Consider the following 72089-nt stretch of genomic DNA (forward strand, 5'->3'; position numbering starts at 1 on the left):
ACAAAATATGAACCGTTAGTTACTTGCATGCTCGCCAAGCAAAAATAATCAAACGAACAAAAAATGAGCCTTCAAACGATATAATTTGATCTGCAAAAGGAAATATATGTTCAAACCATTCAAATGGATCGGTCCAAAATCCTTCTCACTGGAATGAGTGAGATCTGATAGCAATTAAGCCAACCTCATCAGATTACTTCGGACTGAGCAGACCACGAACAAGGTTGAGCTTAGCAATGAAAGAGCCGACACCCCCTGATACCCCATGGAGAATGCAAATAAAAATAGACGAATCACCACCTAGTGAATAAGACAGATGCTCGATTCAAAGCCGATAAACATCAGTGATCAACAATAATGAAGAAGTATGAAACCAACTAAGGCCGCCTAATCAATAATAAAATTGACTATAAAAGCAGCAAAATACCGATGCAAACGAAAGCAAATAGTATGCCTGTGTGTTGACTTTTCTATTTGTCCTTGATGACAAGGCATATTCGATGATAGCATATGGGTTTTAATTTGCCACGCCATGTTAATCACTACAGTCTTTAACTCACGTTTGTATTATGGTTGAGTTTGTTTTGAGTCAGTTTACTCACGTGGCTGGCATTATGAGTTCCTTCCGGATGTCAAAAAGGAATCTATTATGTTTTGGGATATTTCGAAAGCACCAGTTCATTGAAGCCCGTGTTGTTTTACCACTCTCAGCTGCACTTGCTCGGTGATTTGGAACTGGGAGAATGTTTTGGATGATAATGGGTTTCTTCTATCTCTTGCTCCCGGTTTTTCTCTGGGCATTGATGGGCTTCCTAACAACAATGCATACTGTTTCGGTTAGTTCTCTGATCATGCTCGCTGCTGGTAATCTTACCGTTCATTTTAATCACAGGTATGCACAGTAAACTTATTTTTGAAGAGAAATGATGAATGTCGAAAGGAAATATGAGGCAAGTGTTTTCTTCTTTGGTTTAGTTGCAGATAACTATTTGTTCTCCCCTTATCTTCCGGCGTTGTAAAGCTTAGTAACTTTTTTTATTGTTTTTAAACAATTTATCAAAAGGTTAAGGGTTTGTTCAGTTTCAAAGGTAGTTAGTGAAATCATGTTGAAGATTCTTGTTAACCCTTTATGGGTTTGTTACTATGATTATATCAAGTGTTTTTACAGGATTTTTCGGAAATTATTTTCGAGACTTATTAAACCAGTTTTAATGACTGTTCAGTTGGTTACCCTATACGAGGGTTTCTTTAGAAGATCTTATCATTCTCCCTCCAGTTGGATAAGAGTTATTGAGAAGTTGATATTTAATTAAAAAAAAAAAAAAACCCTACATGGGTTGTGGTCTGTTAAATGAAATCAAAATCAGTTTTTTTTGGCAGTGGTTAACTGTCTGATTCTGTTAATCCTTCGGGTACATTTACATGTATGTGTCTCTTTCAAAATATAGGGATATATATATGTAAATGTAGGAGAAGCAAGTGGACATTTGTTTTTGATGGAAAGAAAAGAAAAGTTGTATTATATATTTTGAGATCTCTGTTGTTGGCGGAGTCACTGGATATCATATTTTTGTGTTGTAATAAAGGTTCATGATACAACAGTTTCAGAATAGATTGAAAATATGTCATCATGAATCCACTCAGAAACTATTGAAAAGGGTAGGGGTTGAAGCTCCTTGCAGCAGGGCTGCTAAATTGGATGTATTGGTTGGTGGTTAAGATTAATAAAAGGATTAGAGTGTTTTTTCCCTATGATGAAATCTAGTTGGATTTCGAGGGTTTTCACTCAGCACAAAAACTGTGTCATTGTGTTGGTTTCTCAATTATGTTTAGTTCTCTGATACACTAATTTCATGTTCTCTTAAGCTCTTTTCACAGTCACATGTTGATGCAAGCTTTTCAAATGGACTCTTAGTTTTTAGTTTTTTTTTGTGGCCATCTTAGTATTTGTTCTTTTGAGTTTAATGATTTAGTGTACTCTGATTCACCCCCTCCCCCTCTCAGAGTACTCGTTACTTCCAACAATTGGTATCAAAGCATAGGGTCCTCATAGGTTTGTCCTAGGATTGATCCTGGTTATTTTGGAAGTTATCATGTCACAAGCTGAAGGTGCCTCGCTCACTAGAGCTCCTTTATTTGATGGCACAGATTACATTTTTTGGCAAGTTAGAATGGAAGCATTTATTCATTCTCTGGATGTCAGAATGTGGGAAGTTGTTTCTAACAAGTATGATGTACCATCTATTGTACCTACTAATGCAGATGAAAGGACGAAATATGAACTGGATAAGAGAGCTCGCTTTGCAATTCTTTGTGGGTTATCAAAAGAAGTATTTGTTAAAGTAATGTACTTCAAATCAGCCAATGAGGTATGGAAAAATCTTGAATCCATTTATCAAGGTAATGAAAAGGTTAAAGAATCAAAATTGATTACGTTAAAAACTCAGTTTGATGATTTGAAAATGAATAATGATGAGACAATGGCAAGTTATTTTCTTCGTATTGATGAAGTTGTAAATGCTCGAAAAGGTCTTGGTGAAGAAATTGATGAACATGATGTGGTTGCAAAAGTAATTAGAACATTATTACCAAAATTTGAAACTAAAATATCTGCTCTTGAAGAGAAGAAAAATTTCTCTAAAATGACTGTGCATCAGCTTCAAAGTACTCTTACTGCTTATGAGATGAGAATTGGTAATACCCCTTCTACCTCTAAGGAAACAGCTTTTAAAATTGAGAAACAGGAAGAGAGTGAGTCTGAATTATCTGATGTTTTTGAAACTTTATTGGTTAGGAAACTTGGGAAGAAGTTTCAAGGAAAGTTTAAATGTTTTGGCTGTGGTAAAACCGGTCACTTTGCAGCAAAATGTCCGTATTTAGATCTAAGTAAAGATGAAGATAAATCTGAAAAATCGTTTAAAAAACCTTGGAATCCTAATAAAAGGTTGAACAATTTTAAAAAGAAGAGTCTTATTTCAAAAGAAGAGACTAAAGATGAATCTGATGAGTTAAATGTTGATGGTTGTGAAACACTATTCATGACCAAAGTTGAATTTGAAAACCCAGTTGCAGTAAAATCTGAATCAGATTCTGAAGTTGAAATAGAAGATGTAAATCTCGAAGAAGAACTTCTTTGTGCTCTTCAAGAAGTAAAAAGATTTAAGAAACTTGTAATTTCTTATGAAGATTCCAATCAGATCTTACAACTTGATATAGTAAATGCAAACAAGGTTATTGAAACTCAAAGAAGTCTTATTGAAAGAAAAGAACAAGAAATTAGTACTCTACAAAAACAAGTATACACTCTTGAAAAACAACAACATTCTACTGAAAAAGGAGAAACGTCACATCAGAATTCTGTAATAGCAAACAAAAATCAGTTTCCAAATAACAGATTTTTCCATGGCTATTGTCGTTTTTGTAATCTGTTTGGGCATAAAGTAAATACTTGCAGTTTTGCTAGAGCTTCTATTTTTGGTCATAAACAGTCTTTTGGTTTTGTCAGAGACATAAGATGTTTTACATGTTATCAATATGGTCACACTTCTAAGTATTGTAAAAAGTTACAAAAACCTGCAAAAATGTGGAGACCAAAACTTGAACAATCTATGCTTGTTCAAACAGCTCTAATATCTACCAATTCTTCTATTTGGGTTTTGGATAGTGGATGTTCTCATCATATGACAGGAGACAAAAACAAGTTTTCAGCTTAGAAAATCATCCAGGAGGTTTTGTTATATTTGGTGATAATACAGGTCTATACATTACTGGAATGGGAACAGTCATGATAAACAAAGACACTCCTATAAATGATGTCTATTATGTTGAAGGATTAAAGTATAACTTGCTAAGCATTAGTCAGATTTGTGATAGTGGACGTCAAGTTGTGTTTAATTCTTACGGATGTGTGATTAAAGAAAAGTCAGGGAAAATAATTGCAAATGGTTTCAGAACACATGGTAATTTGTATCATTTGTCAGACTCCAAATATCAAGAACAAAGTGCAGGCATGTGTCTTATGAGTTATATAGATGAAAATTGGTTATGGCATAGGAGATTTGGTCATGTTAATTTCGATAATATGGTCAGAATCAGCAAAAATAAAAATGTTCGAGGTCTACCTTTGATCAGTAGGCCTACAAACTCTGTTTGCAGTGAATGTGTAAAAGGCAAACAAACTAAGTCATCTTTCAAATCTAAGGAGTTTCTATCCTCAAGGCCACTAGAATTAGTTCACACAGATTTGTGTGGTCCTACGAAAACACAGTCACTGAATGGTGAAAAATATTTTATGTTGTTCGTAGATGACTACACCAGAATGGTATGGGTAACTTTTCTCAAGCATAAGTCAGAGGCTTTTGTTAGGTTTAAAATATTTAGAAAAATGATTGAAAAAGAGTCTGATTTGAAACTAAAATGCCTAAGATCAAATAAGGGAGGTGAGTTCACTTCTCAAGATTTTGTTGAGTATTGCGAAAATCATGGGATTAAAAGACAGTACTCTGCTGCTCGGACTCCCCAACAAAATGGGGTAGTTGAAAGAAAAAACAGAACTGTAAAAGAAATGACAAGAACTATGCTTAATGAATCTAATCTGTCTGATAAATATTGGAAAGAAGTTGTTCATACAGCTGTATATATTTTAAATAGAGTACAAATCAGAATAAGAACAACTTGCACTCCTTATGAGCTATGGTATGGAAAAATAGCATCTGTCAAGCATTTTAGAATCTTTGGTTGTCAGTGTTTTATCAAGAATGATTTTGAAAATCTTGATAGCTTTCATGCGAAATCTGATGAAGGAATTTTTTTAGGTTATTCTTCAAACAGCAAAGCATACAAGTGTTTTAATAAACGCTTGAATAAAATTGTTGAATCTGTTAATGTATTTTTCAATGAAAATCAGAATGTGATGAAAAATCAGATTCAAGATGATGATGAGGAATCTAATTTAGAAGTTGGCAATGCCTCAACATCAAAGGAACCAGTCATGACCAAAGAAGATGAAACTAGCTCAAGTAACCAAGAGGAAGTTCCTAACTTTAAGGAAGATATACCTCAGAAAACACCTTCCAAGATAATTGCTAAACGACATCCTGAAACACTTGTGATTGGTGATAAAGATGCTGGTATAATAACTCGTAGAAAGGCAAAACAAATAGAACAAGCTCAGATGGCTGAGCACTTTTGTCTTTTAACAGATTTTGAACCACAAAATGTTTCTGAAGCCCTAAATGATCAATCCTGGTTAAATGCAATGAAAGATGAAATTAATCAAATTGAGAAAAATAAAACATGGGAACTTGTTCCTCGTCCAGATGACAAAAATGTAATTGGAGGAAAATGGATTTTCAGAAATAAGTTAGATGAATCGGGAAAAGTTATTAGAAACAAAGCTAGATTTGTGTGCAAAGGGTATGCTCAACAAGAAGGGATAGATTTTGGGGAAACATTTGCTCCTGTAGCTTGTTTAGAATCCATTAGAATGTTTCTTGCTTATGCCTCATTTAAGGAATTTATAGTGTACCAAATGGATGTTAAAACTAGATTTCTGAATGGATATCTAGAAGAAGAGGTTTATATGGAGCAACCAGAAGGTTTTGAATCTTCTGATTATACAGATCATGTTTATAGATTAAAGAAAGCACTTTATGGTCTGAAACAAGCACCACGTGCTTGGTACTCTAGACTTGATTCACATTTGATTTCTAAAGGTTTTACTAAAGGCAATGTTGACAGTACATTATATACTAAAGTCGTTAGCAATGATCTTCTAGCTATTGAAATCTACGTAGATGATATCATATTTGGATCTACAAATGATGAATTATCACAGAGTTTTTCAACTATTATGGAATCTGAATTTGAAATGTCAATGTTGGGACCTTTATCTTTTTTCTTGGGTATCCAAGTATCACAACTAGAACATGGACTTTTTATTTCACAAACTAAATATGCAAAAGAGATGTTAAAAAGATTTTAGATGGACCAGTGTACTCATGTTGGTACACCTATGGAAACTGGGTGTAAGTTGGTTAAGGTTGATGATTCTCGACTTGTTGATCAAAGTAAATATCGGTCTATGGTAGGAAGCTTTCTCTATCTCACTGCTTCTAGACCTGACTTAATGCAAGCGGTTTGTTTGGTCTCACACTATCAGTCTGCTCCTAGACAATCTCATTTAAATGCATTAACAAGAATTTTTAAATACATCCAAGGTACTCTAGATTTTGGTTTATGGTATCCAAAACATGGTGATTTTACATTGATAGGGTATACTGATGCTAACTGGGGAGGCTGTATTGATGATCGACGTAGTACTAGTGGTGCAGCTTTCTTCCTTGGTGACTGGTTGGTTTCTTGGCACACCAAGAAGCAAGACTGTGTCACTTTGTCCACAGCTGAATCTGAGTATATTGCTGCCACAGCTTGCTGTACTCAAATGCTTTGGATGTCTTATCAGTTGGCAGATCTGGGTGTTGTGATATCAAAACCTATGACTATATTCTGTGACAATACTAGTGCTATTCAAATTTCAAAAAATCCTATGATGCATTCCCGTACCAAACATGTTGCACTCAAATTACAGTTTTTATGTGATCAAGTGACTGCAAATGAAATCATTCTTGTTCATGTGTCCTCCCAGGCACAAGTTGCAGACATTTTTACCAAAGCTTTACCAAAGGATACATTCATGCGGTTGCGTGATCGATTGGGAGTTTACTCTCAATCCTTTATTTCAACTTGATTTCTTCATTATGGGGGAGCTTCTCACCATGCTCCCACCCAGGCCCTCTTTGTCCTTGCTGACAAAAAGGGGGAGAATGCCTTGGTTCTATTGTGTTTTGGTTCATGATTTGGTTCATGATGGTTCTATCATTGCTACATGAGATGGTTTTCATGATTTGGTTCATGATGGTTCTATTGCTACATGATGGTTCTATTGCTTATTTCATGATTTGGTTCATGATGGTTCTATTGCTACATGATGGTTCTACTGCTTATTTCCATTGTTTCAGATTTACACAGTTACAATTATACATAGGTGTTTTGGTTCAGTAATTCTTTTCATGCATCATGCTGATCTGTTTCAGATTTCAGATTTACACAGTTACAATGATATCTTGGTTCCCTGATTCTGATTCCGGACAATGATATTTTGGTTATCAGTTTGATTTTCAGTTCTTTTGGCAATATAGTTTGCACTTGTACGTTAATCTATTTCAGCATGTCAGAAGTGCTTCTGGTTCACTTAATAATTTGATGAGTACTTGATTCTCAAGGCTGGATTACACGATATGGTTGATATACTTCTATCCCTCTGTTCAATGATGGTTATGTTTTTGCCATCAAGGACAAAGGGGGAATTTGTTGACTTTTCTATTTGTCCTTGATGACAAGGCATATTCGATGATAGCATATGGGTTTTTATTTGCCACATCATGTTAATCACTACAGTCTTTAACTCATGTTTGTATTATGGTTGAGTTTGTTTTGAGTCAGTTTATTCACGTGGCTGGCATTATGAGTTCCTTCCGGATGTCAAAAAGGAATCTATTATGTTTTGGGATATTTCGAAAGCACCAGTTCGTTGAAGCCCATGTTGTTTTACCACTCTCAGCTGCACTTGCTCAGTGATTTGGAACTGGGAGAATGTTTTTGATGATAATGGGTTTCTTCTATCTCTTGCTCCCGGTTTTTCTCTGGGCATTGATGGGCTTCCTAACAACAATGCATACTGTTCCGGTTAGTTCTCTGATCATGCTCGCTGCTGGTAATCTTACCATTCATTTTAATCATAGGTATGCACAGTAAACTTATTTTTGAAGAGAAATGATGAATGTCGAAAGGAAATATGAGGCAAGTGTTTTCTTCTTTGGTTTAGTTGCAGATAACTATTTGTTCTCCCCTTATCTTCCGGTGTTGTAAAGCTTAGTAACTTTTTTTATTGTTTTTAAACAATTTATCAAAAGGTTAAGGGTTTGTTCAGTTTCAAAGGTAGTTAGTGAAATCATGTTGAAGATTCTTGTTAACCCTTTATGGGTTTGTTACTATGATTATATCAAGTGTTTTTACAGGATTTTTCGGAAATTATTTTCAAGACTTATTAAACCAGTTTTAACGACTATTCAGTTGGTTACCCTATACGAGGGTTTCTTTAGAAGATCTTATCATTATCCTTCCAGTTGGATAAGAGTTATTGAGAAGTTGATATTTAATTTAAAAAAGGAAAAAAACCCTACATGGGTTGTGGTTTGTTAAATGAAATCAAAATCAGTTTTTTTTGGCAGTGGTTAACTGTCTGATTCTGTTAATGCTTCGGGTACATTTACATGTATGTGTCTCTTTCAAAATATAGGGATATATATATATGTAAATGTAGGAGAAGCAAGTGGACATTTGTTTTTGATGGAAAGAAAAGAAAAGTTGTATTATATATTTTGAGATCTCTGTTGTTGGCGGAGTCACTGGATATCATATTTTTGTGTTGTAATAAAGGTTCATGATACAACAGTTTATGTTTAAGTCTTGAATTATATAATTTATCTTCATTGTTATCTCAATTTATATGTTACAAGAGTTATGGTGAGTTTGTATATTGTGTTGGTTTGATATCTACTATCTATGTGGTTGTGTGAGTTGGATCCAACCATTAGATAAAGTGGGGCGAATCAAATTTGGGTAATCTATTCCTATAAATATTTTTAAATTATGATACATATTTAGTTAGTTAGGATTGTATATGATAATTTAAGAATTGGTATATTCTAATTAGAGTAAATTGGGAGAGGAATGAACCATTACATATCTACTAAAGGGAGGTAACCCAAGGTATTACAAGGAGTGAGAGCCTCAAACTAGAGGATAAGCTGCTTAAGAATAATAAGACCCTAATGAAAACTACAAATCAAACACCAAAAAACTAGATGATGAGACTAGACCATACTAGATGAAAAAAAAAAATACAATAGACACACACCCACTAAATAAATGAATCAATGGCCTACCTAGTGTGGGGCTTCTCAATTTTCTATTCTTTTCTCATTGCTTTTAGTTTTTTAGAGAATGAGAGCCTCTTGTTTTATCCCTTAGTTGATGAACTAGTAGGGGACTTTAGGCTAGCTTTCATCTTAGACACTGATGACTCCATTCTAGTAGCAGAGGAAGAATCCATGTGGAATTTTTTTTTATCCTACCTACTGACAATTTCTTCCTAAATGGCCTATAGATTCCTACAGTTCTTCTTTGATATTTCATTTTTTGTTCTATCATTTCCTCCATTTTCTTTTTACTGATGCCTAGTTGTCCTATAAAGCTTGAATTACCTTCATCATCTTCTTTCTATCCTCCTTTTTTTCAATCTTATCACAAAGACCCTTCTGCACTAAATCATTTTCCACCACCCAAACCATTTGATCCTTATCATTTGATGCCCAACTAGAAGCTCTAGAATCTGTCATATGAGGGATAGCCTAGGTTGGGCTCCCTTTTAGTTTAGGAATGGAGATGAAATCATTACCAAACAAAATATTTGACAACTCAACACATAGAGTGGGAGCAAAGGGATTTTTTAACCAACCCACAAGAGGGGGTAAAATTTAGGTGGAAATTATACTGACTTAGAATAAGCCCTTGATGTAAGGGAAGGACATTTTTCATTTTATTAACAACCACAGATTGGGAGATAGAAAAGAAAAGACAATAAGGGAAATTCATCTTGACACCATACCTCGGATGGTTGAGCATGGGGAATAACTAAAACTAGAACCATTTGAATCTCCTATCCAATGTGATGAATTTTATAAGGAGTAGCATGAGATCTTTTCAAAACCCATGTAAATCATCTCTTTTGAACCCACTTTGCAAGTGAATAAATTTCTCGTTCAACTTCAAGAACCTCATATAATCTATCTTGTAGTTACCCTTAGGTTTTTTTGGGAAAGTTGTGGCTTCCACCACAAGATTAGTAGCAACCACAATAGTTTCCATACACATAATAATTTTAGGTGTAAGTATTGATATGTTACATTTATATGGGATGATTTAATATTATACTATGTTAATTGTCATTATTTGGCTTATAGACTATGGTTTATCTCCTTGGGTTATATATTTTATTTGTACTTTATTCTTTGTAGCCATATGCTTATTTGTAAGATATTTAAGAGGTTATCAAAATCTAATGAATAATTTATTATCATGGTCTAAAGAGATTATAGTAATGATATAGATTTCATCATTTTGTGATGTGATATCATTTTCGTTGATTCTTGGTGTGATATAAACAATCTTGTATCATCATTCTTCTATATGGTAGAAAACATTGAAATCATGATTTTGTAGAAAGTTTCATGAGATTGCTACAAATATATTCTTTAATGATGTTTGAGAGATGTGTTGTCATTGATGTCAATATATTTCTCTATTTGTGAGAGTGTTGCAATGAGTTCAGTATCTTGGTTTGTTCTTCATGTTAATGATCAGAGTTTGAGGATTAAAAGGTTTGTAGAGCATTGTGTATAGATTATTTAGTATTATTTTCAAAGGTCCGCATGAAGATTTGAGTGAGTTATGGTTATCTATGTTGTGGCTAGTTTTCCCATTGTTCAGTGATGCTAGAGTGTTGAGTATTTTTTATCCATATTTCTCTGCATTATAATATCTTGTTTTGCAGATTTAGAGGAATGTTTGGGACATTGATGTGTATCTTCAAGTCAAGTGGTTTGTGGTTTGGAGCTCTACAAGTTATTTTTCTACTCTGACCGTTGTTGCAGTTAGTGTTTTTGAAGTTCAGTATGATGATGATATGATTCTAGTAATTTGAGTTGTTGTGGATGTTGTGGTGGTGATTCATGATGGTTGTGGATGTTTATAGATCATGTGCCTTTTGTGCTAGTGGTCTACATTGATCTTTGTGTGAGTTATTAGTGATTTTATTTGTGTGTTGGTGTTCTACATTGTTTTGGCCAACCAGATGCTTGTAGCATGTTGTGGATTTTTTTATGCATAATTCTTTGAGGTGTTTCATATTCAAGGTGTGTCATATGGTTTTGTTCTATGTCTTGGATGAAATTGGTTGGTCTGCATTTGATTTTGTAGTGTGTGTGGTGATATTTTTGTAATTAGGTAAACTGTGTTGAACAGACCTCATCAAGGTTGATGCCATGTATAAATAAATGTAATATCCTTGTAATTGAGTGTGTCATGAATTGTATGGATGAGAATCAAAATGCATGTGTGCTGAATGTATACATCTTTTGGAGGTAGAGAAGAAGTGTGAGAAGAAGATAGTTGTTATGTGCTTAACCGGAACTGTAGCCAGGCATTAGGAGATGCTATTTCTTTAGTTCATGATCTTCCAGATATAATCCAAATCTATTTTTAAGACAGTGACTCTTCCCCAGGGTTGTAGCCATTGTTGTTTTTTAGCTGTGAGCTCTAGGTAGTCTGTCTAAATGCATGTGCATTCCCCATTATAATATTTCATATACTTCTAATAGAGTATCATCATATTGTGGGTAGGTTCCCACTATTGTTTTTCCCTTGATTAGTTTTCCCACATCAAAAATCTTTGTGTTATGTGTGTTCTTGATGTGTTGTTGATTTATGCTTTCATTCTTTATAATCAGATCTGAGAATAAGTTTACTTTGTGTAAGTTTTAGAGATAGTTGATTCACCCACCCCCCCTCTTAGTTGTCTATTGGTTATCAAGCCATTTTATCAATTAGTCTCAGAGAAGGTTCCTCTGAAGAAGCTTAACCACTTGATGTGATCCAGGATGGAAAATTACAAGAAGGATAGTCCGATATTTGATGGAAGTAACTACTCTCTTTGGAAGAAATACATGGAGTGTCATTTGAGATGCATTGGCAAAACTTACTGAACTGTCACAAACAACAAGTATAATGTTCCTACTAATGGACCTACAACTCCAAAATTATTAAAGGGAGTTGAATGTAATATTAGAGCTAAGGAAGCATTGTTAATTGCCTTGACTGATTCTAAGATGACAAATGTTATGGAGCCGTTGACTGTACATGAGATCTGGAAGAAGTTGGAAACCCTATATGAAGGTGATAGCTATGTGAAGACTGCTAAATTGCAAAGCTTGAAAGGAAAGTATGAGATGTTGAAGATGGGAAAAGATGAGAACATTACTTCTCTTATGTAGAAGGTGAATTAACTAGTGTGCATTATCAAATGGGCCAATGGAAAGTTGGAAGAATCAGAGATTGTTGCTAAAGTGCTTAGATCCTCGCCTGCATCCTACAAACATAAATTTTCTGCTATTGAGGAGATCTGAACCGTGACTAATGTAACCAAAGACATGTTGATTGGTAAGCTATCAACCTTTGAACTAAGTGAGTTTGGTGATTCCCTTCCTAAGACAAAATCTGCATTCAAAGCCACTATTGTTGGAAAGGATAAGAAAAGATATGACCTCGGTGAAATTTCTTCAAGGAGGATATCAAGATATAATAAAGAGATGAAGGAAATGGGAGAGGAAGAGAAAGAGCTTGAGGAGCTTGAAGCATTGATTGCCAAAAGACTACCTAAAGGAGGTGGTAAGTATGAAGGAGAGTTGCCTCTTAAATGTTTTTCATGTAATAAGATAGGACATTTTGCCTCTATGTGTTCGGAAAGAGTTCCTAGAAAGACTTTCAAACCTAAATTTCAAAAAAGGTTCTATTATGTTACTAATGAAGGTGTGTCAAATGATGAATCAGATAAAGGAAATACAACTAATAATGAATGGGTGTTTATTTCTATCAAGGAAGATGATCCAATACCTATTGATTATACTAGCTGGATGAATGTGGAAAGAGCTTTGGCTACACAAGTTGGGCATAAAGATGAATGGGTGATAGACAACAGATGCTCTCATCATATGATAGGTGATTAATGTAAGTTTGTGAGGTTGGAAAAGTATGAAGGTGTATTGGTAAAGTTTGGAGATGATAAACCTAGTATAATTTGTGGGATAGGTTGTATTAGTCTTGATGCTAAGCACAATACTGATGATGTTTTGTATGTAGAAGGCCTAAAGCATAATATTATGAGTGTTGGATAGATGGTTGACAAGGGTTATGATCTTTAGTTCAAGAATGGCAAGTGTAGAATATTGGGTAGCTCCAGAATAGAGATTCTATTAGGTACAAAGATTAAAGGTTCTTTCACTTGAATAGTGTCACTAAAGGATGTTTAATTGCTCATGTTGATGAAAGTTTGTTGTGGCATAGAAGGATGTCTCATGTGAATTTTGATAGCATTGTAAAGATTATTTCTATTAAGGTTGTGAGAGATATTCCTAAGTTGATGAAACCTACTAACCCTATATGCAAGGAATGTCTGTTAGGAAAACAAACCAAAATATATTTCAAGAGTAAGAAGCATTTTTCAAATGGATTATTACATCTTGTGCATACTGATTTGTGTTGGCCTTCTAGAGTTAGATGCTTACAAGGAGACAAATATTTCATGTTGTTGATTCAATAGTATTCAAGGATGATGTGGGTTGCTTGCTTGAGGGAGAAGTTTGAAGCTTTAGAGAAGTTAAATATTTTCAAATCTATGGTTGACACTAAGAAAGGATTGAAGCTGAAGCGCCTGAGATCTGACAGAGGTGGTAAATTCATTTCCGATGAGTTTAATACATTTTGTGAAGAGAATGGGATAAGAAGACAATTGTCTACTCCAATAAACCCTCAACAAAATGGAGTAGTGGAAAGAAAGAACATAATCATTCAAGAAGCTTCTAGGAACATGATGATTGAAGGTAATGTTTCACATATTTATTGGAGAGAAGTTGTGTGTGTTGTTGTTTACACTCTTAACTAGGTGCATATTAAAGGTGATACCTGTAAGACCCCTTATTAATTATGGTTTGGTCATGTCCCTACTATTAAATATTTCAGAATTTTTAGAAGAATGTTATATGAGAAGAGATGAATATTTAGGAAAGTTTGATGCTAGATGTGATGAAGGAATATTTCTTGGTTATTCTAATAAAAGAAAGGCCTACCAGTGTTATAATAAGAGACTGAAAAAGATAATTGAGACTAATAATGTCAAAGTTGATGAAAGTAATGAGCGTCAATATAGATCTTTCAGATATGATTCAAATGATCAAAATGATAGTGCAAGAAAAGTAAAACAACCTCAAGCCCACAATCATGTTTAGATTGCTCCAATGAATCTAGAGAATCGAGAAGAAAAAACAAGTGTAAGTACAGAAGAAAGAAATCAAGACTCTAAAATTAAAGAAAATCCTAAGACTCTTAGGTATGTAAGATTGAATCATTCAAAAAATCAGATCATAGGAGATAGAAATAAAGGTGTTCAAACTAGAAGAAGAATTGTTGCAGACCAAATTGAGTATTGTTTGATTTCTAAGATTGAACCTAAGGATGTAAATGAAGCATGTAAAGATGAACATTAGGTAAAAGAAATGGAAGAAGGATTGAAACAGATTGAAAAGAATAATACCTGGATGCTTGTTCCTAGACCTATAAAAAAAATGTAATTGGAACCAAGTGGGTCTTCCTAAACAAATTGAATGAGCAAGGTGAAGTTGTTAGGAATAAAGAAAGACTTCTTTGTAATGGATATTGTCAAATGGAAGGAATTGATTTTGAGGAGACTTTTCCTCAGGTGGCAAGAATTTAAGCTATTAGGTTATTTCTTTATTATGGTACTTATAAAGATTTCAAAGTTTATCATATGGATGTCAAGTCATCATTTCTAAATGGAAAATTGGAGGATGAGGTGTATATAGAGAAACCAGATGGATTTCAGTTGATTGAGCAGAGCAATATGGTGTTCCTAGAGGTTGGTATGCCAGATTGAATAAGCATCTACTGAAGCTTGGATTTAACAAAGGTACATCTAACAATAATTTGTAATTCAAGATTGATCATGATAAAATTTTGATTGTTAAATTTTTTATTGATGAAATTATTTTTGGATGAAATGATAGTTTGTGCAAAGAGTTTGCTAATGAAATGGAGAATGAATTTGACATGTCTATGATTGGAGAGATGAAATTATTTTTGGGATTGCAAATCACTCAATTGGAGAAAGGAATTTTATATCTAGTAAAAATTAAAAATAATGGATTCTTAGAAAAGGGCACCTAATTTTGGATTCTTTCAAAAAGGATACCCTTTTTTTAAGAAAAGAGAATCTATTTTGAAAACTTTCAAAATGGGTACCCATTTCTATTTTAATCATTATTTTAAAACTAAATAATTTTAGGTAAGGGGTACCCATGTTTTTGTTGGTGTTAATAACTATTCCTCATGGATATTATTACACTTTACTTAAGTTAATGAGTTGACAAATCTTCTTAAGAAAAACAACATCAACTTGCCATCCACCTACACAAAGAAGGATTCATCTCCTTCCTCTTCCTCACAGTCTAAGGGAAAAAGGCAAGCATTTGTGGCTACAATAGGTTCTTCACAATAGTGGATACTTGACTCGGGTGCCTCATATCACATGGGTTCTACAAAGGAGCAATTTTCTTCATTGGAGCCATCTAAGGTACCTCTCATTTACATAGGTGATGATACACAAGTAGAGGTTGAAGGGAAAGGTTCAGTTGACATGGATGATGGAATATTTGAGAATGTTCTTTATGTTCCTAACTTGTCTACCAACCTTCTCTCTATCTACCAAATCACTCACTATGGGAATGGGAAAAAGGTTGAGTTTACACCTCATTCAGTTGTGGTAAAGGAACTTGATGATGATGCCTTGGTTGCAGTGGGACAAGTCAATGACAACTCAAGTCTTTATTCATTCTCCCACTTTGTGTCAAGTTCTCCTTCTAGAGCCTTGCTTATTCAAATTTAGAAAGTAAGCTATGGCATGAGCGGTTTGGTTACCTCAACTACCACTATCTTCAGCAACTCAACACTAAAGACATGGTCACAGGTCTACCACGAATCAGTTTTTCAGAGGGTGTATGTTCAGGTTGTTCCATAGGCAAGCATCTTGAGGAGAAGTTTGATAAGGGGAAAGCTTGGAGAGCTTTGGAAGTTCTTCAACTTGTTCACAATGATGTAGCAAGTCCATTTCTAGCACCTTCATTTAGCAAGGCCCACTATGTACTCACCTTCATTGATGACTACTCCTGCTTCACTCGGGTCTACTTTCTCATTCATAAGAGTGAAGTATTTGATAGATTTCAAAAATTCAAGACTCGTGTGGAGAAGCAATCCAGGAAAGTGTCAAGATTCTTCATACAGATAATGGAAGGGAATATGTGAACAAGAGACTCGAGGATTTTTGTATATTTGAGGGGATTGATCTTCATCATTCTGTAGCATACACTCCATAGTAGAATGGAGTTGAAGAACACAAGAATAGAACTCTCAAAGAAATGGCTAGCTGTATGATACATACACGTCTCTTGATCCTGCCTTTTGGGCAGAGGCTATTAGTTGTGCCACACACATCCAGAATCGGGTTCCTCACAAACCTTTGCAAGGCGTTACTCCTTTTGAGGCTTGGGATAGTAGGAAACTAATTGTCACACATTTCAGAGTCTTTGGGTGTCCAGCATGGTCTTGCATACCTCCACAGAAACACAAGGCATTGGAACCTCAGAGTTGTCCTTGCATATTTGTTAGATATCCTGAGGGTGTTAAGGCATATAGATTGATGGATTCTGAGACACATGAGGTTTTTATTGAGAGGAGTGTTCACTTTGAGGAAAGCTCTCCTAGCTTAGCCTCTCTACCTCCTCCACCTTCCTCCATTGTGGATAGTGATACTAGTGATTCAGATGATGAGACTCCTTCAACTCTGACTCGAAGGGTTACACCTCCACAGGGTCCACTTGCAGTTGAGGAGCCTCATTCTCCACCTCCACTTAGACCTCATTGGGCTTGACAGACACTTGAGTCTGCGGGTTCTCTTGTTGGGGATCCTTCGGATACACAGAGGACTCGATTACAACATCAGGATCTTCCACATGCATTCATTTCTACCACTTCCGATCCATAGACACTTTGGGAAGCATCAGGGGTTCCTGAGTGGGACCAAGCTATGGAGGAAGAGTATAGTTCCTTGATGAGGAACAACACATGTGATTTAGTCCATCTTCCTAAGGGGAGAAAGATGGTTCGATGTAAGTGGATCTATCAAAACATGTTTGCAGTGGAAGGTAGTGTGGATAAGTATAAGGCTCGGCTTGTTACGAAAGGTTTCTCTTAGGTTCCAAGTGTTGACTATACTGAGACCTTTGTTCCCGTAGCCAAGATGAACTCCATTCGCTTGACACTTGCTATTGTTGCAACTCATGGTTGGGTTGTACATTAGATGGATGTGAAGAGTGCTTTTCTTAATGGATCTTGATGAGGAGATTTATATGGAGCAGCCATAGGGTTTCACCCAGGATACTTCCTTAGTTTGAAGACTAAGGAAATCTCTCTATGGCCTTAAGCAGGCCCCCAGGGCTTGGTATGCCAAGATGCATTCCTTTCTTCTCTCAGCAGGGTTCACTATGTGTCATTCTGATTCGAATGTCTACATTCTGCGATAGGATGACTCTCACTTGATACTTGTGCTTTATGTTGATGATTTGATCATTACAGGGAGCAACGCATCCATCATTAGTAGGGTCAAATCTGCTTTCCATGATAGATTTGCTATGATTGACTTGGGTCTTTTGCACTACTTTCTCGGGATAGAGATTTCATAGTCACCTTCCGACAATACACTATCCCAGCCCAAGTATGCTCTTGATCTACTTGCATGCTTTCATATGTCTGATTGTAAGCCTGCACGGACTCCCTTTCTTCCAGGAGTCGAGCTTCAGGCTCAGTGTTCTTCTCCACCAGTGGATGCCAAATTGTATCATCAGCTTGTGGGTAGTCTCATCTACTTGACTCATACATGCCTTGATATTTCATTGGCAGTTGCCATGGTTTCCCACTTCATGCAAGAACCACATAAGCTTCATTGGAAAGTCGCCAAACACATCGTTCATTACATCCAGGGTACACATCACTATGGGATTCACTATGCAGTAGGCATAGGACCTTGCTTGGCTGGTTACATAGACTTTGATTGGGCTGGCAATCTTGATGATCGTAAGTCTACTTCAAGTTACAGTTTTCACCTTGGTTTAGGCCCCATTTGTTGGCAGAGCAAGAAGCAACATGTTATTGCTCTCTCTTCGACTGAGGATGAGTATCAAGGAGCTGTTGACGTAGTGACTGAAACCATTTGGCTTCAGCAGACTCTCACAGAGTTTGGGTTCACCACTCCACAACTTACAGTTCTACATTGCGACAATCAGAGTGCTATTGCAATCTCAAAGAACCTGGTCCAGCATTAGTGGACCAAACACATCGAAATCCATATGCACTACATCCGAGAACTGATTCAGGAGCAGGTCATTGATTTGCAGTATTGTCCTACAGTGGAGCAGGTTGCAGACATATTCACCAAACCTTTCACCGAGAGTAAGTTCCAGCAATTGTGAGCTCTATTGGGGGTGCAGGATGTGCCATTAGGGGGGTCAGCTGACTTCTCCTTCCTCTCTTATGGGGGGAATTTTTCCTCTTTCAGGTTTTGTCCTTCTTCTTTGAGAGTCTTTTGTGCATTCATCTCTCTTTTGGGGGGGAGTATTTTCCCACTGGGTTTTCTCCCTTTCTCCATTTGTGAGAGATTGTATTGCATATTTTTGCTTGCATGTGCATATTGTACATGGGTACCTATCATGGCCTAGTTGCCAGGACCCATCTTGCATTGTTGACTTGAGTCTTCATTGCCCTAAGTTGCACTTAAGGGGGGCTGTTGGTGTATTTTTAAATATTCATCATGGATATTATTACACTTTGCTTAAGTTAACTTAGGATAATGCATCTCTTCATAATTTGGATTTGAGACACTTGGGGAAGTATGCACATAGGGATATAGCTTGTAGGAGAAATTCCACCTTTTGTGGTCTTATTTTGCTGTTACACTCCACATTCGGTGGATCATCCACCTCTTGTGGAATATTATATTATTTCTCCTACCTACCCCTCGTATTTCTTACCTACCCTTGTTTCTCATTGAGTCACATGTCATGATTGTGTGCTCGTACATCCATATGGCCTTGCCTATATAAGCAGGCCTATATTAATTGCATTGGTTAATCCAATTGATCATTTGCATATTGATAAGAATACAGTTTGTTCTTGTCATTCTTTTGTCTCTCTTTTATACTTTTCATTGTGCCCTTGATCTTGGAAAAATCTCACAGTTTTAATAAATGGGTTTCCATTTTGATCTAGGTACTGGAGCTCAATGGCTAAGGAACATACTTAGCCATTTTTAAATTTTTTTACTAAGATAATTAGCTAAGAGCACAATGGTCCATTTAGGATCTATCATATTAGATATAACTTATGGTTTAAAAGGGTGGCATGAGCTTTTAGTAGATTCCACCTGGTGAAAATGCCCCTTGAGACATATTCATAATGGTTAATATAAAATTTGAGCAGATTCCAATTCTTGTAAGCCACCTCAACAATAAACATGTTAGCCATTTGAACTTTTCGAATTAGAAGAATATCTATCTTATTATCTAGGATCTACAACATTTCAAAAGGTGTTGCTTATGTACATTATTTATAATGCTTATATTCCAAGATAGCGCTTTCATTCTTTAGATCATTTACACTTTGAACTTCGTTATCTAGTGTTGCTTACTTACACAATTCAATTTCTTTTGCCACTTCTATATAGAACATTTCTCATTTAGATGTTCATCATTTCCTTGAGTCACTACTCACATCTATTTTTTGTAGGCTACGTTGTTTTTCTTATTTCTTTCAATAGATATCAAAGACAAATCTTTCTTATCAAAAGGAAAAATACCTAAGGTAGTTTTTAGATAGAGCATGACTTGTATTATGTTTTGCAAGTCCATGTGAATTTAAAAATATCAAACTTGTGGGCCTGGAGACTTATCAAGATCTCTCTCTCTTCTTCCTTCTAATATTTTCACATACTACTATAGAGTATCATCTTGTTGTGGGTAGGTTCCCAACATGATTTTTCCCTTAACCGGGTTTTCTATGTCAAAATTTTGGTGTTGTGTGTTGTGCTATTAATTTTCTTATCTTTGATCTTGCTGTAGTTTATCAGATTTGGATTTAAGGTTAAGTTTCATAATTTGGTTAATATAAAATTTGAGCAGATTCCAATTCTTTTAAACCACTTCAACAATAAACATGTTGACCATTTGAACTTTTTGAATTAGAAGAATATCTATCTTATTATCTAGGATCTACAACATTTCAAAAGGTGTTACTTATGTACATTATTTATAATTCTTATATTCCAAGATAGCACTTTCATTCTTTAGATCATTTACACTTTGAACTTCGTTATTTAGTGTTGCTTACTTACACAGTTCAATTTATTTTGCCACTTCTATATAGAACATTTCTCATTTAGGTGTTCATCATTTCCTTTAGTCACTACTCACATCTATATTTTGTAAGCTATGTTGTTTTTCTTATTTCTTTCAATAGATATCAAAGACAAATCTTTCTTATCAAAAGGAAAAATACCTAAGGTAGTTTTTAGATAGAGCATGACTTGTATTATGTTTTGCAAGTCCATGTGAATTTAAAAATATCAAACTTGTGAGCCTGGAGACTTATGAAGATCTCTCTCTCTTCTTCCTTATAATATTTTCACATACTACTATAGAGTATCATCTTATTATGGGTAGGTTCCCACCATGATTTTTCCCTTAACCGGGTTTTCTATGTCAAAATTTTGGTGTTGTGTGTTGTGCTATCAATTTTCTTATCTTTGATGTTGTTGCAGTTTCTCAGATTTGGATTTAAGGTTAACTTTCATAATTTGGTGAAAATTGATTCACCCCAGCCCCCCTACTCTCAATGTTCCTTCATTGTTGTTGGCAACAAATGAAACATTCCTAGCTTGTAGAAATTTTTTTAAAGTTTAGAGTTTTTTTAATAAAATTATGCATGATTTTTTGTTATCTTCGATGTATAAATAAAGTTGGTCTTTATATGATAGGTGATTGACAAAAGGGTTGAATTTCTTTATCTAGTAATGGCCTCTATGCACATCAACATTTTTAGGTACGTTACAAACAATAATGTGAGCATTCTTTAAACTTAGAAATAAAATGTAGGTGACAAACATTTAGGTAAGAATGCTTCAAACTTGAAAATAAAAATGGTGCATATCCATAATTAATTTAAAATTCTATTCGAAATCTATAGCTAACATGATTATGTCTATAATTGCTGGAGTATCTTTATCCACACACAAAAATGACTAATTTATATAGTCCCCAAACATTATGTACAAAGGAAATCAACTAAAAGAAAAACTAATATAAGAAAATTAACATTAAAGTAAATACTAAGTATCATTTATTTAATTAAAACTTGAAATATTTGAAGATATTATTCTTGAATATTTGTGTTTATCATATGATTTTAGTTCACTTGGTTGGGTATAAATGGAAAGGGTGATGATATGTTCCTTGATTATATCATCCACCAAGATTGAAACCCCTAAAAGTGTGATATTAGAAATTAAGTGAAGATCACACCCTCCATAAATTTGATGGAATGTATGTACTTTGGTACTTAACACTCACGAAAAAAAATAAAATTATATAATCCCCAAACTTTATGTACAAAGGAAATGAATTAAAAAAAAGTTAATAAAAGCAAATTAACATTAAAGTAAAAATTAAGTATCATTTATTTATTTAAAACTTGATATATTTGAAGATAATATTCTTGAATAATTATGTTTATCATATGATTTTAGTTTACTTGGTTGGGTATAAATGGAAAGAGTGATGATATGTTCCCTGATTATATCATCCACCAAGATTGAATTAGAAATTAAGTGAAGATCACACCCTCCATAAATTTGATGCAATGTATGTACTTTAGTACTTAACAGTCACCTAAAAAGATAACATAAGCTTACACTCATCAAACAACAAAATGAAGAAATTATCCATATAAAATCTTATCAAAAACTAGAAAGTAAAATTATATTCAAACTTTTCTACAAAAATTAATTATTATTGATTCCACTTTACCAAATGATAACTTTGGTGTTTTATCAACTTGCTTGGGATTCGGGGAAGAAAAGGATCCCACTCCCACACGACCAGAATTATTGCAGAACTTCAAACGTGTACATGCAAAAACTTGTAAAGTTCCTCGGCCGTGCGCTCAGAAGAATCTTGACTTTCGTCTCCTTTAACAAAATTATTATTAATGTATACCTCCATTAATGTTTCCCCCTATTAAGAAAGAGTAGAATTGTCCATCAATCAATATTTTTATCAGAGCCCGAGCATTCATTGGAAGAATCGTGTCAACGAAAGTTAAATCAGTGTACAATGTATTCACTTTTAATAATGTAAAATGGCGAGGAATTTATCGGCAGACGAGCATTCGTGCAGTTCTTGTAACATCACCATTCAAGGAATAAGTTAAATGAAAACTTGTAACATTATACAAATAAGAATGTTTAGGAGATTGTGATTTTGGTGTCCGATAAACATATCTATTCTTGAGGTAATTAGTCTGTGTTTGAATCTCAGCATGAATAATGATGGGGTGGATGTGTTAAATTTTCAGCTAAACCTGCCTAAGAGATTATGGATCTAGCTAGAAATAAAGGAGAAACTTGCAGAAAGAAAACAGAGCAAAAACACATAACAGACACAAATTTTCATATAAATGAAATTCATATATAATATTATAATGATAGCACGAAGTTAAATACAAAAGAACCACCACATAAACTGAATTACGGTGAAGAAGGCGGAGAAAGAAAATTAATTGACTATTTGCTTATAGTTAGCTGATGCCAAAAAGCATGCACCATCTGTTGTCCATAAATCACAACAAGAACAAAATGAGAACAATTTGAAAGTTGGGCTAACACAGCCTTAGTTGGAGTTAACATTACTCCAACACCCCCCCTTATTTCCACCTAAGGAGAAATAAAACTAATGAAAGGAAAGAGGAAAGAGGGAAAACCAAATGGGAACAAAACCCCCCTCAAAATTTACACTAACTATGCATGATACCTTATATGCTACAATGTCTTGCAACCAAAGATCTCGCAGAAAGTGCCTATTTGTTCCTCCACAAAGAAGAGAAGGAATGTCAATACACAATGTAGCATAGCGAATGTTGTAGTGGGTTCCTCTGCAACAAATTATGCCTCTTCCTTTTGGAAGATAGAAACCTCGAGCTATCAAACTGTTGAATTCCCACTCAAGTGAAATGTATGAAGGAATTAAGATAAATGGTTCTGAAAAATACTCATGTTTCTCCAATCCGATGCTATACTGCGACTCTACCATACAAGATTGCAGAACAATGACCACTGAAGTGTGATATTTTTTCGAATGTGAATCAAGATATGTCAAGATAATAGCACGGAGTGGCTGAGAGGGAACAAGAGAATCCAATCCAAAAGAAGATGCAACTTGATGTGAGTTGACATCGGAGAGAAGACATGTGCCCTCAATATTGTCATCATGATCAAAGAGAGATTCAACAAACAAATGATAAATATCTTATAAGATGATATCTCGCTCATCAAGAGGACATGAATGAACCTGTTGAAGAGAATCTAAAGTAGCATTTGGAGAAGCCAAGATCCCTATCAAACTGATAGTTGGAGGTGACTAAACACCTGCCAATACTGGAGGTGTGGAAAGAGGAGAAGCAGGAGGAGATGTCTCTATGTAATCAAGACAATCAAGTCTCTTCCAATAAGCAATTTCCTCTTCAGTGCCATTATCATACATAGGATCATCATCATTATCAAGGGAGAGAAGCATGTCTTCATCTAGAAATGGAGGTTCATTGGGATCTCCATACATTTCCCATATAGTGGCCCAAAGAGTGTGATGGCACTCAATGTGTGATAGAGCCCATGATGTATAGTTCCCAACAATTAAAACCAATTAGTCCTAAGACATGATCATTTCTACTTTCTCATGCATATTTCTACCAACAAGTACTTAGTTTGGGAATAAGTCTATATAAATGAGGCAAAATTTGAATCCAGCAACAATGCTTTAGGATTCCATTATGCCAGGACTTGTAATTTCCTTCTTCCAAAAATATGCCACATGGATAATATCTAATTACCATTTTAGACAAGACTACCCCTTTTGGAACTTTATTTCAGTTCATTTTTAATACAGAAATACCAATAGATTCCCCTAAAGCAATGAGAATTCCATTCTAAAATAGCTCAGAATTTCAATACCTGCAAAAAAAATGTTTTTCTCCTTTCTTCTAGCTCCCAGGGTTTGATACCATGTTAAATTTTCAGCTAAACCTGCATAAGAGATTATAGATCTAGCTAGAAAAAAAGGAGAAACTTGTAGAAAGAAAACAAAAAAAAAACACATAATAGACACAAATCTTCATATAAATGAAATTCATATATAATATTACAATGATTGCATGAAGTTAAATGCAAAAGAACCACTGCATAAACTGAATTACGGTGAAGGAGGCAGAGAAAGAAAATTAACTAATTGTTTGCTTATAGTTAGCTTATGCCAAAAAGCATGCATCGTCTGTTGTCCATAAATCACGACAGGAACAAAATGAGAACATTTTGAAAGTTGGGCTAACACAGATGCTAACACAGCCTTAGTTGGAGTTAACATTACTCCAACAGGATGGACATGCATCAATATCACATATAGAAATGAAAACATAAAATATATTCATCAAATAAGGTTACTTTTATTCATCCATCAATTGAAAATACATACAACTATTTTGGAATGGTACATCATTCATTCCATTATTGGATTACATGATTTCTTGATACAAAACTATTACATGATGTCTCTATATATTCTTATCAATATTTAATTTTTATAGTTTATTAAAGAGAGAAAATACATATTCCAACACCCCCTTAATTTTGACAACCAATATTGTACGACATTCTCAATTTCCTTTAGTATTGACGAGCTTGTTAAGCATGGTATATTTATATTCATTTTTAAGTTGTAAGGACGGTTAGCTGTGATTATCTTAAAGTTCCAACGAAATGTTTCTAGTGGAGAGAAATAACAGTCATGTAAATAAAAGTATAGTAAAAATACATTAGAGAATGGAGAAGATCTGTCAAATAAAATTTATGTATATGTATGATCATAAACTGTATGGCCAAATTGTAAGCATCCGTCCATTCATGAAAATATTTCATTGGGATCTTCAACAAGCTCTTCAGAATGAGTATAAAGGTTTCTTAAGTGAAAAGATATGTAGGATAAGTTTCTATTATTTTGGATTTAATTTAAACAACATATTATAAGCTTTGATTTGTTTATGTGACTCATGTCAAATAGTAGTACTTTCTTCTAATAGAATCCATTTATTAAAGTGATTTAAGATCAACCCCATTAGAAAATCAAAATTTAAAATATATTGTTTCAACTTGCCCACCACCATCTATCATTTGTGTTAACCTAATGAAAATTTTTATGCTCATGCCTTTTTTTCTCTTTCTTTTTGGTCGTGTATCAAGAAAAGATTATGTCAACTATGTATACGTCTTCTTTAAAGCTTTTCGTTATAGAGTGAAGGATTGTGTGACAACAAATGAGTTTATATGCATAAGGGTGTATGGATACAACTAATGAAGCGCTGAGCACTGTTCCAAATCAGTTAGAAACTACAACGATGGAAAATCAGCTATTGAAACGTATATAGTCACCCACAATTTACTTCTTTCACATGTAGCTGTTGTAAAACTATACAGAGACATCTATCAAGTATGCCCATTCAAGATTTCATTAATATTATTTTACTTCAGACTTCATTTTGTTTCATCAAATGGTTTATACTTATATTTTATAAATCGCATACATTTGGACATGGTTTATCTATGTTTTTTTTTGTTTTTTTAGAAAACACTCTATTGGTTTTTGTTGGAATGTGAAGTCTAAATTGGTTATCTTAGTCTACAGTAGTTGCATCATCATGAATTGTCTATTAGTTTCATTAATAAATTTTCTATTTATAGAAATTTTTGTTAGTAAACTTTTTATAAATAGTAATTTTAACATGTTTTTTATACATATAGTTGTGCAAGTCATACTTACTATACTTAGTAAGTTGTCTTCAAGTGCAAGTCATACTTACTATACTTACTATATTTTTACCCAATTTTTCCAGGTAAATCTGTGTGTTATGTGCTATTATTCTTCTTTGCAAATTTTATGCAAGTGTTGTTTTTTTTCTCACAGTTTTTACCTCACAACAATTCATTGGGTGACGGAAAAGCCAGTCCATGTGCACTTGATTTTTTCTATGGCTGGTTAATACTAATCCTTAAAAAATAGTGTCCTTAAGAGATTGTATTCATAAGCGTTTCTTCTACTAGTTAGTAACAAATTACGTTATGGGTTAAACAGGTATATAAATCCTCTAACAAGAGGGGAACATCCAGATAAATGTCTCTGTATAGTTTCACAGAAGCTGCATGTGAAAGAAGTAAATTGCGAGTGACTATATACGTTTTAATAGTTGAATTTCTTGCTCTTCAGTTTCCAACTGATTTGAGCAGCGACCAGCAACAAGACTTCGATAGTTGTCTCCCAATCCTTCACTTTATCACCAAAAGCTTTAAAGCATACGTTCGCATTGTTGACAAAAAAATTTCTGGATACACATAAAAATAAAAGACATCAGCATGAAACTTTTCATTAAGTTAACACAAATGACAGATGGTGATAGGCAAGTTTAAATAGTAGATTTTAAGCTTTGATTTTCTAATGGAGTTCATCTTAAATCACTTTAATAAATGGATTCTATTAGAAAGGGGCATTGTAATTTGACATGAGTCACATAAACAAATCAAATTTTAGAAGATGTTGTTTAAATTAAACTCAAAATGACAGAAAGTTATCTTATATAATTTTTTCACTTAAGAAACCTCCATACCTGTCCTAGAGAACTTGTGGATGATCTTAATATAATATTGTCAGGATAGATGCCTACAATTTGGCCATATAATTTAGGAGCACACGTATACATAGATTTTATCTAATAGATATTCTCCATTCTCTAAAGTATTTTTACTATACTGCTATTTACATAACTATTATTTCTCTCCACTAGAAATATTATCTTGGATATTTAACATGATAAAAGCTAATCCCCTTTACAACTTAAATATAAATATAAATATATCATGCTTAGGAAGCTCATCAATAAGATTTGACAAAATCAAAATAATCAAGATTGACATTACAATAAACTCAAAGTAAATCCAATCAAATTTAATCAATTTTAATATATATAATTATTTGATTTCATTCTCAATTAATCAATCTAAGTTCATATTAATTTAAAATTAAATTATTAGACTACACATGAAAGATATATTTTCTTACCTAATTTAGTAGTCATGTAAAATCCTACTTTATTGATGTATATGATAAAGTTCAACTAGACTAGTAATCAAGCAAGTTGAGAGATGTGGAGAGATTGGACAATTTTATATTGTCAATTTGGTAAAGTTTACAATTAAAGTAGCATATCAAATTCATAATAAACAATTTTTAAGATAATTCAAATAAACAAAATTTAACTTCTAATTTTTTAAAATCCAATCAGTAGCAATTAATTAAGGAAAAAATCTCATAATAATAAAATAGATATGAGGTCTCTTGCTAAAAACAAAATCCTAATGATAAAATATTATGTGATTGTCAACTTTAAAAAGGCTACTCCAACAAAAATTAAAAACACAAATTGACATCTACTTTTTATATATAAATAATTTTAATGATTTATTTTAAATTATTATTATTTTTTAAATATAAATATTTAGAAACTATATCATATTGTTTTATCAATATTGAAAAACTATGTTATAATAAAAGAAAGAATAGAATGACATAAATAAATTTTACAATCAAGTAGCAATTCAAATTCTTAAAAAATAATTTTTAACTTAAATCAAATAAACAAAAATTGAACTTCTAATTTGTTTAAAGTCAAATTATTGGGAATTAATTAAGAAATAACTCATTACAATAGTATTATTTCATGAATCATAAAATATTATGTCATTGACAACTTTAAAAAAACTACTCAAACAAATAAATTTTCCAAATTGTTAAAAAGAATTTAGAAACAAAACAAATGCTTATGATAATGGTAAGAGAGAGATTTGTCGCTTTTAAAAAATTATAATTAAATATAATATTATATTTTAATTTATAATATTTGTTGAATATTTTTAAAGATGAGATTATAAATAATTTTTTTGTTTCAGAATATTTTTAAATATCAATATAGAGATTTTTTAAAATTTAATAGTAGTTTTAAGAATTTTGTTTTGTGTGCAAGTTCATTTGTTATTTTATCATATTTATTAGAGAAATACATACTAATTTGCAATATTTAATATCAATATAAAAATTTATTATTGAAATGATCCAAAATTCTAGGTATTACAATTGTAAACCATCAAACACAGAAATTAATAGATTGATTTCATATCGAAAATGCCTTCAACTTAAAAATAAAATTATATTAAACTCTTTTACTAAAACTAATAATTACTGATTTCAATTTACCAAATGATATCGTCTCTGTAATATCAAATTTCTTCGGGTTGGGGAACAACATTCCCATTCCCATTCCAAACGTGTACATGCAAAAGTTGCTATAAAAAAAAAACAGTGTCTCGGCCGTGCGATGTAAAGAATCTTGACATTCATCTCCATTAACAAAAATATTATTAAAGTATACCTCCATTAATCTTTCTTAGTATTAAAAAAAGGGTCAAATCGTCTATCGGTCAATATTTTTATCAGAAGCCGAAAATTCATTGTACAATGTACCCATCCTTCTTTATATAAAATGGCGAGGAATCTATCAACAGGCGTGCACTAGTGACGCATTTTAACATCGCCATTAAAAGAATAATTTAAATCAAAACTTTTACCGTGCAATCATACAAATAACAAAGTTGAAAGTTCACGAGATCATCAATTTTGCATCCAATAGATGGAGGCATTTACTATTCCTTAAATGTTCGTTTGAATAGTTTATTCTGTTGGACGTGTGACCCTTCTTGCTTTGTATTTTTTTGAATTTAATAAATTTTGTTTTCTTTAAAATTGTATTAAAAAAAGATGTAGATTGTATAGATATTGGTATATTTGATTCATAAGAAATTGAAATTTGATAAGTAATTATTTAAATCAAAAGTTATTGTTGACATAAATTGTTATAAATAGAGAATCTATTTTATTTTTCAAATTATTGAATTGAGTCTGTACATTCATAATAATTGAATGTTGGTAAATGATATAATGAAGAAACATATCTCCATTCTCATTATTCTTGCTTAATTGTAAATCTATATATTTTAAACTATTCTTTTATTTCCTTTTTTCCAAACACACGTATCTTTACTTATACTTTTTTTGTTAATTATTTTTTGAAAATGGAACAATACAGAGTCTTTGGGTAAAGTTATTATTTTAATATCATTGAATAGTTACTATAACCTAAGAGATTGTTAAAGACTATTTAATGTAGATTGTGAATAAAGATTCATATGTTATGTACAAATTGGAAATCAAGTTTGCTCAATTTTTATCTCATGGGATTATAAAGTGTGTTCAAAAGTTTATATATGAAAATTAGAAAACAATACTAGAAAATTTATAATTATTAATAAACTGAAAAAATGAATATCTTAAGATAAAAAATCAGAATTTTGATAATAAATAGAATATAAATACTATCTCTCTTTATATTATATAGAAATATTTTTATTGATATAATCTCCTTTTCCTCTCATGTGATATTAAATTCTCGATTGTCAGGGTGTCAGAGGAAATATCCATAGTTGTAATTCTTAGTGTGAATGGATTATTGTGTATAGTTGAATCCATTATCTTATAAGAAAATAACAATGGAAACTTTACGAACATATATATGCATTTACATACTTCAGTTGTTGTATATCTGGGGTTTGATGAAGATTGGACAAGTGAGTTTTTTGTTAATGATATTTCTATTAGGGTTTGGTGGGTCAAGTTTTGTTTAATAAGTTTTCAATAAATAAAAAAATCATTAAGTCCAAAAAGGCATAAAATCCTTTATTATATTGTAAAAGTCAACTATACCCTTGGTGTTAGGGGAAACAAGGATTCTGGATGGGACCAATAATAGAGTAGAAGCCAAGGCATTATTATTTGGGCTTCAAATAGATACAAATCCTGGCTTAAAAAATTTGATCATACAACAGGATTCAATGAACATTGTAGTTGCACTAAAAAAATTGAAGTCTCCAATTGGAATATCATGTATATTCTTTAGGAGGCTTGGAGCCCATTGGAGTAGCTAAAGGACTACCAAAAATCCATTGTAATAAAGAAGCCAACATGTTGGTGGATGTGTTGGCCAATGAAGATTCCCTCTTGGGTGAAGATGAAATAATATTCAATAAGGACTATTTCATGTTGTATAATGAGCTAGCAACAACTATGGGTCACGATGCCCCCCTAGTTATATTCTAATGTGTTTTTTATCTTGCAAATTTTGCAACAACCTTGTGACATCACTTTGTGATTTTATTGACTATAATGAAATGTCTGTAATCCTCAGTTAGTAGCAGATTTTAATGGTCATTTAATTAAATTTTTTTTATCAGCTAGCTGTCTTTGTTTGGTTAAGTATAAATCTCCTCTCCTGAAGTGCTATACTTAGGAATGTGAGGACCATGATGATTTTGTATAAGCAAGTTAGGGCGGCTTTTTCACTGTACCCAAATGGCCTAATTTATCATTTCAATATCTATTTACACGTGTGATTTATTGTATATGTATTACCACTATCTATAAAAATCTATGTGATGGATAGGACTTTGGTTATAAATAAGAGGCGTGTCTTATTCCATTGTGCACAATTGGTAAAATTAAAAGTGGGTGTCATCTAGGAGGTCAAATCATGGAGTCTAAGCTACTTAATCATAGGCTTTCAATTTATTTCAATCGGTGGGAGTTTCCTACCTCTGGTTCATTCAATACAAAGCACTTAAATTGTGTTTTCAAGTAGGACTACTGGAATGTGCAAAGAGCAATTATCACAATGGTTGGGGAAGAGCTATTGTCTCCATCTTTCTTTCTAATAGTTTTTACATATTGCATAATTATGTGTTATTTCTTCAAATTTCAATTCAATTTGTCAAAGATGATTTCATTTTTTAGGAAGATTTGGATAGGGCTGTTAAAAAGTATGATCTTTTATGGGTTATTGCTTCAAATTGCAATTGAATTTGTCAAAGATGATTTCCATTTTGAGGAATATTTGGATAGGATTGTTAAAAAGTATGATCATTTTTAAGGAAAGGGCTTGGTAGGTGAATTTTCCCTACAAAACATCTTATAAAGAAGCCAATGTATGTTAAAATCTATGATGCCATGAAGATTAGTTTTGTTTGAAAAAGAATTGGGGCTCTTTATGAAAATCATTTCCCCTACTATTGTAGGTTAGTTTGCTAAAAATCTTTGTGCTCTTCATTGGTTGACTCTCCATAAAGCACACACATAGAAGTTGATTCATCAACATATCGAGGAAGAGGCTAGGGCTAAGCGTAAAGATTTCTATGTGGGATACCACTTCAAATACAAAGAGGGTGTAGAGAATAGACTACACAATGAATAAATGGGGGAAAATTCTCCAAAAATATAACTATGTTATCTATATTTTTGGGGTTTTCTAGATATGTTTCTTTTTTTTTGTATATGTTAGTGGTTAAGGTTCAGAAATGGATTCTCCCATGGTGGTTGCAGTATGCTTTCATATGTTTATCTTGGTATATGGCATTTTGTGGTTGGGTAGGGTTTCTAGTTGGTGGTTTCTATCCAAAGTATAGGACTTCTTTTGTACCTACTTTTTAATGGCTTTAATTATCCTAAAACTTCCAATTACTTTATTATATTAATATATATTTTAGGTTATATGTATACACCTTTTATTTATTTTTAAATGTAAAAGTCAACTATGTTTCTACATATTTGTTTTAATTATTTTTAAGGCCATGGGGATATCTTATAAAATACATTTTGTATGGTCATACAAGTAAAGTATAATTAACAGAGGTATAGGTCGTAGTATTAACTATGCATAGTTAACATGAAAAATAAAGTTTGTTAATTCATTTGTGATATAAAATGAGGTCTATGATAATTTAATAAACTAAAAAAGTGAATTTCTAACTAACCAAGATAGTGCACCAATCATAATGTCAAGGTAATCTTACTAAGTAGTATGCCTTCATTTTTTTATCATATTGTTTTTAGTTTGAACCAAATGAATCCTAGTTGGAAATATATGATTTCTTCTTTGATTGATGAAGGAAGTAGAGTTAATGAACATTATTTAATTATTGACGAAACTTCTCTTCTCACTAAAAATAATTTTAACACTTCAACAAGGAAATAATTAAAATGCTCTTATGAAATTTTCTGGAAAAAAATACACACAATCGAATCTAGAAAAATTTCATAAGAATATAACATGTATTGTGGAAATATCATAGATTTAATTAAAATGCTATTATTGTGAGAAAATCAGACATGTGCAAATGAATTTCTTTCAATGACATAAAGATTGCATCGATGGGGAGTTGAAGAAAAATAAAGCTCTCACTATGAATAAAGGGGAAATGCACTATTATGGTTTTTTAGTGCATACAAAAGACTCACCTCACCATGACATTGATGAAAAATGTATGCACTAGAGAGTAGATACTATTAGAGGTTTGAGGGAGGTGGAGGTAGGATGATATTTATCATCTTGTGGTAGCTTCTCATTAAAGGGTGATTTATTGCATAGGAAAAATCATTCACATTTGTGTTCCTAAAGAAAAGATGGGGCTTGCATTATGTGTGTCCCTTTAAGGAGAATGGGAGCTTGGATATATTTTCTTATGAGCACACTTGGTGTATTCATGTTCGGTTGGTGAGTTGTACAACAAAAGAGGGTGTGCTTCCACAACACTTGAAGATAAATTAGACACACTTAATATAGATGTGGAGTTTTCGAGGAAAGGCGTCTCATGTGTAACACTAGTAGAGGTATTATGTACACTCAAAGGAGCTCCTAAATTTCAGAGGAAACATTTCACATTCTACACAGAGGTTGGGAACACATTATGTTCTCTCATGTTGTGCAAATGGTTGCAATTTCTATACTCAAGCAATCCATTAATGTAGTGAGTTCAGTGATTTATGGGTGAGTGAAGAGGACTGGTGAAGGTGCTTCATCAAAGCCTCTAGAAGACTTGTTGTGATAAAGTATAGCAATATTTTGCCTTTTGTTCAGAGTAATCTAATGGGGGGGGGGAGTTGGAGTATTATATTATTTAGTATAGTTTTAGATTAATAGTTAAATAAAATAAAATAGTTAATATGTTAGGTTTTTGTAAGTTATTCCAATAGGTTATTGTTTGCTAGAAAATAGGGCTTTAAAAAGCCAACTAGAATATAATGCAAATTATTTGATGAATATCAATAATATTTTCTCCTGTATTTTTTTATGTGTAATAATGGTGTAATGTTTATTTACTATCTGCTCACCATTTTAACAATTCTCCCTATATGATTCACTGTGATTCTAAATAAGAGCTTTCATATAAATCAAAAGTGAAATAGGGGTTTGCATTTAATAAAACACCATAACAAACAAGTTAACACATTTCTTACATGATTTAACTCATAATAAGTAGTAGGTAGGGGTTGTCTTGGGCAAAATATAAAATTTAATTTAATTTTTTTAAAATCAATTTAGCACCATGGATTTCACCTTATTATATAAGAATAGATCAAATGAAAATTGAGAGTAGTTAAATATATGTACAAATAAAACTGACTTTTTATATTAAAAGAAATAAAACTTATTAAAAAAAAAGTCATAAAAAATTACATAAATATTTCCAAATAGTAATAATTGTTAGAAAAAAAAATTGGAAAAAACGAGTAATCAGATTTCCCACATATCTACCATCACCAAAAATGAAACACGAAACAAAAAGTTGATATATAAAAATAATGATCAATACTTATCGTTATGAAGGATATCATAAAAAATTGACATATAGAAATAATGATCAATACTTGTCATTATGAAGGAGATCATGATTAAAATGTAAAACGTATAATACAGATCAAATCTCCATGATTAAATGTTTTTTTTTAAAAAGAAATAGTTGACATTTAAGCACAGACCAATGTGCTCAATTATGTGTGTTAAGGCCCACACAAAAGCAAAAGGAAAAATATACGAAAGAAGCAGCAAATCGCCAAACATTTCAACGTGTACAAATTTTGTTTGAATTTTATGATTGAATGGTGACATGATAAATAGACATTGTTGTCTATCCAGCACTCAATCACATTTGACAGGGCTTAATTTTAATAATATAATAAGCGCGGTCAAATGTGCGTCCTTTGCTTTGCACATCATTAATTTTTTTTGAATGCTCAGCTTCTAGAGAATTTGTTGCCGATGGACGGCTGGACTCTCTTTTCAATAAATAAATGTTGGTGGAGTTCCATTGATAATATTTTTAAGTTAATGGGGAGATGAATAAGATTCTTCTTGTGACTCCGGTTGTGCATAGTCATGGAGATTTGTCTCACTTTTATATACCAGTCGAATCATACAATTGTAAAATGAATTCCTGTCGGTGAGTGTTGTAATAAAGGGAATAAAGTAAATTTTCTACAAATAGATTAAGTTTAATTTATGCTGAAGTTATTGTTTACTTAGTATTCTTAGTTATGCTGTCCATCGGCAAGAAATTCTCTAGAAGCCGAGCATTCATTACACCTATTTGCTAGTTATGCTAACGTTCATCTATTTTATTAACACACAATTACACCTATTTTAGAAATATTAAGAAACAATTATTATTTTTAACTAAAATTTATTCTAATTATAACAAGGGATACAATACCACGGGACTTCAAGGTTAGACAATATTATATCATGTGAAATCATATTGGGGGATTTAAGATCTAAAAAATGTGGGTGCAATATATTGCCTATCGGTGAAAACAAGGGGGTTTTTTATTCCGACTATGAAAAAATACAATATTTGGTGAAAATAGGGGGGCTTTTAATTCGGGATGTGTATTGGGAGGGGGTGACAAAAAAGGAGTTTAGGTCAATATTTTTTGAAAATAGGGGGATTCTTTAGTATGCCATGAACACACGTGTTATAACCTAGGGTCACTAAGTGAAGCCCCCGTGTACAATGCTTCAAGTTTCTATCAATAGTCTGGTTAGTTGAGAGTTAAAAACAAAAAAAGATTCGGTTAGTTTAGAGGTAGAGGGAGAAAGAGTGGGAGAACAAGAAGATGACAAAGACAAGTACTAACCACAAACTACGACTGCATCATAGATATGAGTTTGATAAATATCAATAATCAAAAGCCTAAACCATACTAAAGAAATAAGAGTGGAGTAGTGATCAACATAAATCACAAATTTAGGTAATAATCAAACATATATAAATGAAAACCAGGGGTTAAATCGCTAGTGGATAGGATGGGTGGAAGTAAGGTTACTCTATAAGCTACGAACCCTAGAAATAGATACATATATGAAATGAAGAAATAAAACCCTAACCAAATCTTGGAGAGAAGATAAAGAAGAAATAAATAAATACAAAACCCTAAAATAGAATAAACAAACCTTAGGGCCCAAGGCTATGTGTTGACATATGACACATTAAGTCCACCAATTTATGTAAAAAAATAATTCTTTACATTGAATAATATAAACTAATTAAATAAATACAATCTATAATCACAATTAATCTAGATTTAGTTTTTTGGAAAGAAGGATAAAAATTTATTCAAAATAAAGCAAGAATTACAAGAAGAAGAAGAATATTACATATTTCTATCCTCCATAATCAACTTTTCCAAAGTCTCTAAATAATTTGGAGGTAGAAACCTCCAATCCACAACATTCCAACCCACACCATCCTTAGAAGCCCATTTATCCCAAAAAAACCACCACCTTTTTACATTCCCTTAGAATATGACAAAAAGAGATCGAATCAAAGAAGCTGGAAAGATACAAAATTTGACTAGCCACCAAAGCAAGCTACTAGTTAATCGCATCCAACCTTCGATCATTCAAAAATCCACAATAATTTGAGAATTGGACTCACAAAAAATTCTCTAGAAACCAAGGGAACATCCTCTCTCAACAACTTTTAAAATAGCAAGAGCCCCCATCAAATTATTAGAGTGCTACCTTTATAAATAAACAAAATGAACACCACTTCGCTATCACTATCCATCCCAATGCCACCAATCCCAACATGACCAGGATTCCCATGAGAAGACCCATCAATATTAATTTTAAACTCCTCTCCAAAAGAAGGAAACCATCTTCCTTCCCAATGAATCTTTTGTTTTGCATGTCGAGGTCTTTTTCCATCCATGAAGGCCCCACTACTTTCGCCTAACTTCAAATTCTTAAAAACATCATGATCACTAGGATCAACCACCATAGAAAAGTCACAATTTGCAAAGATAGTTTCCTAAAGTCTACTAACAACTTTCCTTCACACATGAGCCTCTCCCAATTTTCTTTGCTGAAATATTCTATGATTCATTTCTAGCCAAAGATTACAAAGAATGAGAGTAGGACCAATAACCCAAACAACCTGAAGAAAGGGGGTTTTAGCCAAAGGTCTTTCGAAGATTTCCCAAAATTCCATTATCGAGGTATCATGAACACAAGACTGACCCCACACCCCCCACCACCAATGCCAAATCCCTCTAGCATACTAGCATTGAAAGAAAATATGAGAACAACTTTCCTCACTATTATAGAAAAGAATACATATATAAGGTCCATGAAAGCCCCTCTTACTTAATTTCTCCTAGGTGAGACACTTATCTTTATCTAATGACCATAAGAAAAAATTACATTTTGACCAAGAGAATTTATTCCAAACTTCCTTCCACCAAGGTATACCAACCTAACCATGAAGCTTTCTATCCAACTCTAGATAGACCGAGGCAACAAAGAATGTTCCTTTAGGATGTAGACCCTAGGTAATAGTATCTCTCCATTTAAGATAGTTGTAGAGTCTACTTGATAGGATCTTAGAAAGCTCTTGTTGATCTTCCACATTGCCTCCACCTGGCCACTCCTGAGTATCCTTCCAGCAAGCAACCTCCAAGTGACCCATTATCTTGACAGTCTTATAATTCTCAACCTTTATCTAACTAGCTTCAAGAAAAGTATTATAAAGAGGCTCTAGATGATGAAGCTCATGCACAATAGGGGGATGGCCATCCAAAGAATCAAGCTAGAAAAGCACATCAAAACCCTTATTACAAATCTATAACTACCTTTTATAATATTTTCTCCTCGTTTGAGTATATTCAAAATCATAGAGCCCTTTCTAGTTAGGCCATACCTAGGCACATCTGAGCAAGCTGCCCCATAAAGGTAATTATGATAAATAATCCTAGCCTAGTCTTGATCTTGACAAGTTTACCATCACCAAAAGAAGCTTAGCAGATAGCACCTGACCAATTATACTAGTCGGTCGAAGACCAAGACCACCCTCCTCCTTTGCCTTGGTTAAAGACCAACACCACACTGAATCCCATTTAACCAAACTCCACTTTTAGGAGAGAAGATCTTACCAGACCATAAAGAATAATGATAAAGAACATCAAAATATTTAACAAAATAGGTAGGAGCAACCTAGACAAAGTATCTATAAATAGGCAAAGTCTGAACCATAGAATTTAAAAGAGTCACTCTCCCAACAGTCGAACGCCATCTACAAGTCCAATGACTAATTTTCCTATGTGCTACCTCTATTTTTGTGCATGATTATTTTTTCCATAAGTGCATTTAAGGCAAAATAAAGTACATTGAAGTCATCATTGTCTTGTTATGAATCCCTCCTTTTTTGACCTTTTTATGTCAAAGTGTCCTGCTTGAAATTCTGACTTGAAATTGTGTGTTTTTCATTGGTGCATTAGTTCAAGGTTCATCCTTTGTATATATGTGTCGAGTCATTGTTAAATTAAAATTTGTAGTGTGCAGGAGAATTTTCAATGATGAATGAACTTGAACTGTTGAACCCTTTATAATGGTTCAAAGGTTCGTAAGTTCAAAGTTCATGGAGTGAATAAATGAATGACAGGTGGTAGTGAATGAAAAGAAAGGATGAGGATAAAGGGGAATATTCTAGGAGTCGTGGAAACTTTAAAATTTTAAAAATAAAAATTTTCCATAAACGGGAAGTAATCAATATATGATAGGTGCCTTCAGCTGGGTGATTTGTAATCAATGCAAGTATCAGAATTATGGCATTTCGACATAAACTCAACATGAGTGGATTTGATGTTTGAAGTATGTTTCTCATAAAGCCATGTTTTAGCCTTTTTTAGACTTCAAACAATTTGTTTCTTCATTGAGAAGCTAAAATTAAAAAGATAAGAGTTCAGCATGGAAGGTAATTAGCTCTGTTCTTCAAGCTTAGCAGAAATTTGATTGTATGAAAAGTGAGTTACCAAATTTCCTTCTGCCTCTATAATTTCTTTGTCTCAGAAGAAAATTGATTTAATTTCCTTCTTTTAGTTTAGTAGGGTATATCTTTTTAGTTTTTATTTATACAAGTCACCATGATGAGGCATGTGTGTCCCAAATTACAAATGAGTTTTGGTCTTGTATATTCCCTACCAGAATTTGGGGATACTTCATTAGCTAAGGAAAACTTGGAAGATTTCTTAGAGAGAGCTAAAAACCCAAAAGACTCCCAAATGATGGAGAAAATTGTAAACAGTGGACTTATAGAAACTGTTACTTTTCCTATAGCTATGCAATGTCTTAAATTAGTGTTGGAATGCATGAATAGATATGACCTAGAATATAGATGTATTAGGTCTACAGATGGAGGCACATTATTGAATATCAATAGGGAAACCATAATGGCCGTAATGAAAATTCCCCCAAAAGAACCCTAATAGTCCTAAAAATGGTTGTGCAAAAAATATTCATGCCTTTGTCAAAATATTGGTCATTATGGAGTAATTTTGCCCTCTTTTCAGGGTTCAGGGTTTGGGGTTTGTGCATTTTGTTTGAGTCTTTTGTTTAAAAACCCTAAACTTGTCATATTCCTTAATTACCTTTTTCCACTTAAGCCAAGTGTCTATTACCATTGGCGGGGCCTTTTGTTTTTCCTAGCCATTAAGTTCATTTCAGTCAACCTCTTTGTATTTTCTTAAGATTGCATGTGAAGTTATCCTAGGCGGGTTCCATTTAATATTTTTCTGCTAGCACCTAATTTTTCCTAAACCTAAAGTTTTATAATTTTTTCCAGTGACTTTAAGGTAAAGTTCGAGCAGATCTTATGGTCCGCGCAGCCTCACGGTTGAAAGTTTAAGGAGATTATGGACTGCAGTATCACGAGATGATGCCACGTGTTCTCGATGAAGAAGGTTAAGCTAATGGTTTGATTTTTCAAACCTTTGATGTTATTGGTTCCCAGTGAGTAAAGACCAGACTACTAATGGTTCCATAAATTTACATATGTTTCAATGGATAGTGATGTTATAATTTGGAAGAAAAGGTGCTCGAATTTTAAATTGCAAAGGTGGTGGGCACTATGGTTGCAAGGTAAAGTGCGAACAGATCCAGTGGCCTTCATAACCCCATGAAGGAAGATGCAAGAAGGTTATAGACCACAATATCACAAGATGATGACACGTGTCCTGGGCTGACCAAGAAGAGTGATGATGGGGCCACTGATAGGGTTAGGCTAGGAGATGACATGGCATTGCTATGTCACATATTTGGTGGGTCCACAAGCCACAATGGAAGGTCAATGTTAGATTGACCATTGGTGATCATTTGATTAGCCAGACTGGGTAAGATCTATAGCAGAATTTCAAACTGAATTTAAAAACGTAATCAAAGGTATTATTTGTCACTCATGCGGGAAACTTAGAACAAACAAAAAATAGGCTTGTTGAGAATGGAGCGGATAGCGACAATTCGGGACATTTGGATGCCGAATAATTCCTGAGGGACTATTTTGATGGTTTCTATTGAGTTGAGGTTGATTAGACAAGCAAGGATGACGGATTCACAGTTATAAGGGGATTTGGATAACTTCTGAGTTAGAGATGGGAGATCACAGACTTCTTTGTAAAACCAGAGGTTGCTTGTTTTCAAGGATTCTAAAGAAAAATTTGTACAATCAAGGAAGAATAAGATCAGAACAAAATCATTGACATAAGATAAGATTTAGTAGGAGGGAGTGGATTTGACAGGCATGACTTCTAGAGTCCATAGTTGGCGGGGTTGAGTTGAAAGCACCAGAATGATGATTTTCACATGAATGAGTACCACCAAGTGAAGTGATTTTTTATTATAAATACAATGGGGTGGTTTTTCAATTAGTAGAAGAGAAAATAAACCTCTTCATTTTCTAAGAGTGGTTTTTCATTAGTGAAGAAGAAGGTGTTTAAGCAATATCATGCATGGAGTTGATGTGTGATCTGTGATACCGGATGGTTGTTCTTTCTCCTGTGTGATTTTTCTTATTTTCAAAGTGGTTGTGAAAGTTTGAAGGATTTCCAGAGGGGGTGTGAAAGACTTTTCTTATTAGGAAAGGCCATGCATAATGCATCATTTGCTTCTACTCTGCCACTAGTTGGCACAAGGTTTGAAGAACGAGCCCACAGAGGAATGAAAGAAGGATTTGTTTGGGTAGGGAATTGCAGCCAATCATCTTTGAGATGACATGGAAGTTGTGACCCCTTCCCAACATATTATTTTTCTGAGTAAGCTTCCCCTTTCACTTTTTCTAATCCTGGGCATAAAGGCTAGAGGTCTTCTTCTAGTTTGGAGGTGACTTTACTTCTTGCCGGGATCTAGCTTCCCTTCCAAGAAGGGAAACACTCTGTAGGGTAGAATGTAGCATCTGACACTCCATCTGAAGGTATCAGGGTGATAATAACACAAATTAAGCACTTTTGTTTCTACCAATGTTCAGTTACAAATTGTGATTCTATTTTCTCACGGGTGCCAACGTATGGATAGTTTTTGGAAGTCATAAAGAATATTTCTGTAACATAATTGCATATGGCCTTCCAAGATTATTTTATGAGATTAAATATTCTAATGACATGTGTCTCTCTAAGCCCATAGCTTGTTTTCTCCCTTGTTTCTATAAAAGTGATTTCAAGGCTTTGAGAGGAGGTCGAAATTCTAGTTCATGTAGGGGTTCCAAAATTTTGTTTCCTTTAGCAGGTTTTAGATGCAACTATGCAAAGTGTAGATTCTTTTGCAGAGAAAAGTAGAATTATTCTTGTGTCAATGTTTTATGCAGGTTTTGAAGGACCCAATTGTATACTATATTATGGTAGACATAGCATGTAAATAAATAAAATCAAATTCATGCTTATTTCTCTCCCATGTATGATTTTACTATATTTTGAATGAAATAAATCAAGGGTTTATTTCCTTCAGTACATTGTTAATATGTATGTTGTTTGTGTTTATGCTTTGATCCAAGGGGTTGATTAAATGCTTGAAAAAATTTACAGAGTGGTAGGGTTTGTGCAGGGATTTTGATAAGTAGTTTTGGGCTTGGGTCATAGTTAAGATGTATTGTAAGGAAATATTGTCCTAGATTTGAAAGCCATCGTATTATTTATGTTGTAGTTCACCTTATATTTCATGAATTTGACTCCCCAATGGATAAGGCACTGGTCACTAGTTTGTCTGAGTCTTTACAGTCAGTCTTGTGCTCCATTCATCTATCCTTGCTATAAATTGGTTAATTATCAGAATATTTTTCACATTATTTCTGTTATTGTGTTTTTCTATCTATCTCATGCTCTGATTAGGTCAAGGATCACTGTAGGATTTTCCATCCTTGATAATTCTCCCCTTCATTGATCCTGTATATGAGATCATCTGCCTTTTTTTAGTGAATCTTTGAGTGTCATGCAGAGATCATAAATTTAACTAAAGGGATCAACCTCTCGGGTTATGTAGAGCCGAAAGTGTAGAAGGAATTGCAGAATCCTTATCAGTTGGTACAAGTCATTGAGGATTTTAATAGTTTGAGTTGGCTTCTCCATATTTATTTGAAGAATGAAATTGGTTTCTACTTTCTTGCAGTATAAACCCATTTGGGAACCAACAAAATGGCGACTTTGCTAGGGAATATTGCATAAAGTTTTATAGGTCTTTCTATGATTTGATGGTTGAGCTATGCTCCTACGTCATAGGACCCAAATATTTTGCCTTATAGAGTCACGATCTTGTTAAATCCAGCCCTTGTCAGTTGAGTCAATTCTCATAAATGTTGCCTGAGAATCTGTTGTATTTCATCTTTCAATGCAAGTTTGTCGAGATTTGTCCCTATTTTATGATTATTTTAATACCTCACAAGTTTTGAGTGTTGACTCTAAGATCTTTGTACCAGTGAGAATTATTTGAGGAAGAACTAAAGAAGAACTAGAGAATTCGCAAAAGAGATGAAGAAAATTTGAGCTCTTGTGATGAAGTACCCTGACCAGTTGAGGATGGAATCCATATCATGCCATATGATGATAAAGAGGTGTTGCAGTGTTGGTTTTTGAATAAATTTGACCTGTGAAGAAATTTCTGTTGTTGAAAATTTTGAGCTCTGCAAAGATGTGGTGACTCTACAAAAAAACCTAATGAAGAGGTGAAGATAGTTCTAGATCAATTATTGTTATCTCCATAGGTAATCCCAAAATGAAATCTCCATCATAGATTTTCCTCAATGCTGGTGAATCAAATAGTTTATAATAGTTAATCTGATATTGACCTCTATATTGGCATATGACCCCACTATCGGCCAATAAGAAAATTTTGTATTGGTCTTGCCTCATAACTCATCCCAAAGGCCACACCATCAACTCTGACCTCTCGGTGTGGATACAAACAATCATCTTGTGATGCCACAATGGTAAACACCCTTTCACTTTTTGATCGTGGGATCATGGAGACCGTCAGACTAAGCAGCCCTTTAACCTATCTTCCTAGACAACCATTTAGCCTAGGCTACTAACATTTGAGAACCTTTTGATCGGCCATTAAAAGAACTTCATCCATCTTTAGCGTGTGTAGAAAGGATGCACCTTTAGTCTCCCAGGATTTAACTCATTCTCATTGACCTTTAAAAAATCAAAATATTAAAACTCCTTTTTATAACTTAACTCTCCCACCCAGGTTGTGACACCTGGCCGCTCCAAGATAGATGACAGCTCCTCCGGATCCTGATACTCAATCTCCAAGGTGATAAACTACATTGGCCTAAGTTACCCTGGTGAGAACCCCTAATGAGAACCTCCATCGAAACAACCAATACTATCAACTTAGCACTTGGCCACTATCTCGTCAAAACAAAGCTATCTCGATGATCCAACCTAAACACCCATCGGCATAGCTATTCCAAGAACGCATCCCCACAGTGACATACTTCATCTGCATAAGGTGTCTTGTACTTCATATCTACATTTCTTCAGCATATCCACATATGTTATTCAAAAAAACTCACCATGGGCTCTTCTCTTCATTATCTTATGTCGGAATTGCTCAGATTATCGACATAGTAAGAGTTGATCATTCCAAGTACAAAAGATACTTTGATACACCTACTCTATCTCCCTATCAGCATAACTATTCTGACACAATGATATTGAATTAGTTTAGTCTATTGGTGTTATAGAAAATTGCTATACCGTGTTTGTCGATTATTCTGATAGGTACTGCTAGCTACTATTTCAGTCGAGCTATATCGATATGTCTGCATGATAACTCTGTAACCTGTAACACTTGTTTTTTCTTTGCATCCTTAACTCATCCCTGCAGTACGTGTTGAGATCAATGACAATAATTCCAACAATCTCCCCCTTTTGCATTGTTGTCAACACACACAAGTAACACATTCTCCCCCTTTGAAAATAATGGAAAAGGGACTTGCATACCACCTGCCATAAAAATTGTACACTTCTTCTCCCCATGTAGACTCTTATCCTAGACAATGTTTGTCAATTGATACTTTTAGTATATTCTACTAGATGAACCATTATTACAATATAAAAGGCAGCTTTGATGTTGCTCACAAAATTTTATAACTCCCCCTGAGACAAACATGAGGTTCAAGGATGAAAAGTAGTAAAACAGTAAGCTCCCCCTAAACCACATACCTCATAAATACATTTAAGCACTAAAGGAAGGTGGGACAACACCCAACTTATATCTCAAATACTCAAAGTTATCCTTTGGAATAGGCTTTGTGAAAATGTTAGCAACTTTATCACTTGTGGGAACATATTCAACCTTTACCTCCTTCTTTACAACCTTCTCCCTAAGAAAATGGTACTTAATTCCTATATTTTTTGTCCTTTAGTGCATAACAGGGTTCTTGGAGATGTTAATGGCACTTGAGTTATCATATTTTATGGAGGTTGGATCTGTATACTCTACCTAGATGTCCTTGAGTGTCTGCTTCATCCAGAGAACTTGCGAACAACATGTGGCAGCAATTATATACTCTTCTTCAGTAGTTAATAGTGAAATAGACTTTGTCTTCTCTATATTCCATGACACCAATATACCTCCAAGAAAGAAAGCTCCACCTTTTGTGCTCTTCCTATCATCAACACATCCTTCCCAATCAGTATCATTATATACCTGTAAAATGAAATCTCCTTTCTTTGGAAACCATAAGCCATAAGTGAGTGTGCCTTGCAAATACTTGAATATTCTTCACACTGTATTAACATGAGATTGCTTAGGGGCTTCTTGAAATCTAGCTACAATGCACATTGCTTACACAATATCAAGCCTTGAAGTTGCGAGATATAATAGGCTTCCAATCATGGATCTATACAAGGTCTAATCAATACTAGGTGATTCAACATCTTTTCTCAACTTGCATCCTGTCACCATGGGGGTACTAACCGGTTTGTTGCCATCCATCTGAAATCAATATTCCCTTATTCTGTTGTGATATTTGCAAACCAAGAAAATATGACAATTCTCCAAGCATGGACATTTCAAACTTTGACTCCATCTGATCAGTAAATGCTTTGCATAGAAAATCTTTGTTGCCTCCAAAGATGATATCATCTACATATACCACTACTATTATCATGCAATCTCCATCTACCTTGATATATAGATTGTTGTAGGTATTTCCTTTTCTGAACCCTTGTTGGAGGAGATACTTATCCAACCTATAATAACATGCTCTAGGTGCCTGTTTAGACCATATAATGCTTTCTTCAATCTGCAGACAAATTTTTCATCTTCATGCAGCTGAAAACCATTAGGTTGTTTCGTGTAGACCTCTTCTTCAAGAATTCCATTCAAAAATATAGATTTGACATCCATTTGGTATACTTTGTAAACTTTATATGCTGAAAATGCCAAGAACATTTTGATTGCTTCAAGTCTCACAACAGGTGCAAAGTTTTATTCCAAATCTACACCCTATACTTATCTTTATCCTTTTCTGTGTAAACTTGTTTGGTTTCTTTGTTCTTTTCTGTTGTCTCATTCTATTCTGATTTTGCATTAGGTTCAGTTGTTGACATTGTCTTCTTTTTCTTAATTGTCCTAAGTCTATAATGTTTTTCAATGTGGCCAATGTTTTGACAATGATAGAATTTTGCATTTACATAGAATGATGAGTTTGAAAATCTATTATAGGAATGAGATACAGTTCTCCTACATTCATAACTCCTATGACCATACTCATCACAATGATAACAAACAACATTCATATCCCTAAGAGCAAAAAATTGATTTCTACTTTTAAAACTAAGAGGAGACCTATGCATAAGCCTACATTTTGCAATTCTATGACCATAAGTATTATATTTATAGCAATATCCATAGAATTGAGGTACATACCAATCATTATTGAATTTGTTTCTCATTTTTCTCCTTGGAGTAGCATAGTTTGGTATTCTTGAGCTCACCCTTCATGTATCCTTGACCTTTTTGAAGCCTCCATTATCAAAATTGGCTTTTATTTTAGGATTAGTATGCTAGTTCCTTGACTGATTCTTTGTAGCAGCAACATATGTCATTTCCTCTTTGGGCTTGTTGACTATGAAGGTTTGTTTGACTTCACTTTCACTTGAAGAGGTGAAGAGTATCTCCTTTTTTGATGAATCTTTATTGTTAGAACATTGTCCATTTTTAAATCCAACTCCATTTATGTCCTTGTTGTGCTTCTGCTTACTTAATATTTTGTCTAATAATTCGGTGCTGCCATCATACTTAATCCTCATGTTTAGTTCATCTTTCTTCTATTCAAGCTCTTTTTTGAGACCCACAATCTCTTCCTCCAACTTTTGATATTCTTTTTCTTTGTTTCCTAAATCTGATTTAGTCACTTCATAAATCCTTTTTTCATCTTCCAACTGAATCTTTAAATCAGAAATTTTTTTCTTTGATTCCTTAAGAGATTGGTTTAATATCTCTTATTCTTTAGAAACACCATTCCTATACTTGTTATATGATTTTCTTACCTTTGTAAGTTCTTATAGTGCACTCACAAATTCATCTTCAAGGTCTACTTTAGCTTCTATTTCCTCTTCTTCGTCATCAACAATTTGTTCCTCAGATAACTCTTCTTGTGCCATAAAGAGATTAACTTCTCTTTCACCTTCATTGCAGAAATATTCAGAGACACTTTCTTCATCAGAGGCATCATCTTCAAAAGTGTAAAGACTACTTTTATTCTTAAACTTTCTTATCCTTGGCTTATAAGAATTGTTCATCATTTCTTTGCCAAAAGACTTCATGTTTTCTTTCCATCTTCATCCTTTTCTTCATAAGGGCATTTAGATGCAAAATGTCGATTCTTGTCATAGCTAAAACATTTGAAAGGCAGCTTACCTTTGTACTTTCCTAAACCTATTTTGTGATTCCTAATGAAATTTGCTACAACAGGATCAAAAATCATTTTCATCCTCATTTGTAGCTTGTTATTTTCCTTTTTGTGTGGTATTGAAGGCATATTCTCTCTTTGAAGGTTCAACACTTATTTTTCTCATCTCATAGGTAGACAGAGAACCAAACAATTCATCCACAGAGAAAGTCTTTAAGTCTTTAGCTTCTTCAATAGATGAGACTTTTGTATCATACTTTGAAGTTAATGATCTCATAACCTTTTTGATAGTAACTTCATCCTTGACTTATTCTCCGTGTCCTCTTATAGCACTTACAGTCTCATCCACTCTTTGCAAATAATCAACTATCTTCTCTTCTTCTTTTATTTTTAGGCTTTCAAACTAGGTTCTTATATTTTGCATCTTAGCTTCCTTCACTTTGACATCCCCTTCATATATTTTTGCATCTTGTACCAAGTTTTTTTTGCTAATGTGCAATATATGACTTTGACAATCTGTATCTGACTGACCACTTCAGATTGTATTTTTAGCTTTAGCATTATTCTCATATTCCCTTTTAGTTTCAGGCCTAGTAAGAGGAACTTGAGGAAAAATATATCTAGTTTTCACTAACATCCAGACATCAAAGCCTAAGGAGGACAAGTAAGTTTCCATTCTCCTACTCCAGAAGGCATAGTTGATACTATCAAAGATAGGTGCTTTAGAGGAGGATTCATTTCTAGCCATTGTGTTCACTAAGCAGGACCTACCCAAGCTAGATAAATCTTTTACTATGAGGGAACCTAAGACTCTAATACCAATTGAAGAACACAAATGGACATTGAGGGGGGGTGAGTCGGTGTATTCTAAGACTTTTTAACTATGTGTGCAAATACTACTACTGCAAATTAATTGAGAGCACACACACACAAGCACACATCACATAACACCATATGTACGAGGAAAACCCAATGTGGGAAAAACCTCGGTGATAATAGTTGTTGGAATCTACTACTCCAATCTAGACACCAAAAAAAGGTTTACAATATGTTTTAGGGTGCTAACCCAAGGAGCACCAACCCCTGATATTTTGAGCACCAACCCAAGGAGAACCAACCCCTAGTTTTATGAGTACCTACTCAAAGAAGTACCTACCCCTACTCTGAGCACCCACTCAGAGAACTATAGTGATTGTTCAAGTTTACAATACAATGATAAAGCCTTGTAACAAATGAGTTTTGTAACACTTACATGTTTCTCTTTTTATGAGAATAACTTTCTCTTCCTATTGAAGGTTTATATTTTGTTTCTCCTCCTTCCTCTGGTTATCCTTAATTAGTGGAAGTCCTTAGAAGGTTTATATGGGGGCAGATGGAATAAATGACAAAAAAGTTAGTGAGTTTGGTATTGATCATAATTAGTGGAAGTCCTTAGAAGATTTATTTCCTATTTTTTTTATATACCTAAGTGGAATGGAAGTTAAGAGTTCTTTAGATGATTGGATTAGAAGGAATTCAATCTTATGAAACTCTTTTAAGCTTATAAGTTAGATTTTTTTGGTAGCTATTGAATAAAAATTTATAATATGTCATTTTCACCAATTTAATGAAAGATGGAAGAAATTTTTTCTAAGTTAGTAGCAGTGAAAATGACAAATAACATGGGCATCTCAAATAGCTTGACCCACTAAATTTGATATTTTTATTTTCTCAAGCCTCAGGTTCATGACAAATATTTGCCAAAGTATAATGCAATCTTTTTTGAGTTTAAAAATTAGAGCACTATTTTAGCAACATGAAAGTAGCCCAAAGGTTGTCTATTCATCAAACTCAAAGAGATCTTAATGGAGATTGACCTAAGAAAGTGGTGGAAATAAGGACAATTCAAGTGGGTATCCCAAATAGTTGGCTTTGTTTCTTAAAAGTTTGAATGCCTCGGGCTTTGAAACCTTTAGTAAGATTTGAAAAACGTTAAGAGGTCGGTCATATCACAATTAGTGACTATTGAAAATTGGGAAAGATTAGAGAAAAGGGTGGAGGACAAAATTCATTTCTCAACTTATGGTAATTAGAGTTGTAGTCCCTAGGTGGTTGGAATTTTAACCTTTTTTTAATATGTCAACCATTAAGAGTATTTAACAAGAAAGGAATGCCATAGATTGTGCCTTTCATGAAAAATTATTTTCAAGATTGTTGCTTATTTTCTATTTTGGTGGAGGTGGTGTATATTTGTTTTATCTTTATCAAAGTAATAGCTAAATGTAGTGGAGGGTGAGCATTTTGAGCCATATTTTTATGTCTTGGTATCAATTTAGTGGATTTTTTGGGTGAATTGGAAGAATTAAATGGCATGAGCACAAAGAGTAAATGATTTGAGTGGCTTCCACTGCAAGATTTATACTATATTGCTATTGTTTTTTATCATTCTACAAAGTCTTTTAGAAAATCTCAATCTTAAGCTTACCTAGAAGACATGATAGTGTTGTTTCACTAGCTTCAAAAGAGAGGATCAATGCATAGGTGGTAGAGATTCAATAAATTGTTGAAGATTTAGGACCAGCCATTGGAAGTTGAGGTTTTCTTCCCAAAGTTTCTCCTCTAGCTTGTCCAGTTCAATGAATATTCTTCTGGTAGAAGGGCGGTCAATCTAAGAGCCGATACAGTGAGGCTTCCTTCTGGTTTGGGCCATTGTTCTATTGCTCCTTCTACCCATGATCTAGTGGTCTAAGATAGGTGTTTTGTCTTTTTCTTGTTTTAAAAAGATTCTTGATTTAGATGTTGGGGCGTTTTGGAAATTTTGATAGATTTCTCAGAAGAAATTTTAACATTTTAAAGTTTTCAATTTTTTTTGTTTTACTTTCCCTGGTTGGGCAACAAACTCTTATACATAGATAGGTATGACTAGTTGTAAAATTTAATTTAATTTTCAGGCTCTCTCTATGTTTTTAATCTTTTAATATAATATATCGGCTTCGACCCTTTATTGATCAAAAAAATATATATAAATTAAACTAAAAATGAATATCATTTATATATTTAATATTTATAATTATTTAAGATATTAATTTTCAACACTTGTGTTTACTATGAGATTTTAGCTCATTTGAGCATTATTGGGGAGGGTGATGGTATGTTCCTTGATTATTCCATCCACCAAGATTCAAATCTCTAAAGGTGTGATATAATGGATAAGGTGAAGATCATATCTTAGACCAAATTGATGGAATAAATACCCTTTAATCCTTGACTCCCACTTATAAAGATACTAACATAAACTTGCATAAACTTGCAGCCTTTATCAAATACCAAAATGAACTCATTACTCATATAAAATCTTATTAAAGTTAAGAAAATAAAATAATATTCGAAACACTTGTTCTAATATTATTACTGACTCCAATGATAACGTCGGTGTTTTATCAAGTTGCTTGGGGTTAGGGGTAATACGATTCCAACCCGAGCAGAATTATTGCAACACTACGATTTTAAACTTGTACTTTTACAAAAGTTGTAAACTGTCGTCGACCGTGCGCTCAGAAGAATCTTGATTCTCATCTCCATTAACAAAAATATTATTAATGTATACCTCCATTACTCTTTCTTCCTATTAGAAAGAGAGTCAAATCGTCCATCGGTCAAAATTTTTATACATTGGAAGAATCGCGTCAACAAAGTTGAAACCAGTGTAGAATATATCCATCCTTAATTATATAAAATATTGAGGAATTTATGTGAAGACGTGCACTCGTGCGGCTCTTGTAATGTCACCAATCAAGGAATAAGTTAAATGAAAAATTGTAGCACCCAATCATGCAAATAAGAAAGTTCAGTAGATTATCGATTTGGTGCGAGATTAAACAGCTTAGTTTGCTTACATCAAAAAAAATCTTAGTGTAAGCTACTACTTAAATAAAAAAAAAAACAAAGAATACTATGCATTTCAATACAAACGATTACTTATTTTTAACGTTTCTAAAGTAGAGGGGAAAAAATCCTAGTACAGAAAGTTACGACGTCCATCTTGGTACTCACAAACCAAGAGACACAAATGATGAAAAAGTCTGTCTGTCCTTCCATAAACTTTAGTGTCAAAAGGTGCTCAAATGCTTGATTGATTATTTAACACAGAAATCTTTCAATTTTTTTTTTTTTTTTTATAAAATGATTATATAGATATTGGTATATATATATATATATGGTTTCTAACAAATTAGAATATAATCAGTAATTTAAATCAAAAGATTGTTCATTTAAGCTGTTATAAATAGAGAAAATGTATAAATTTGCTGAGATAATTTAACAATTGAATCAGTATATTCAAAAGAATTAAATTTCAATAAATGATATAATCAAGAAATATATCTTCATCTTTATCAATTAAACTCTAATATTCAAATTATTCTTGCTTAATTTTTAATCTAAAAATTTTAACTTCTTTTTTTTTTTCCCTATTTACCAAACATATATATCTTTGGTTATAATAATTCTTTTTTAAATTACTGTTTGGAAAAGGATAAATGAAGAGACTTTATGAGACAAAAGAAGAAACATTATAGAGACTTTAGTGAAAGTGGCCTTTTTTTCTATCATTCAACAAGTTACAATCACCCTACAATTTCTTAAAGACTATTTTATGTAGATTGTGAATAAAGGCTCATCTATTGTCTACAAATTGTAACTCCAATTTCCTCAATTTTAATCTCATGACATTATAAACTCTAATAACTCTAATGGATAATTTATCCAAATATATATAAAATTTTAAAAATAGTAATATAAATTATCAGAATTTTGATAATAAATAGGATAGAAGTATTAAAGCTTCCTCCATTGCTACCTTCAAAATAGATAAGAAATACTGCCCTTTCAACAAGGCTTATCTAATAAGAAAACAAGTGCAACCAGAAATAACTGGATAGATTGTTTTGGTTCCAATTTCAATACGTGCATATTATGTATGATATATTTTCCTTTTTGAAGTGGTTTTACTAAATCTTAATAAACTAAATTGTGTTATTCTCATTGTACATTTTTTGGTGCCAAATTATGAATGATGTGATCTTACAGATGTGACCTAATTTTCTCAAATCGTAATTTACTTTAATTAAAAAAGATAAAACCCTAATTGCTAACCTAAAAGAGCAAGCTAAGTCGTGTTAAGTGTACGCGTGATCAAAACTTTGAAGGTTACATTAAAAAACTCAGTTACGCGAATTCACCCTCGTATTTCTCACTAAAAATCAAGATTACCCGATTTCGCCCTCAAATCTCTCACTAACAATCAAGATTACGTAAGAGGAATATGTATAAGTGACGCCAGTGTTCGGCAAAATTCTTTATAACGCTGTCAGAGAAAATTTTGTCTGCAGGTGAAATCCTTACCACTCTACCAGTCATGGAAAATACTCAGACCCAAAACGGCAATTCTGTCTGTTATCCTGCCCCACCCAAAACGAGATATAACGTTTTCATCAATCACCTCGGAGCCGACGTGAAAGAAACCCTAGCGAGTCTCATTTATCACAATCTCCAAAACAAGGGCTACAATGCCTTCTTAGACAAGAAATCTATTCAGGTGGGAAAGAGAATACCCAAATCAATAGTGGGGGCTATTCACACAGCTTCTGTGCACGTAGCCATTTTCTCAGCCAACTATGCAAACTCAACATGGTGTCTGAAGGAACTCTATCTTATGCTCAAAAGTGGGGCACCAATAGTTCCTGTTTTCTGCGGAGTTCAGCCTTCGGAGCTTCGTATGAAAGATGAAGACGGAGAATATGCTCGAGCTTTCCAGGTGCACAAGGACACAGGAAAAATCAGGCCTCAAAAGCTTGAGAAATGGAAGAAGGCTCTGCGTAAAGTTTCACGTATAGAAGGCTATATTTTCAAGGGGTAATGTTCAATCATAACTCAGGACTTTTAATTAATATTATAATATCAGAGTAAAAAACGTTTTCGTCCTTGAGAAAAACATGAACCCCAGCTTTTCTGTCCTTTTCTTTAATGTTTTTGAAGATCTTTTTCTCGTCTCTTTAGAGCACCTAGGCTCCTATGCTTGTTATAATGCATAGTTATTTTATTAATTATTCTGTTGTGTATATCAGGGACCAAGGTGTTTTGCTGGAAGAAATTGCAACAACTGTAGTTAAATATATTAACGTTGCCAAACGTCTCAAACGTTAACTTCATTGTTCCCTGGATCCGTGATATTACGCAGACAACTGAAAGCGTGTTCAAATAATACCCAAATCAATGTTCACAGATTTGCTTATTTCTATAGATTAGAATTAATCGTTGTTTATGCTTCCTTCGACCCATTAAGTTTACTTTTGTGTTCCACTGATTCTGCTAACCACAACTTTTTTCATCCACAGCCCAGCTTCAGTGAAGTATGGTATCTCTCCCATTCATGAGAGTTGTGTAATATTACAGACGTAATTATTCATAAATTTGGGGTAGTGAAGCCGTATATTGGTACGCTAATTTATGGTTAAATTAGATTTCCCAGCTTTTTTCATAGGTTTACTTAATTACTTTTAATGGTTGTCTATTTATATGTATTAAAGAATATAGTCTGTGTATATCTATGAAAGAATAAAATAAACATCTTAAATATGGGAAACAAAAACTAGTGTCACAAACAAAGTATGTAACACACATTATAGGAGAAGTTCTTAAAGGGAAAGAAAACTCTTAAAAGAGTGACCTAATTTATTATTGCTGAGATACATTTCATTATGACTTGTTTCTATAAGATATAATCTTATTTATATACAATTTTGAAATGAATATGAATTTCAACTCTTAAGTTATATAGATTGGAATAATACATTTGATGTGGGATTTGTTGTTCATGCAATTAAAGTCTGAAATAATTATAGTGCAGCAACTCTGCTAGCTTATTATGCTACCCACTACTAAATTAAGATGTTTGGAACACTGTCTACCTTAACCAATTCTCTTAATTTTCTAATGAGTCAGATTTTCAATGGCTTGTTTAGCCCCACTACATCATTTAGGTTGAACAATCTACGAGTGATCATGTAAGAACATCTTGCATCCATCAATGCATGTCATTGATACTCACATCAACAAGATGCACTAACTCACCCTGTCAAACAACCAATCCATGAACGAACTACAACTTTTAGCCTCAAGGTCCAACCCTACACTTTGCCAACAAACACTAAGAGATGCTCTAACTCAAGGAACTTTTGACAACTTCCAAGGATAATTACTCCCTCAATTTACCAACATACACATCACATTAGTCATCTGTACCCAATATCCTTCTCTTCTACCTCTCTATGAATGGCAAAGGGGCTTGATGGTCTTAGGTGAAGATGTATAGATAGCTCTAGATGATGAGTGGTCCATCTAATTGTTTTTCATTTTCCAAAAGAAATTATTTCTTCCACATGGAAGCTAGAAATGATTTTGGAATAGATACAACCAATACATAATTATTTTCCTTTGTAACCACCAAAACACTTTACTTTCAAACTCTTTGAATAATACAAGAAACAACTTGCATCGCTTTATTTTCATAATTTCCCATGTAACATGTACATCTAATATTTCTACAACTTATGATTGTCTAATATATTAAAGCTATGAGATTTCCACAATCCATTTTGTATTCTAGTGTATTTTTTCTGGATTCGATTGTGTTAAGATCCAGAAAAAATACACTACAATGTCTAATATATGTTAAGATCCTTGAAGAAGCACAATGGAGAAATGGTGATAGTGGTAAGAACTAGTTAATTGCTTGCACTATTACTAACAATAATGAAAGTGAAAAGGTAATTTATTAGTACTTGTCATTTTCCATCCCTAGCATAGTGCCCATATTTTTTATAGTCATAACATATGCAAGTATTTTGAATATATTTAAGGTGGAGCATGTAACTAAAAGGTTTTTCCTGAAACTTAAATAATTGTAGGATTGAAAAGAAGGGGATGGCACAACATTATTATTTTTTATTTCTATAGAGTTATTTGTTAACGAAAAATGTGGTGTACACCTTGCACATGATTTTTTAATGGTTTAAAATAAGTATTTTTTCATATTGCATCTTTTTAAACGTGTTTAGCGAAATTCAATATTTTTTTTGGGTACATTTGTAAGGTTGTATGTAACATCAATTAGATAACTTATGTGTGGGCTACAACTTGGAAAAATATTTAATATTGAGAAAAGCTATTTTTATAGACAAAATATTGGGCTCAATGGTTTTGTGATCTCATGGTTTAGTTAGTAGCACTTAATAGTTTTGTGTAATCTTGAATCTTTTTTAAGGAGAATACATGTTTAACGGTAAAGGTTGGGTATAATTTGTATTTTAAGCTCCCTTGTAGGGTACATATATGAGGCATGACATGACTTACATGGTTGTATGATTACCATCATACTTAGATGCATGGGAATAAATTATATGAGCTTCATGTATCATAAGCATTCATTGAGATTATATAGGTCTATTACAATATTTCATTGTTGAATAATAAATTGAGTTTTATTCTTTTCTAGGATATGTTTTTAATCCATGGTGGGATTATTATGATATAGCTTCTATCATTTTGATGGTATATTTTTCTATAATTTTGTGTGGTGGATCCTAAATACTACTTTGAAAATGTTTCTCTCTTTAGGTTATATAATTTATATTGCTACAATATTTTTTCCTCTCAAGTGGTATTAGAGTATGGTTATTAGGCTATGAGAGGAAATATCCTAAGTTGTAACCCTTAGTATGAATACATTATTGAGCATAATTGAATCTATAATCTTAAATAAGAAAATAAAATAGGAAAATTTAAGGACATGTATGTGTTTACAAACATGGGTTGTATATTAGGAGTTGTATGAAGATTTAGAATGTGATTTTTTGTTAGGGATATTTTTATGAAGGATTTGGGGGTCAAATTTTGTTGAATGATTATATGAAAAAAAATCGGCATTGACTCCAAAAGATTTGAAAGACTTTATTTTAAAAATATTAAATTCTACTATGTTTGTAATTTTTTTTTAATTTTTAGGGTCATAAGGATATCTTGCAAAAAGGATTTAGTATCATCATACAAGTATAATTAACATAGTTATAGGTGTTAGTATTATATACATAGAGTTATCACAAAAAAAAAGTCAGTCAATTCATTATTGATACAAAATGAGGTCTATGATAATTTAATAAACCAGAAAAATGAAATACCAACTAAACAAGATAGTGCACCAACCATCAATCACATGGAAGATTGGTAGCTATTGCTAGCCACTAACCCATAAGCACTAGTCCTATTCAGTGATGCCACCTTTTCTAATTGCTATCTATTATTAACACATGTGTCTAGGTGTTGCCACAACCACCATCATTGGATACCCACAAACATTCATCTTTCGATCCATAATAAACTATTTTTTTTGTTCTTGATAGAATTTATTTTATATAAAATATCATGCATTTTACATCTTATAGGAATAAAAAATCTCTTTCCAAGAAATATATAATGACATAGGTTTGATCACCAAATACTATTATTTGTACTCTTTTTTTTGTGCATGAAGCCAATATATGCATATAGTAGTGAATGTATAATATCTAGAGCATAAATAATTATATTTTATATATTTGGCAAGAGATTCAATGAATTTATAACATAATTTAAACAATAGAAGAATCTTTTGTTCACTTGGATGAGTACAAAAATATGTGTAGTGATTTGAACACTTATAGTAGCCTAATATTTAGAACATGATTGTGTGAGAATTAAACAAATATTTGAATGTAAAACCATGTTGAATTGCATATTTTATGGGACCTATATTATATTATATTAGGATATTAGATTTGGCATTTCTTCATATAGTTCCACATGTTTTTTTGGTTGTTGACTTTAGTGGAGACATGTATACGAATTGACATCTAGTTTGAGGATATTTAATTAATACACATATGAGACTAGTAGTCATAATTTAGTGATAATTAAGTGTGGTTACAATAATGGTGACAATTATGTTGTCTGGATATTCATGAGTATTTCAATATATGAATTAAGTCATCATGTTTGTAATTAATATATTGTGGTGTTGTTTAATCCATGATTAAAAGTTTTGGTGAGGTTTTATTTAGAAGGTTGCCCTTCTCTTATTGTTGCATGTATAGTTCCTTGACTATAATTACTCATCTATCAATTTTTTTTGTCTTTTTAGACATTAGGTTGATTTTGTGTTTAAGTCTTGAATTATATAATTTATCTTCATTGTTATCTCAATTTATATGTTACAAGAGTTATGGTGAGTTTGTATATTGTGTTGGTTTGATATCTACTATTTATGTGGTTGTGTGAGTTGGATCCAACCATTAGATAAAGTGGGGCGAATCAAATTTGGGTAATCTATTCCTATAAATATTTTTAAATTATGATACATATTTAGTTAGTTAGGATTTTATATGATAATTTAAGAATTGGTATATTCTAATTAGAGTAAATTGGGAGAGGAATGAACCATTACATATCTACTAAAGGGAGGTAACCCAAGGTATTACAAGGAGTGAGAGCCTCAAACTAGAGGATAAGCTACTTAAGAATAATAAGACCCTAATGAAAACTGCAAATCAAACACCAAAAAACTAGAAGATGAGACTAGACTATACTAGATGAAAAAAAAATATACAATAGACACACACCTACTAAATAAATGAATCAATGGCCTACCTAGTGTGGGGCTTCTCAATTTTCTATTCTTTTCTCATTGCTTTTAGTTTTTTAGAGAATGAAAGCCTCTTGTTTTATCCCTTACTTGATGAACTAGTAGGGGACTTTAGGCTAGGTTTCATCTTAGACACTGATGACTCCATTCTAGTAGCAGAGGAAGAATCCATGTGGAATTTTTTTTTATCCTACCTACTGACAATTTCTTCCTAAATGGCCTATAGATTCCTACAGTTCTTCTTTGATATTTCATTTTTTGTTCTATCATTTCCTCCATTTTCTTTTTACTGATGCCTAGTTGTCCTATAAAACTTGAATTACCTTCATCATCTTCTTTCTATCCTCCTTTTTTTCAATCTTATCACAAAGACCCTTCTGCACTAAATCATTTTCCACCACCCAAACCATTTGATCCTTATCATTTGATGCCCAACTAGAAACTCTAGAATCCGACATATGAGGGATAGCCTAGGTTGGGCTCCCTTTTAGTTTAGGAATGGAGATGAAATCATTACCAAACAAAATATTTGACAACTCAACACATAGAGTGGGAGCAAAGGGATTTTTTAACCAACCCACAAGAGGGGGTAAAATTTAGGTGGAAATTATACTGACTTAGAATAAGCCCTTGATGTAAGGGAAGGACATTTTTCATTTTATTAACAACCACACATTGGGAGATAGAAAAGAAAAGACAATAAGGGAAATTCATCTTGACACCATACCTCGGATGGTTGAGCATGGGGAATAGCTAAAACTAGAACCATTTGAATCTCCTATCCAATGTGATGAATTTTATAAGGAGTAGCATGAGATCTTTTCAAAACCCATGTAAATCATCTCTTTTGAACCCACTTTGCAAGTGAATAAATTTCTCATTCAACTTCAAGAACCTCATATAATCTATCTTGTAGTTACCCTTAGGTTTTTTTGGGAAAGTTGTGGCTTCCACCACAAGATTAGTAGCAATCGCAATAGTTTCCATAGACATAATAATTTTAGTTGTAAGTATTGATATGTTACATTTATATGGGATGATTTAATATTATACTATGTTAATTGTCATTATTTGGCTTATAGACTATGGTTTATCTCCTTGGGTTATATATTTTATTTGTACTTTATTCTTTGTAGCCATATGCTTATTTGTAAGATATTTAAGAGGTTATCAAAATCTAATGAATAACTTATTATCAGGGTCTAAAGGGATTATAGTAATGATATAGATTTCATCATTTTGTGATGTGATATCATTTTCGTTGATTCTTGGTGTGATATAAACAATCTTGTATCATAATTCTTCTATATGGTAGAGAACATTGAAATCATGATTTTGTAGAAAGTTTCATGAGATTGCTGCAAATATGTGCTTGAATGATGTTTGAGAGATGTGTTGTCATTGATGTCAATATATTTCTCTATTTGTGACAGTGTTGCAATGAGTTTAGTATGTTGGTTTGTTCTTCATGTTAATGATCAGAGTTTGAGGATTAAAAGGTTTGTAGAGCATTGTGTATAGATTATTTAGTATTATTTTCAAAGGTCCGCATGAAGATTTGTGTGAGTTATGGTTATCTGTGTTGTGGCTAGTTTTCCCATTGTTCAGTGATGCTAGAGTGTTGAGTATTTTTTATCCATATTTCTCTGCATTATAATATCTTGTTTTGCAAATTTAGAGGAATGTTTGGGACATTGATGTGTATCTTCAAGTCAAGTGGTTTGTGGTTTGGAGCTCTACAAGTTATTTTTCTACACTGACCGTTGTTGCAGTTAGTGTTTTTGAAGTTCAGTATGATGATGATATGATTCTAGTAATTTGAGTTGTTGTAGATGTTGTGGTGGTGATTCATGATGGTTGTGGATGTTTATAGATCATGTGCCTTTTGTGCTAGTGGTCTACATTGATCTTTGTGTGAGTTATTGGTGATTTTATTTGTGTGTTGGTGTTCTACATTGTTTTGGCCAACCAGATGCTTGTAGCATGTTGTGGATTTTTTTATGCATAATTCTTTGAGGTGTTTCATATTCAAGGTGTGTCATATGGTTTTGTTCTATGTCTTGGATGAAATTGGTTGGTCTGCATTTGATTTTGTAGCGTGTGTGGTGATATTTTTGTAATTAGGTAAACTGTGTTGAACTGACCTCATCAAGGTTGATGCCATGTATAAATAAATGTAATATCCTTGTAATTGAGTGTGTCATGAATTGTATGGATGAGAATCAAAATGCATGTGTGCTGAATGTATACATCTTTTGGAGGTAGAGAAGAAGTGTGAGAAGAAGATAGTTGTTATGTGCTTAACCGGAACTGTAGCCAGGCATTAGGAGATGCTATTTCTTTAGTTCATGATCTTCCAAATATAATCCAAATCTATTTTTAAGACAGTGAGTCTTCCCCAGGGTTGTAGCCATTGTTGTTTTTTAGCTGTGAGCTCTAGGTAGTCTGTCTAAATGCATGTGCATTTCCCATTATAATATTTCATATACTTCTAATAGAGTATCATCATATTGTGGGTAGGTTCCCACTATTGTTTTTCCCTTGATTAGTTTTCCCACATCAAAAATCTTGGTGTTATGTGTGTTCTTGATGTGTTGTTGATTTATGCTTTCATTCTTTATAATCAGATCTGAGAATAAGTTTACTTTGTGTAAGTTTTAGAGATAGTTGATTCACCCACCCCCCCTCTTAGTTGTCTATTGGTTATCAAGCCATTTTATCAATTAGTCTCAGAGAAGGTTCCTCTGAAGAAGCTTAACCACTTGATGTGATCCAGGATGGAAAATTACAAGAAGGATAGTCCGATATTTGATGGAAGTAACTACTCTCTTTGGAAGAAATACATGGAGTGTCATCTGAGATGCATTGGCAAAACTTACTGAACTATCACAAACAACAAGTATAATGTTCCTGCTAATGGACCTACAACTCCAAAATTAATAAAGGGAGTTGAATGTAATATTAGAGCTAAGGAAGCATTGTTAATTGCCTTGACTGATTCTAAGATGACAAATGTTATGGAGCTGTTGACTGTGCATGAGATCTGGAAGAAGTTGGAAACCCTATATGAAGGTGATAGCTATGTGAAGACTACGAAATTGCAAAGCTTGAAAGGAAAGTATGAGATGTTGAAGATGGGAAAAGATGAGAACATTACTTCTCTTATGAAGAAGGTGAATTAACTAGTGTGCAATATCAAATGGGCCAATGGAAACTTGGAAGAATAAGAGATTGTTGCTAAAGTGCTTAGATCCTCGCCTGCATCTACAAACATAAAGTTTCTGCTATTGAGGAGATCTGAACCATGACTAATGTAACCAAAGACATGTTGATTGGTAAGCTATCAACCTTTGAACTAAGTGAGTTTGGTGATTCCCTTCCGAAGACAAAATCTGCATTCAAAGCCACTATTGTTGGAAAGGATAAGAAAAGATATGACCTCGGTGAAATTTCTTCAAGGAGGATATCAAGATATAATAAAGAGATGAAGGAAATGGGAGAGGAAGAGAAAGAGCTTGAGGAGCTTGAAGCATTGATTGCCAAAAGACTACCTAAAGGAGGTGGTAAGTATGAAGGAGAGTTGCCCCTTAAATGTTTTTCATGTAATAAGATAGGACATTTTGCCTCTAGGTGTTCGGAAAGAGTTCCTAGAAAGATTTTCAAACCTAAATTTCAAAAAAGGTTCTATTATGTTACTAATGAAGGTGTGTCAGATGATGAATCAGATAAAGGAAATACAACTAATAATGAATGGGTGTTTATTTCTATCAAGGAAGATGATCCAATACCTATTGATTATACTAGCTGGATGAATGTGGAAAGAGCTTTGGCTACACAAGTTGGGCATAAAGATGAATGGGTGATAGACAACAGATGCTCTCGTCATATGATAGGTGATTAATGTAAGTTTTTGAGGTTGGAAAAGTATGAAGGTGTATTGGTAAAGTTTGGAGATGATAAAACCTAGTATAATTTGTGGGAGAGGTTGTATTAGTCTTGATGCTAAGCACAATACTGATGATGTTTTGTATGTAGAAGGCCTAAAGCATAATATTATGAGTGTTGGATAGATGGTTGACAAGGGTTATGATCTTTTGTTCAAGAATGGCAAGTGTAGAATATTGGGTAGCTCCAGGATAAAGATTCTATTAGGTACAAAGATTAAAGGTTCTTTCACTTGAATAGTGTCACTAAAGGATGTTTAATTGCTCATGTTGATGAAAGTTTGTTGTGGCATAGAAGGATGTCTCATGTGAATTTTGATAGCATTGTTAAGATTATTTCTATTAAGGTTGTGAGAGATATTCCTAAGTTGATGAAACCTACTAACCCTATATGCAAGGAATGTTTGTTAGGAAAACAAACCAAAATATATTTCAAGAGTAAGAAGCATTTTTCAAATGGATTATTACATCTTGTGCATATTGATTTGTGTCGGCCTTCTAGAGTTAGATGCTTACAAGGAGACAAATATTTCATGTTGTTGATTCAATAGTATTCAAGGATGATGTGGGTTGCTTGCTTGAGGGAGAAGTTTGAAGCTTTAGAGAAGTTAAATATTTTCAAATCTATGGTTGACACTAAGAAAGGATTGAAGCTAAAGCGCCTGAGATCTGACAGAGGTGGTAAATTCATTTTCGATGAGTTTAATACATTTTGTGAAGAGAATGGGATAAGAAGACAATTGTCTACTCCAATAAACCCTCAACAAAATGGAGTAGTGGAAAGAAAGAACATAATCATTCAAGAAGCTTCTAGGAACATGATGATTGAAGGTAATGTCTCACATATTTATTGGAGAGAAGTTGTGTGTGTTGTTGTTTACACTCTTAACTGGGTGCATATTAAAGGTGATACCTGTAAAACCCCTTATTAATTATGGTTTGGTCATGTCCCTATTATTAAATATTTCAAAATTTTTAGAAGAATGTTATATGAGAAGAGATGAATATTTAGGAAAGTTTGATGCTAGATGTGATGAAGGAATATTTCTTGGTTATTCTAATAAAAGAAAGGCCTGCCAGTGTTATAATAAGAGACTAAAAAAGATAATTGAGACTAATAATGTCAAAGTTGATGAAAGCAATGAGAGTCAATATAGATCTTTCAGATATGATTCAAATGATCAAAATGATAGTGCAAGAAAAGTAAAACAACCTCAAGCCCACAATCATGTTTAGATTGCTCCAGTGAATCTAGAGAATCGAGAAGAAAAAACAAGTGTAAGTATAGAAGAAAGAAATCAAGACTCTAAAATTAAAGAAAATCCTAAGACTCTTAGGTATGTAAGATTGAATCATTCAAAAAATCAGATCATAGGAGATAGAAATAAAGGTGTTCAAACTAGAAGAGGAATTGTTGCAGACAAAATTGAGTATTGTTTGATTTCTAAGATTGAACCTAAGGATGTAAATGAAGCATGTAAAGATGAACATTAGGTAAAAGAAATGGAAGAAGGATTGAAACAGATTGAAAAGAATAATACCTAGATGCTTGTTCCTAGACCTATAAAAAAAATGTAATTGGAACCAAGTGGGTCTTACTAAACAAATTGAATGAGCAAGGTGAAGTTGTTAGGAATAAAGAAAGACTTATTTGTAATGGATATTGTCAAATGGAAGGAATTGATTTTGAGGAGACTTTTCCTCAGGTGGCAAGAATTTAAGCTATTAGTTTATTTCTTAATTATGGTACTTATAAAGATTTCAAAGTTTATCATATGGATGTCAAGTTATCATTTCTAAATGGAAAATTGGAGGATGAGGTGTATATAGAGAAACCAGATGGATTTCAGTTGACTGATCAGAGCAATATGGTGTTCCTAGAGGTTGGTATGCCAGATTGAATAAGCATCTACTGAAGCTTGGATTTAACAAAGGTACATCTAACAATAATTTGTAATTCAAGATTGATCACGATAAAATTTTGATTGTTAAATTTTTTATTGATGACATTATTTTTGGATGAAATGATAGTTTGTGCAAAGAGTTTTCTAATTAAATGGAGAATGAATTTGACATGTCTATGATTGGAGAGATGGAATTATTTTTGGGATTGCAAATCACTCAGTTGGAGAAAGGAATTTTATATCTAGTCCAAGTATGTTTAAAAATTAAAAATAATGGGTTCTTAGAAAAGGGCACCTAATTTTGGATCCTTTCAAAAAGGATACCCTTTTTTTAAGAAAAGAGAATCTATTTTGAAAACTTTCAAAATGGGTACCCATTTCTATTTTAATCATTATTTTAAAACTAAATAATTTTAGGTAAGGGGTACCCATGGTTTTGTTGGTGTTAATAACTATTCCTCATGGATATTATTACACTTTACTTATATTAACTTAGGATAAGGCATCTCTTGCTAGTATGGATTTGAGAAACTTAGGGAAGTGTGCGCATAGGGATATAGCTTGTAGGAGAAATTCCACCTTTAGTGGTCTTATTTTGCTGTTACACTCCACATTCGATGGATCATCCACCTCTTGTGGAATATTATATTATTTCTCCTACCTACCCCTATTATTTCTTACCTACCCTTGTTTCTCGTTGAGCCACATGTCATTATTGTGTGCTCATACATCCATATGGCCTTGCCTATATAAGCAAGTCTATATTCATTATATTGGTTAATCCAGTTGATCATTTGCATATTGATGAGAATACAGTTTGTTCTTGTCATTCTTTTGTCTCTATTTTATACTTTTTTATTATGCCCTTGATCTTGGCAAAATCTCACATGGTATCAGAGCCATTGGGGCTTCATTGATTGGTTTTTGGACACATTTTGGAAGGCTTTTATTTTTGGATCTGAGGGACAAGCATTTTTTGGAGGCATCTTAGAGCATTTTCAACCTCATCATTACATCCGGGATGCCATTTCCATAAAAATTGAGTATAAACAACCTGTTTTGGCAAAAATTGTTTTTTGGGTGTGGAGGATTTTTTTGCCCAATTCGGACAGTACAGTACGAAATTTTCGGATTTAAAAAAAAATTATTTTTTTCTGAAAATTAGTTTTCCAATTTGAAAAGTTTTTTTTTCTAAACAAAATAAAATAATATAAAAAAATTCAAAAAAAAAACTGAAAGGGGGTTTTATTTTTCAAAAAAAAATAAAAAGAATTTTTTTTTTCATTTTTTGGGGGGTTTGCGACCTACCCCCCACCATACCCGTGAGCAGTGTCGGTGTTGTACTCTGTACAGACCCGCAACAGCTTCCTTGGCCACCACGCAACCCCTGGCGATAGTTTCCCCGGGCCACTCTGTCCACCACGACCCGCAGTAGCCCCAATGGCATCGCCTCCCAGCGGTCACCGTGACCTGCAGTAGCCCAGGCGACACCGCCTCCCACCAACCACTCCGGCTCTGGTGGCATCGCCTCCCGCCTACCACTCCGGCCCCAGCGACCTCACCTCCCACCACTGGCAACACCTCCCACTGGCCCACCGCCCTCCGTCGCCGATCGGCTAACTTCCGCCACTAGCCAGCAACCGCCAGCAACCGGGCCCTTCCACTAGCCACACAACCCACCAGTTGGACCCGCAACCTAGTCAACATCGGGCCCACTTTCGAGTACCACATAGGCAGCCCAGTTAGAGCCACCCAAATTTTTTGCACAGTCAGCTACCATGTAAGCGCTCAATCATCCTAGTCAATGGTGCGATGACCATTTTGACGGTCATACAGCCGTCAAATTTAACATAGTGTTTTTCTGACATCAGCCCGCATCAACATTTTAAAAAAAAATTTAGACCCCTCTTCGTTGAGCAGTTTGGATTTTGGGGTCAACTTTGGAGGCCCATAAATTACTCAATTTCACTCCTTTTTGGGTGCATTTTCTTTTTATTTGGGATAATTTTTCATGCTCTTTGTAGTGGTGTGGTTATTTTCTAATTTTGGTGCACATGTTTTTCAAAATTTTTAGATTCTCTCAGTTGTACCTGTCCAATCCTCAATTTTGCAACTTCAAAGGCTTCGTTTGAGCTCATACGACCTCCTTTTTCAGGTGTTATTTTTTTTGAAAATGCATGTTTTTTTGTCTACTTCCATAATATATGATCAGATTTTAGAGATTTTGAGTGGAAATTGTACTTTCAGATATTGGTCCTATTTGTCCTATTTGGTACTTGTAAATTGCTTGGATCCTAGTTTAGATCTATTGCATTATTAGTTTGAGTCTCTTTTGGCCTTATTGAGGTAGTTGTAAAATTGAAATCAGAAGTCCACTTTGCCTTTTTTTGCAAGTGGCCAATTGTACACGCACTAAGTATAAAGTGCCAAAACATCATTTTGGGGGGGTTATTTGATTAAGTGAATTTGGGGGGTGTCTTGTGTGATTGTGCCTCTCTTTCCTTGTGCTCTTTCATTTTTGTTGCAATGAGTCCTAATAAATTTCAACCTTTAAGTCCACATAATTATGCATCATGGAAAATTAAAGTATGGAGCAAATTAATGGAAAAAGGTCTCACACATGACATAGATGGAACAATAGTAGCACCACCTGATCCTAAGGCTGATCCTAATGCTCAATTTGAATGGCTCACTAAGAATTACATGGCTCTTGGAACTTTATGTAAGTATGTATCATATGACCTCATCTTTCATTTTGAGAAGTTTACTACAATCAAAGATGCTTGGGATATGTTTCAAAAATTGTATGGTCAAGTTGATGAAATCAGAGGTTACTAGATTGACAATGAGCTCACCAACTTGGATCCCAAGAGTTTTGATACAATCCAAGATTATGTCACCAAAGCAAATGAGCTAAGAGCAAAGCTTAAGGATTGTTGAATTGACAAAAAGGATGCTTAGTTGATATTCAACTTGTTGGACAAGCTTGCACCAGAATATGCAACAATTGTGTCTAGCTTCCAAACTCATCGTTTGATAGTGGGAAGTTCCTACGTTATGCCTACATTTGATGCTTTCATAGAAATGTTGATATTGGAACAATCTAAGTTGTTGAACATGGGGCTTCTCAAGTCTTCAAAGTCCAAGGCTTTGGTGGCTAATCAAGGGAATCAAGGAGGTCAAGGCAAAAATTCCAACAAGAAGAAGAAGCATTCTAAGTCAAAACCATAGCAGGAAAAAGGGCAATCATCCTCTCCATCACAAGGCAGTTTTTCATCCTCTTCCAAGAAGGGGACACCACCTAAGAAGGATAAACCAAACTGTGCATATTGCAGGAAGTATGGTCATGATGAGCATCGATGCCACACCAAGAAAGTTGATGAGTTGACAAATCTTCTTAAGAAAAACAACATCAACTTGCCATCCACCTACACAAAGAAGGATTCATCTCCTTCCTCTTCCTCACAGTCTAAGGGAAAAAGGCAAGCATTTGTGGCTACAATAGGTTCTTCACAATAATGGATACTTGACTCGGGTGCCTCATATCACATGGGTTCTACAAAGGAGCAATTTTCTTCATTGGAGCCATCTAAGGTACCTCGCATTTACATAGGTGATGATACACAAGTAGAGGTTGAAGGGAAAGGTTCAGTTGACATGGATGATGGAATATTTGAGAATGTTCTTTATGTTCCTAACTTGTCTACCAACCTTCTCTCTATCTACCAAATCACTCACTATGGGAATGGGAAAAAGGTTGAGTTTACACCTGATTTAGTTGTGGTAAAGGAACTTGATGATGATGCCTTGGTTGCAGTGGGACAAGTCAATGACAACTCAAGGCTTTATTCATTCTCCCACTTTGTGCCAAGTTCTCCTTCTAGAGCCTTGCTTACTCATTCAAATTCAGAAAGTAAGCTATGGCATGAGCGGTTGGTTACCTCAACTACCACTATCTTCAGCAACTCAACACTAAAGACATGGTCACAGGTCTACCTCGAATCAGTTTTTCAGAGGGTGTATGTTTAGGTTGTTCCATAGGCAAGCATCTTCAGGAGAAGTTTGATAAGGGGAAAGCTTGGAGAGCTTTGGAAGTTCTTCAACTTGTTCATAATGATGTAGCAGGTCCATTTCTACCACCTTCATTTAGCAAGGCCCACTATGTACTCACCTTCATTGATGACTACTCCTGCTTCACTCGGGTCTACTTTCTCATTCATAAGAGTGAAGTATTTGACAGATTTCAAAACTTCAAGACTCGTGTGGAGAAGCAATCCAGGAAAGTGTCAAGATTCTTCATACAGATAATGGAAGGGATTATGTGAACAAGAGACTCGAGGATTTTTGTATATTTGAGGGGATTGATCTTCATCATTCTGTAGCATACACTCCATAGTAGAATGGAGTTGCAGAACGCAAGAATAGAACTCTCAAAGAAATGGGTAGCTGTATGATACATACACGTCTCTTGATCCTGCCTTTTGGGCAAAGGCTATTAGTTGTGCCACACACATCCGGAATCGGGTTCCTCACAAACCTTTGCAAGGCGTTACTCCTTTTGAGGCTTGGGATAGTAGGAAACTGATTGTCACACAATTCAGAGTCTTTGGGTGTCCAGCACGGGCTCGCATACCTCCACAGAAACGCAAGGCATTGGAACCTCAGAGTTGTCCTTGCATATTTGTTAGATATCCTGAGGGTGTTAAGGCATATAGATTGATGGATTCTGAGACACATGAGGTGTTTATTGAGAGGAGTGTTCACTTTGAGGAAAGCTCTCCTAGCTTAGCCTCTCTACCTCCTCCACCTTCCTCCATTGTGGATAGTGATACTAGTGATTCAGATGATGAGACTCCTTCAACTCTGACTCGAAGGGTTACACCTCCACAGGGTCCACTTGCAGTTGAGGAGCCTCATTCTCCACCTCCACTTAGACCTCATTGGGCTTGACAGACACTTGATTCTGCGGGTTCTCTTATTGGGGATCCTTCAGATACATAGAGGAGTCGATTACAACATCAGGATCTTCCACATGCATTCATTTCTACCACTTCCGATCCATAGACATTTTGGGAAGCATCAGGGGTTCCTAAGTGGGACCAAGCTATGGAGGAAGTGTATAGTTCCTTGATGAGGAACAACACATGTGATTTAGTCCATCTTCCTAAGGGGAGAAAGATGGTTCGATGTAAGTGGATCTATCAAACCATGTTTGCAGTGGAAGGTAGTGTGGATAAGTATAAGGCTCGGCTTGTTACGAAAGGTTTCTCTTAGGTTCCAAGTGTTGACTATACTGAGACCTTTGTTCCTGTAGCCAAGATGAACTCCATTTGCTTGACACTTGCTATTGTTGCAACTCATGGTTGGGATGTACATTAGATGGATGTGAAGAGTGCTTTTCTTCATGGATCTTGATGAGGAGATTTATATGGAGTAGCCATAGGGTTTCATCCAGGATACTTCCTCAGTTTGAAGACTAAGGAAATCTCTCTATGGCCTTAAGCAGGCCCCCAGGGCTTGGTATGCCAAGATGCATTCCTTTCTTCTCTCAGCAGGGTTCACCATGTGTCATTCTGATCCGAATGTCTACATTCTGCGACAGGATGACTCTCACTTGATACTTGTGCTTTATGTTGATGATTTGATCATTACAGGGAGCAACGCATCCATCATTAGTAGGGTCAAATCTACTTTCCATGATAGATTTTCTATGACTGACTTGGGTCTTTTGCACTACTTTCTCGGGATAGAGATTTCATAGTCACCTTCCGACATTACACTATCGCAGCCCAAGTATGCTCTTGATCTACTTGCACGCTTTCATATGTCTGATTGTAAGCCTGCATGGACTCCCTTTCTTCCAGGAGTTGAGCTTGAGGCTCAGTGTTCTTCTCCACCAGTTGATGCCAAATTGTATCATCAGCTTGTGGGTAGTCTCATCTACTTGACTCATACATGCCTTGATATGTCATTGGCAGTTGCCATGGTTTCCCACTTCATGCAAGAACCACATAAGCTTCATTGGAAAGTCACCAAACACATCGTTCATTACATCCAGGGTACACATCACTATGGGATTCACTATGCCGTAGGCATAGGACCTTGCTTGGCGGGTTACATAGACTTTGATTGGGCTGGCGATCTTGATGATCGTAAGTCTACTTCAAGTTACAGTTTTCACCTTGGTTTAGGCCCCATTTGTTGGTAGAGCAAGAAGCAACATGTTATTGCTCTCTCTTCGACTGAGGATGAGTATCAAGGAGCTGTTGACGTAGTGACTGAAACCATTTGGCTTCAGCAGACTCTCACAGAGTTTGGGTTCACCACTCCACAACTTACAGTTCTACATTGCGACAATCAGAGTGCTATTGCAATCTCGAAGAACCTAGTCCAGCATTAGTGGACCAAACACATCGAAATCCATATGCACTACATTCGAGAACTGATTCAAGAGCAGGTCATTGATTTGTAGTATTGTCCTACAGTGGAGCAGGTTGCAGACATATTCACCAAACCTTTCACCGAGAGTAAGTTCCAGTAGTTGTGAGCTCTATTGGGGGTGCAGGATGTGCCATTAGGGGGGTCAGCTGACTTCTCCTTCCTCTCTTATGGGGGGAATTTTTCCTCTTTCAGGTTTTGTCCTTCTTCTTTGAGAGTCTTTTGTGCATTCATCTCTCTTTTGGGGGGGAGTATTTTCCCACTGGGTTTTCTCCCTTTCTCCATTTGTGAGAGATTGTATTGCATATTTTTGCTTGCATGTGCATATTGTACATGGGTACCTATCATGGCCTAGTAGCCAGGACCCATCTTGCATTATTGACTTGTGTATTTTTAAATATTCATCATGGATATTATTACACTTTTCTTAAGTTAACTTAGGATAATGCATCTCTTCATAATTTGGATTTGAGACAGTTGGGGAAGTATGCACATAGGGATATAGCTTGTAGGAGAAATTCCACCTTTTGTGGTCTTATTTTGCTGTTACACTCCACATTCGGTGGATCATCCACCTCTTGTGGAATATTATATTATTTCTCCTACCTACCCCTCGTATTTCTTACCTACCCTTGTTTCTCATTGAGTCACATGTCATGATTGTGTGCTCGTACATCCATATGGCCTTGCCTATATAAGTAGGCCTATATTAATTGCATTGGTTAATCCAATTGATCATTTGCATATTGATAAGAATACAATTTGTTCTTGTCATTCTTTTGTCTCTCTTTTATACTTTTCATTGTGCCCTTGATCTTGGAAAAATCTCATAGTTTTAATAAATGGGTTTCCATTTTGATCTAGGTACTGGAGCTCAATGGCTAAGGAACATACTTAGCCATTTTTAAATTTTTTTACTAAGATAATTGGCTAAGAGCACAATGGTCCATTTAGGATCTATCATATTAGATATAACTTATGGTTTAAAAGGGTGGCATGAGCTTTTAGTAGATTCCACCTGGTGAAAATGCCCCTTGAGACATATTCATAATGGTTAATATAAAATTCGAGTAGATTCCAATTCTTGTAAGCCACTTCAACAATAAACATGTTAGCCATTTGAACTTTTTGAATTAGAAGAATATCTATCGTATTATCTAGGATCTACAACATTTCAAAAGGTGTTGCTTATGTACATTATTTATAATGCTTATATTCCAAGATAGCGCTTTCATTCTTTAGATCATTTACACTTTGAACTTCGTTATCTAGTGTTGCTTACTTACACAATTCAATTTCTTTTGCCACTTCTATATAGAACATTTCTCATTTAGGTGTTCATCATTTCCTTGAGTCACTACTTACATCTATTTTTTGTAGGCTATGTTGTTTTTCTTATTTCTTTCAATAGATATCAAAGACAAATCTTTCTTATCAAAAGGAAAAATACCTAAGGTAGTTTTTAGATAGAGCATGACTTGTATTATGTTTTGCAAGTCCATGTGAATTTATAAATATCAAACTTGTGAGCCTGGAAACTTATGAAGATCTCTCTCTCTTCTTCCTTATAATATTTTCACATACTACTATAGAGTATCATCTTATTATGGGTAGGTTCCCACCATGATTTTTCCCTTAACCGGGTTTTCTATGTCAAAATTTTGGTGTTGTGTGTTGTGCTATCAATTTTCTTATCTTTGATGTTGCTGCAGTTTATCGGATTTGGATTTAAGGTTAACTTTCATAATTCGGTGAAAATTGATTCACCCCAACCCCCCTACTCTCAGTGTTCCTTCATTGTTGTTGGCAACAAATGAAACATTCCTAGCTTGTAGAAATTTTTGTAAAGTTTAGAGTTTTTTTAATAAAATTATGCATGATTTTTTGTTATCTTCGATGTATAAATAAAGTTGGTCTTTATATGATAGGTGATTGACAAAAGGGTTGAATTTCTTTATCTAGTAATGGCCTCTATGCACATCAACATTTTCAGGTACGTTACAAACAATAATGTGAGCATTCTTTAAACTTAGAAATAAAATGTAGGTGACAAACATTTAGGTAAGAATGCTTCAAAC

The 72089-nt window shown here is 33.9% G+C and overlaps 1 protein-coding gene across 1 annotated transcript; it reads left to right on the forward strand.

Moving 5' to 3' along the window:
* The first annotated feature begins 2171 nt into the window (after positions 1-2171).
* Positions 2172-53194, forward strand: LOC131858184 (uncharacterized). Its single transcript, XM_059211302.1, has 6 exons — positions 2172-2369; positions 2448-3440; positions 3665-5129; positions 6273-6434; positions 52381-52903; positions 53116-53194. Exons 1-6 carry the CDS (start codon positions 2172-2174, stop codon positions 53192-53194), a joined length of 3420 nt encoding a protein of 1139 aa, XP_059067285.1.
* Positions 53195-72089: the final 18895 nt, after the last annotated feature.

The sequence above is a fragment of the Cryptomeria japonica genome, chromosome 1 (genome assembly GCF_030272615.1).
Source record: "Cryptomeria japonica chromosome 1, Sugi_1.0, whole genome shotgun sequence".
In the NCBI taxonomy this organism is placed as follows: Eukaryota; Viridiplantae; Streptophyta; class Pinopsida; order Cupressales; family Cupressaceae; genus Cryptomeria; species Cryptomeria japonica.

Excerpts from the sequence above, each read along its gene's own strand:
- LOC131858184 (XM_059211302.1), top strand. The coding sequence starts at position 2,172 with ATGGAAGCATTTATTCATTCTCTGGATGTCAGAATGTGGGAAGTTGTT. Across the intron at positions 5,130-6,272 it reads GATTGGTGATAAAGATGCTG|GGTATACTGATGCTAACTGG; the intron begins GTATAATAACTC and ends TTACATTGATAG. Across the intron at positions 6,435-52,380 it reads TATTGCTGCCACAGCTTGCT|GTGAAATCCTTACCACTCTA; the intron begins GTACTCAAATGC and ends TTTTGTCTGCAG.